The sequence below is a fragment of the Camellia sinensis genome, chromosome 3, assembly GCF_055761805.1.
Source record: "Camellia sinensis isolate YWXY chromosome 3, ASM5576180v1, whole genome shotgun sequence".
In the NCBI taxonomy this organism is placed as follows: Eukaryota; Viridiplantae; Streptophyta; class Magnoliopsida; order Ericales; family Theaceae; genus Camellia; species Camellia sinensis.
In genome coordinates this window covers 2,334,986-2,407,074 of record NC_138963.1, presented here as the reverse complement: position 1 = coordinate 2,407,074, position 72,089 = coordinate 2,334,986, and the positions used below count along the sequence as shown (strand labels likewise).

General features: G+C 42.8%; 1 protein-coding gene and 2 long non-coding RNA genes across 3 annotated transcripts; 1 reads left to right on the top strand and 2 right to left on the bottom strand.

The window, feature by feature from the left end:
- Positions 1-28,074: 28,074 nt before the first annotated feature.
- Positions 28,075-36,387, bottom strand: LOC145820893 (uncharacterized). The gene is made up of 4 exons (XR_014362938.1): positions 36,342-36,387; positions 36,153-36,242; positions 35,960-36,061; positions 28,075-28,490 (listed from the first exon to the last, which is right to left on the bottom strand). It is a non-coding gene; the product is annotated as an uncharacterized LOC145820893 (long non-coding RNA).
- A 308-nt stretch (positions 36,388-36,695) lies between these two features.
- LOC145820892 (uncharacterized) lies at positions 36,696-37,581 on the bottom strand. Its single transcript, XR_014362937.1, has 2 exons — positions 37,485-37,581; positions 36,696-36,931 (listed from the first exon to the last, which is right to left on the bottom strand). It is a non-coding gene; the product is annotated as an uncharacterized LOC145820892 (long non-coding RNA).
- Positions 37,582-63,479: 25,898 nt separating this feature from the next.
- LOC145820891 (uncharacterized) lies at positions 63,480-64,206 on the top strand. Its single transcript, XM_082917577.1, has 2 exons — positions 63,480-63,584; positions 63,800-64,206. The coding sequence occupies exons 1-2, from the start codon at positions 63,501-63,503 to the stop codon at positions 64,136-64,138; spliced, it is 423 nt and encodes a 140-aa protein (XP_082773703.1). The 5' UTR covers positions 63,480-63,500; the 3' UTR covers positions 64,139-64,206.
- Positions 64,207-72,089: the final 7,883 nt, after the last annotated feature.

Here is a 72,089-nt window from a genome sequence, read left to right as displayed (position 1 = left end):
AATTCTTCTTTTGGTGACGCGTGGAGGGCCAAATAGCATATATAAAAGTGGCAAAACATTAAGTTGAGTCTCACAGTCCAATTACTAAAAATGTCCTTTCTACAAATTAATATTATTGTCTACCATTGTAGTGGGCCATTTGGTATGGAAATGATGACGTATGGCTTTGCTACATATCAAGCCATATGGCCTTGGCATAGTGGTGGTCAGCTCTGTTTTTTCTACAAAATATTTCATATAACAAGGTACTTATAAACTAAGAATTTACCCATAAAAAATAAAAAAATAATTAATGGACATATTATGGGTTCATACAAGTTTGGATTTGTAGCATTTTTATTCCCATAGTATATAATAAAATTTTTAAAAATGTTAGAGATATACAATTTGGTATAATGATATAGTAAGAGTTGGACTTTTTATCATTGGATATGTGTAGACATCCCCGAACGCCCCGGAAGGAACGAGTCCCGTTCTGTTCGTATTCGGGTCACTACAGCTCAGGACTCTCAAATTGTCACGGTTCTTAATCTAAACCAAAGAGTCCAAATCCGGCAAATCGTTTTGAGAAAACAGATTTTTAGAAAAGAAGTGCCAAACATGGACTGCTTTTCCAGATATAGAGTCGCCACCTAAATATTTTATTTTGGGGAAATTTAGGAAACCCTGACTCGTTGCCTAAGGCCACGTGTCCGTCATCACCAAAGTTGCCTCGGCTCGGGAACTTGGGTACGATTGGGGAAGGTCACTTCGTGAGCACCCCCGCTCACCCGATCAAAGATCGGCCTCTACTAACCATGATATCTATTTTTGAAAACATTATGTGTTCTTATTTCGGTTATTAGCCTAGATTACTATGTGATGCGCACAGCATACAAATATAGACTGGATCGCCTGAATTGGAACAAAACATTTCATGTTTGTTTGTTTTGAAAATGGTTTGATGGTGCTACCCGCAAGTAGGCTAAGATGTAGATTTGCCACCCTCGGGTGGGCTTAGAAAACATGATTTTGCCACTATCTAGTGGGCTTAAAACACACATTTGATGAATTGTTCCAATCCAAATAACCCAACCTTCACCCACAGGCATTCAGGCAGTTATATCACATAAGCAATTATCCTCATAGTAAGCATGCTATCATGGCAGTCACTCACACGCATGCAAAGATGCTAAAGCATAAAACTTACCGAGTACTCCAAGCCAAAACAGAAGCTAATTAGAAACCAATGCATGATCCTAATTATACAGAAATGCCTAATGCAACATGTAGACACCCCATTTTTGACCGACCTTAAGACTCAGACATCACCGATTGAGCGCTCGGTGACGTTGCATATTGTGCTTGTTCAGAAGTTTCAGAGTCGCGGCCGTGAGCCCCGCCTCCGGACTTCCGAACCCTCTTCTGTGCCTTGCCTCGGTTTGCGAACCAGACTCGGTTTTCTCTGTTTATTTTCTTGAGGGGAGGGAGAGGTCCCGTAGACCATCTCTCAGTGGCCGTGGGCTACATTTTGTGGCTGTAGGCCATTTTGTCCATTTCGGAGCCCGGTTTCCGATTTTTTGGGACCGTTGGCCGTGTGCCTCGGTTCGGGACCGCCTAACCATCTCCGTTTGCTCTGGTTTTTGGCATGTGTCTTATTTTCTCCCTTTTGAGGGACATTGAGGTCTGAGAGACCCACTTCGTGGTCGAACACCACTCCCGGTGCCTAACAGCCAGTTTTCGGGGCCTCGGGCTGCGCGTTTCGGCCCCCGAACCTTCATTTTGCATCGGTTTGGTCTCATTTTTGGTGGAGACCTTATTTTCACTGTTAGAAAGCTTGTAGGAGGGTGGGAGGCCAGCAATTTTGCTGAAAAGCCAACTTCTTTTTGGTCAAAAGTGGTTCAGCATGAATCCGGGAAGGAGAAAAATTTGCGCGGCTTCACCGAAACGGGCGTAACTCTTTGCACAAGAGGAATTAAGATATGAGGCCACCACCATTGGAAAGCTTACTTCCGGGGCTTCATTTTGCACTCAAGAATCTCCCAATTCCAAGTTCAGGGGGGGAGATGTGGTTGGTTGAAGTCTGGTTGGACCGAATCTGCGCGGCTTCACGGAAAAGGGCATAACTTTTTCTACAGGAGGAATTTTAATGCAAGGTTTGCGCCATTGGAAAGCTAACTTCTGGGGCTTCATCCTAGGGGGTGGCCGGCCATTTTTTCCCTTTGACCTTGGCCGGCCGGCTAGGGGAGGTGGCCGGCCGGCCACCTGCGGCAAAAATGTCAGGCCGGCCTGCTTCCTCACTGTGTGTGCTTTCCAGCTGTGCCTTGGTTTTCCCCCAAAAATATCTATATCCGGGGGACCCTTTTGGAGGGAAAAGAAGCCTGATTTTCCCTCCACTTTTGCCTAGAATCTTCTCTCCCTCTCTTGCCTATATTCCTGGCCTCCCAACTCAAGAGAAAGGGTTACAAGAATTGGCTTGAGGATATACATACATATCACTCCATTTCCTTCAAGTTTTGGCTCCATTTTCTTCATCTTCTCCAAGCTCTACCACCACCACTCCATTCCAGCAGCAAGGGGAGGAATTTCAGCAGCTTAGAGTCATCAAAGTTGGTCCAAGAAGCAACAAAAGCATTGGTCTTCAAGGGTAAGTCCACTTTCCCTCTTTTCTAGCTCATTTTTGCACCATTTCTTAGCCATATATGCCTACTGTTTTGATCCCCAGCCCTAACTGAAAGTGGCCTTCTTTTGAGCTCTTTTTCACTTTTTCTTAAGGGATCAACACTGTTTGAGCCCCCCATCTAGCACTTGCTTCAATATCTCCTTGTATGTCAATATTCTTGCATGCTTCACTAGCCTATCATTTTTCTATTTTTGGACCATGATCAGAACTGAAAGTGGCCTTATTTTGACCTTCTTAACATGTTTTATTAAGGGTCTTTGCTTGTTTGGTGAATTCTTTGTATACCTCATGTTATAGCCACTTTTGAGCCTCATTTTACATTGCATTTCTAGCATGTTTGTATACTGATTTTGGGGCTTCCATAAACTATAAATGTGCATATTCTTGGTCCCTCTTCAATGTTGTAGAAGGACATTTTTCAGTTTGGGCTTTGAATACACCACTTGCCTCTTTGGCCACCTTTTGGCCCAATTTCTTGCATAAGAGCTTAGCCATATCTATGTTTGTTTTTGAGGTTTTTACAGTTTTGTAAAGTCACTTATTTTTGGCCCCTCTTCAATGTTGTTGAAGAGCCCTAACCTGTTTGGAGTCAGCAGCTGTGAGTTGCTTCATAATCTCATATTTAGGGCCATTTTTGCATACTAGTTTTGCCCTATTTATGCTTGCTGTTTGGCCATGATTTGTACTGGTAAAATGCTTATTTTGGGGCTGTCTTGCTTCTGTCTTTTCATTCCATGTACCAATTATGCATGCTTTGTATAGCTGTAAGCCATTTCACGTACTTAATCTTGCATTTCGGGAGAAATTCCATGCATCGGGTGTGTTTTTGCCTCATTTCGGGGCTGTTTTCCCCACATTTCAGTGCTGAAATTCCATTAGCATGTTTGCATATCATATTTCCAGGTCATTTGCATTGCATATGCCATTGCCTCGATTTGCGTGCCCGTGTGCACGCATTTCGAGGCATTTCATTTTCATCCATCGGCCTCTTATGTGAGTGTGGCTGAGGCTCTCTCATGTTAGTATAAGTCCATGTTGCATTCTATATGCCATTTTAGCCATATTGCATTGCGTATGCCATTGCCTCGGTTTGTGTGCCCGTGTGCACGCATTTCGAGGCACTTCATTTTCATCCATCGGCCTCTTATGTGAGTGTGGCTGAGGCTCTCTCATGTTAGTGTAAGCCCATATCATATTTCCATGTCATTTGCATTGCATATGCCATTGCCTCGATTTGCGTGCCCGTGTGCACGCGTTTCGAGGCATTTCATTTTCATCCATCGGCCTCTTATGTGAGTGCGGCTGAGGCTCTCTCATGTTAATATAAGTCTATGTTGCATTCTATATGCCATTTTAGCCATATTGCATTGCGTATGCCATTGCCTCGGTTTGCGTGCCCGTGTGCACGCATTTCGAGGCACTTCATTTTCATCCATCGACCTCTTATGTGAGTGTGGCTGAGGCTCTCTCATGTTAGTATAAGTCCATGTTGCATTCTATATGCCATTTTAGCCATATTGCATTGCATATGCCATTGCCTCGGTTTGCGTGCCCATGTGCACGCATTTTGAGGCACTTCATTTTCATCCATCGGCCTCTTATGTGAGTGTGGCTGAGGCTCTCTCATGTTAGTGTAAGTCCATGTTGCATTCTATATGCCATTTTAGCCATATTGCATTGCGTATGCCATTGCCTCGATTTGCGTGCCCGTGTGCACGCATTTCGAGGCACTTCATTTTCATCCATTGGCCTCTTATGTGAGTGTGGCTGAGGCTCTCTCATGTTAGTGTAAGCCCATATCACATTTTCATGTCATTTACATTGCGTATGTCATTTTCTCAGTTTGCGTGCCCGTGTGCACGCATTTCGAGGCACTTCATTTTCATCCATCGGCCTCTTATGTGAGTGTGGCTGAGGCTCTCTCATGTTAGTATAAGTCCATGTTGCATTCCATATGCCATTTTAGCCATATTGCATTGCATATGCCATTGCCTCGGTTTGCATGCCCGTGTGCACGCATTTTGAGGCACTTCATTTTCATCCATCGGCCTCTTATGTGAGTGTGGCTGAGGCTCTCTCATGTTAGTGTAAGTCCATGTTGCATTCTATATGCCATTTTAGCCATATTGCATTGCGTATGCCATTGCCTCGATTTGCGTGCCCGTGTGCACGCATTTCGAGGCACTTCATTTTCATCCATTGGCCTCTTATGTGAGTGTGGCTGAGGCTCTCTCATGTTAGTGTAAGCCCATATCACATTTTCATGTCATTTACATTGCGTATGTCATTTTCTCGGTTTGCGTGCCCGTGTGCACGCATTTCGAGGCATCTCATTTTTTTACAGCATAGTGCATACTAGATTGTATCTTAGATCGCATTCAGTCATTTTCCTCAGTTTGCGTGCCCGTGTGCACGCATTTCGAGACATCTCATTTTCATAGCATTGTGCATGCCAGGCTGTATCATAGTTGCATTCATGCATATCATGCATATTGCATCGTGTCCGGGATAGGAGTTAGCCCGAGCACAGGAAACGAGGTGCGTTTCGTACTCCGAGTGACGAAACGTGTCTTAATTCCCTAGTCACCGACACTCCGGATCGTCCATGATGGAGTTAGGTTCTTGTTATGTTTATACGTGCATTCATTCTATATTGAGTTGCACATTTCGACTCCTCTGCCATCATGCATCGATATGCGTGATTGGTGGCACGAGGATCCAGGCATGCATATATCTGTGAAAATACATTGCTATGCCCCTTTCCTGCTCTCTGTTGCAGCAAATGAAGAATCAGCAAACTTCCGGAGTTTGGCGCGCTTTCCAAGAAAAATCACAAAATAGAGGCTAATTGGGGCATCCCAGTGGATTTCCGCGCAAGGCAGTCCAGACATGCATCATTCATCAGAAGCAAGGCAGTCCCTAGCTTGCACGCCAGTTTTACAGCTTTCTGAGTTAATTTGTAAATTAAATAGGAATTTGTACATTATTTGGACTGTAATATTTGGACTGTATTATTTATTTGGACCCTCTGTGCGAGGGCATAATTGTAATAAGTGTGGGTGAGTGTGATGTATGTCTTCCAACCCCACGTCTTTCTTCCCTTTTATTTACCTGCTTATGATGGTTAGATTAGGGCATATTTCAATTAGCATACAGTATGACAGCATGTTTGCATCATTCATCTGTTTTGCATGTACCGGGCTCGGCGCATCATACTAACTGCATTTGTATTTCAATTCTAAGTTGAATACTTGTTAGCTGTTGCATCTCATGTGCCATGTTTAGAATAGCCGAGCCTGCTATAGTTGCATTTTTGCATGTGTTACATTAGGCATTTCTGTATACTTAGGATTCATGCATGATTTCTAATGAGTTTTTGTTTTGGCTTGGAGTACCCGGTGAGCTTTATGCTTTAGCATCCTTGCATGCGTGTGAGTGAATGTCATGATAGCATGCTTACCATGAGGCGATATGCTTATGTGATATAACTGCCTGAATGCCTGTGGGTGAAGGTTGGGTTACTTAAATTGGAATAAATCATCAAATGTTTTAGGCCCACTAGATAGTGGCAAAAACATCTTTTCCTAAGCCTACCTGCGGGTGGCAAAATCTGCATTTTAAGCCTACTTGCGAGTAGCAAACCATCTTTCAAATAAACAAATATGAAATGTTTTATTCCAATTCAGGCGACCCAGTCTATACTTATATGCTGTGTGCATCACATAGTAACCTAGGCTAAATAACCGGAATAAGGATACACGAAGTTTTCAAAAATAGATATCATGGTTAGTAGAGGCCGATCTTTGATCGGGCGAGCGGGGGTGCTCACGAAGTGACCTTCCCCAATCGTACCCAAGTTCCCGAGCCGAGGCAACTTTGGTGATGACGGACACGTGGCCTTTGGCACCGAGTCAGGGTTTCCTAAATTTCCCATTAAAAAAACATTTAGGTGGCGACTCTGTATCTGGCAAAGCAGTCCATGTTTGGCACTTCTTTCAAAATCTGTTTTCTCAAAACGATTTGCCGGATTTGGACTCTTTGGTTCAGACTTAGAACCGTGACAATTTGAGAATCCTGAGCTGTAGTGACCCCAAATGAACAGAACGGGAGCTCGTTCCTCCCGGGGCGTTCGGGGACGTCTACACAACACATGCAAAAAATGTAACTATAGCAGGCTCGGCTATTCTAAACATGGCATATGAAATACTACAGCTAACATGTATTCAACTTGGAATTGAAAATACAATGCAGTTAGTATGATGCGGCGAGCCCGGTGCATGCAAAACAGATGAATGAATGCAAACATTCTATCATACTGTATGCTAATTAAAACATGCACTAATCTAACCATCATAAGCGGGTAAATAAAAGGGAGAAAGACGTGGGGTTGGAAGACATACATCACACACACGCACACTTATTACAACATTGCCCTCGCGCAGAGGGTCCGAATAAATAATATACAGTCCCAAATAATTACAGTCCAAATATATACAAAACCCTAATTAATTAACAAATTAAATTAGGAAAGCAATAAATTGGCATGCAAGCCAGGGACTGCCTCAAATCTGCTCCAGGTGATGAATGATGCATGCTCGGGTTGCCTTGTGCGGAGAATCCCTCGCGATGCCCTAGTTTGCCTCTGTTTGCAATTGTTCTTGAAATGCGTGCCAAGCTCCGGAAGGCTACCGATTTCTGATTTACTGCAACAGAGAGCAACAAAGGGACATGGCAAAGTATTTTCACATATGTATGCATGACTACTCTTCGGGGAGTGTAGTCCTCGATCCTCGTGCCACCAATCACGCATATCGATGCATGATGGCCGAGGAGTCGAATTGCACGACTCAATATGAAATGAATGCACATATAAACACAACAAGACCTAAACTCCATCATGGATAATCCAGAGTGTCGGTGACTGGGAATTGAGACACGTTCCGTCACTCGAAGTACGAAACGTCCCTCGTTTCCCGTGCTCGGGCTAACTCCTTTCTCAAACACAATGCAATATGCATGACATGCATGAATGCAACTAATATACAACCTAGCATGCACAATGCTATGAAATGGCATACACAATGCACGAGGTAACATGGCATACACAATGCTCTAACATACAACCTAGCATACACAATGCTATGAAATGAAATGGCATACACAATGCACAATGGACTTACACCAACATGAGTGGACCTCAGCCACACTCACATCAGTAGCCATAAGATGAAAAATGAGACACTCGAAATGCGTGCACACATGCACGCAAACCGAGGACCGATCCTAAGGCACAAATGCCACTCTAACAAGGCATGTCAAGGCACGAAATATGGCATACAAACATGCAAGTTTCATCACTGAAATGTGATGCAAAATGATCCCAAAACATGGAAACATGGCACCCGATGCATGGAATGGCCCTGAAACACAAAACTAGGCATACGCATTGGCCTATAGCTATACAAAACATGCATTATTTGATCGTGAAGCATGAAGACAGAGGCAATACAGTCCCAAAACATGCATATTTCCAGTTTATAACAAGTCCCAAAAATGAATGCAAATAGGGCTAGTCTATCATACAAAAATGGCCCCAAAAGAGAGATTAAACACAAAGGGACAGAAGCTGGCCCCAAATGGCAAAGATCCCTTCAAAAAAGTTGAAGAGGGGCTCAAAAAAAGGCACTTTACAGTTTACATCAAGCCACGAAAATAATCACAAATAAGGCCAAACTATCATGCAAGAAAAGGCCTAAAATAGGGATTAAACACAAATGGACAGAAGCTGGCCCGAAATGGCAAAGAGCCCTTCAAAAATGTTGAAGAGGGGCTAAAAAAAAGATATTTTACAGTTTATGGAAAGATCCAAAACAGCTCAAAAATAGGCCTAAATTACTATGCAAAAATTGGCCTAAAAGAGAGATAAAGAAGCAAGTGATAGCAGGAGGTCTCAAACAGAGGATAGCCCTTCAACAATGTTTAAGAGGGGCTCAAAAAAAGTTATTTTACAGTTTATGGAAAAGTCCAAAATAGCTCACAAATAGGTCTAAAATACTATGCAAAAATAAGGCCTAAAAGAGAGTTAAAGAGGCAAGTGATAGTTTCTGGCCTCAAACAGAGAAAGACCATTAATCAAACAGGAAAAGGGGCTCAAAATATGACTATTTACAGTTTGGGTCGGAGTCCAAAAATGCAAGCAAGTACGGCTTAGATACAAAGCAAAATAAGGCACAAAAGAGGAAAAATGGGACTCACCCTTGTAGACCAATTCTTCAACAACTTTTGGGCCAAGTTTGGGAGTTCTTCACCTCTGGAAAGCAGCCTCAAGTTGCTGGAATGGAGGATGGAGGTGTGGTGCTATGAGGTGGTGTAGAAATGGTCCAAGAACAAAGGTGTTTTGAGGCTTGGAAGAGAAGGAGAGGGAAGATGAATGCAAGAGCTCCAATGGATTTTTCTAACCCCCCTAAAATACATCTGAGGGTGCTGATTTTATAGGGAAAGGAGTGGAGGAAAGGGGGGAAAAATGGGGGGGAAAACCAATTCAAATTTCCCCCCAAAAGGAAAGACCCTCGGGTATAGGGTCTGGAGGAAAACAAATTGCACACCTGGAACACACTTGGGGAGGGGATCATGGCCAGCCAGCTCAAAAGGGCCAAAAAGGTCATCCAACCTGGTAGGTGGCCGGCTTGCCACCTTTTCTGGTCGGCCTACTACTTTTCAGGACAAAAAATGGGTCTTCCGGAAAGAAAGGTGGCCGATCAGTGATAGGGAAGTCCAATGGTGGCCGTTCAAGTCTTCAAATTGAAGCCCAAGAAGTTAGCTTTCCAATGGCGCAAACCGTGCATTAAAATTCCTCCCGTGGAAACAATTATGCCTATTTTGGTGAAGCCGCGCAGATTCGGTTCAACCAGAGTGATGCCTTACTTCAATCAACCTTATCTCCCCCGTCCAGAATTGGCTTTAGGAGATTCTTGAGTGAAAAATGAAGCCCCGGAAGTCTTATTTCCAACGGTGGTAGCCTCATAGCTTGATTCCAAGTATGCAAATGAATAGGTCCGATTCGGCGAGGACTGCTTGCCTTTAACGGTTCATGCCCATTTTCTCCCCCAACTGGATTTCTTCCCTCTTCTCCTCTTTTCTTCAACTCCAAACCCCTAAGTAAGGTGTTTTGAAAGATTTTTCAAAGATTTCATCTCTCTTTCGTTCATTTCCACTTTGTCCTTGCTCGGTTTACCGAAAAGCGCAACATTTGACAAAATGCGAGCCTCGGAACATCGTAAAAACTTTATTTCAAAAACGTTTTGAAAGAGAGGGTTTTAAGACTAAAATCTTTTGATCAAGATCGTTTTGGTCCAAAAAAAGGGTATGAAGTTGAGATTCGACTCTCTCTCCTTGCCGAAGAAATTAAACCTTTGCACTGCCCAACTTCCAAAACCATCAGTCGCGTCCAAGTCTTGAAGGTGGTCAAAAATGGGGTGTCTACGGTTGCCCCTCTTTGACAGAACTAGGAAGTCAAGAAGTGACGGGAGTGAATGTCAAAGCCCAGAGATGACCCATTTTTGACAAGGCCGAAGACTTAGACAAACAGGCAAGACAAACAGAGATGTGCCCGCAGGCATGCCCGCAGGCAGGGGCAAAATGCAACTGACAATGCAAGAAGCCGAAGGTAACTCAATGATCATGCAAATGCAGCAAGCTGTAATGAAGCACATATTCACAATAGATGCAATAGTTTTAAGCAAGAATGAAAAGCAACAACTACATTTCATGCAGTTAAGAATGCGGAGAATTATTCAATTCTCGCCACGTCTCACACGGAGAAGATACAATACCTGCGTGGTTCGTCTGGTCGCACCAGCCTCAAATGAACCGTACATACAATATCGCGCCTCATGCTGCTGGGGATCTCTCACTTCTTCTTGATTGAGCCACAGGTACTACTTTTCTCCCTGACTATGGTCGCAACTTTCCCTATTCTCTAACAGGGTGACAGACTAGGTTGATTCGGTATCCAGAATTGAGGCGCATACATATGCTATCTCAATCTATGGGGCTGCCATACAGATTTCAAGCCGAGGATGTACCCCTGGGTATTTAAACCAGACTTTAGTCTCAAAAATCCCGAACCTTTGCGTTCTAGGCAAGAGCCATTCGAACTCTAGTTTCCACCGTCTCAGTTGATCTCCTAGGAACTCACTGCTAACACAGGCAGGTGGCTATACCAAACCACTGGAAGTCGTTCGGGCATGACAAACACCAAAAGAATTGCACCTTTAGAGGATTTAAGGTCTCCTAGACCCGGGAGTGCACAAGACAGTGTGAATAAAGATGCAGGATTTAAGGTCTCCTGGACCAGATGAGTGTACAAGACAGTGCGAATAAATGCAAGTGCGATGCGCAAAACAGTGAGAGTGATGATGCAGGATTTAAGGTCTCCTTAGACCGGAGGATTTAAGGTCTCCTGGACCAGGTGAGTGCACAAGACAGTGCGAGCTAAAGGTGCACAAAACAGTGCGAGTAGAGTGAATGCACAAAACAGTGCGATGCTAAAGGTGAGGTGCGCAAGATAGCGCGATAAAATGCATGCACAATGCAAGTAATGGTCATGGCGCAAGATAGCACGATACAATACACTAACAAGTGCAGGTGAGGTGCGCAAGATAGCGCGAATGGTACAATGCACAAAATAGTGCGATACGCTAAGCAGCGCGATTGATTTGAAATGCACAAGACAGTGTGATGGAGGTGCGCAAAATAACGCGAATGATAAACTGCACAAAACAGTGCGATGGAGGTGCGGAAAATAGCGCGGATGATAAACTGCACAAAACAGTGCGATGGAGGTGCACAAAATAGCGCGAATGATAAACTGCACAAAACAGTGTGATACGCTAAACAACGCGAGTGATTAGAAATGCACAAAACAGTGCGATACGCTAAACAACGCGAGTGATTAGAAATGCACAAGACAGTGCGATACGCTAAACAATGCGAGTGATTTGAAATGCACAAGACAGTGCGATATGCTAAACAGCGCGAGTGATTTGAAATGCACAAAACAGTGCGATACGCTAAACAGCGCGAGTGATTTGAAATGCACAAAACAGTGCGATACGCTAAACAGCGCGAGTGATTTGAAATGCACAAGACAGTGCGATACGCTAAACAGCGCGAGTGATTTGAAATGCACAAAATAGTGCGATTGAGATACAACCACAAGATTCACAAGACAGTGCAAGTGAGACACAAAGTGTAAGTGCACAAGACAGTGCGAGTGAGATAAAATGCACAAGAAAGTACGATAAAATGCATCTTCTATGCAAGTATGGGGGCATTTTCCATGCAAAAGATACAGACATTTTCTATGCAAGTATGGAAGCACATTCTATGCAATATTGAAAGCAAGCATATTCTATGCATGAAACAAGCAAAGCATATTCTATGCGGAATCGAAAGCAAGCATATTCTATGCATGAATCATAACGATGCGCGGCACGCATGCAACAACAGTGTATATGAAAGTTCATATTCTATGCAGTAGAGGAGCATCAAATATGTACTCTGGTGCCTCTGATTTACCTCTTAGAGGACTTTGCAACACACTCAGCTCAAAAAGGGCACACCCTGTTCATATTGGCGAGAGATAACATCTGCTGCTGCTTTAATTGCCATTCTGACTTGAAGCATGCTTAAGCTTGGAGTAGAGGCACACTCATTCTTCGGAGCACTGACAAGGCCTGAAGAGGTACATATGGAATGCAATCTCAGAATTTTCTGAAGGTGAAACACACTCAGATGCTCAAAATTTTCCCTCTTTTCTTTTGCTTTGCAGTCCGGAACTTATATAGCTTCAGATAGGTCATTGTTTTACCGTTCACACTTATCGGGGGTGGACCCTGCAGTTTTATGAAAGAACAAATCCTGTTTTGCACAAATGTGGAGAATGGCACAGCACTCTGAGCACAAGATGATTTTTTTGAAATTGAGAATTGAGTTCTCGACCGAGTATTGAGCCTACAACTGAACACAGCGAAAAAGACTCAATAATGGAAAACAAAAGGTAAACAACCTAAACACATCGAGACACACTCGGACTGACTCAAAGCAAGAATCGAGACAAAACAAAAGACACAACACTCAGATGTGTTACAAAGATGAGAGACCTCTTGGTGCACGAGGAGCCAGTTTCTCTGGGTATTATTTCCCACCCTTTTCTTATTTGTGATTGTCACATCACTTGGCCCTCAGGCTCTGTTTTTCTGAAAAATCCCTTTCCTCACTTTTTCTCTCAGCGCACATCTCTCTATTCTTCAATCTCTCATTTTTTATCCCTCCCCTGGGTGGTTGATGGATAAACAGAAAGTTGCGGGTTCTTGCCCAACATAATCAGTTCGCGGCTATTTCCTCCGGTGACATCTGTCGATACGCTGGATGAGGGAATGGAGTATCTTGATCCGTTCCAATCTTGTGCTTCGCACTTGGCTTGATATCTCGTTGCTTGGAGGATGAGAGAGCTTTCAGCCCTTTCGCTGTCGCCTTTAGTTGTGCCTTTTCTGGCAGGTAGAGTGCCCTTCTTGGCAAGTATGGCGCCTTTTCTGGCATGTATGTTGACAATGGGGAAAAGACAGAACACCTGACTCAACTGTGCCCCTAGTTCATCATTTTGACCATTTTTTGTTTTTGGCTTTCTACTAAAACAATTTTAACCAAAATGAGAGTTAGATTAACACGCTTGTTCGATTTTCTGATTCAAAATCATGCAAGTTAGGTTATGAGCACTGAAAATTTTCCTTTTTTGGGTCCAAGAAAAAGGTCCTGTTTTGGAAAAATGGTATAGTTTTCGGGAGAAGATCAGTCAACCTTAGTAAAAATTCTCAAAAACTGTTTTTTCAAAGGACCACTGCTCAACAAGCATAGAACCCACTCTCGAGATGCACAACCTCAGATTCGAAGGAAAATTGCTCCTTGCTTGAGGGAAGCTGCATGGGAACGGACAGTCGCCCCTTGTTTGAACGGCACTACAGCGCATTGAATGGCAACGGAAAGTTGTCCCTTGTCTGAATGGCACCACAACGCATTGAATGGCAACGGAAAGTTGCCCCTTGTTTGAACGGCACCACAACGCATTGAATGGCAACGGAAAGTTTCCCCTTGTCTGAATGGCCCCGCAGCGCCTTGTAGTCAGTCCTCAGAGTGACGAACACAACCAAATTCTCGGATACAGAGAAAGCGAAGATGATCAAAACCATTACATGGGCACAGTCAATTTGAAGTGTTTTACGGCTGGACTTCAGAATGAAGTTGCCTACGTATCCCAAACATGGAAATCAAGCCTTACATAGTTCGGGGTTAAGGTACACTCAGGTATTAACCTCTCCTTTTGCGCTCTAACTTTTGCCAAGGCCGCCCTTCCGGGTTTTCAACCTTACGAGCTCTATTTTTCTTTTCTTTTTTATTTCTTTTGTATTTTCTTTTTTCTTTTTCATCTTTTCTTCATTTTTTTGTCTTCTTTTTTTGCATTCTCTTTTTTTTTTTTTTGTATTTTTCTCTTGCTCTAACTTTTGCCTGGGTCGCCCTTTCGAGCTTTCGGCGCAGCGAGCCTCTCGAAGGGTAAAAGTGTAACAAGTCTATGTCAAATGGTTTTGAGATCCTGAAGTCATCTGAGTCCAGGAAAATAGCTATTGTTCGCTGACGATGCAGGAGTCCATCCAATAGGGGGTTGAATTTGCCCTTAGTGTTGCGGATATGAACTCAGTTGTTCTTCAGCAGAAACTGTCTTCTTTGCTCCCTTCTGGGATTTGGTATTCTTGCCGACCTTCTTTGATTTGTGGAATGATCCATCTTCGGCTCCTCGAGCACATTTGAAATCCTTTGCCCCTAGTTCGAAGGGTGCTTCTGATCTAGCTTTGCAAGCTTCTTTTGATGACATCTGATCTTCTTGATCTGACTTTCTTGCCTCTTGTTCGAGGGCTGCTTTGAATCTGGCCACACAGGCCTCACGTTGTAGTTGACCATTGAAGATTTCTGAACTTAAGTCCAAGGTTTGACAATGAGGGGTCGAGTCTTGAGGCTGAGAGCGATCCTAGGCTGCACAATCTCAAGAGCGATTCAACACAGGTCTTCGCAGGATCGCGCAAAACATTTTTTTGAAATCTTTTAAGAAAACGACTAGTCGCTCGCGCTGAAGACAGTGTGGGACCAATCTGGATCAAGCCAGGATCCTTCTCAGTACTCACATTAACAAGCATGATCTCGATCATTAAAGGCTTAGCATGCCTCTCTTTCTCTCAAATGATCAAATTTTTGCAAAACCCGAGGAATTCCTTCCCTTTCGTTTTCACCACAGTGTACGAAATTTTTTTGAAAAACTTAGGTCAATGCAACAATTTCAAGGCACAGAAGAGCAGGTGAAAAGTACTACCGCTCTATTCAAACTTTCTGGCATGACTGGCGTAAGGCAGAAGCAAACACAAGAGTGTGAAAATCACTGCGGTTTCATTCAAATCTTTTTGGTGTTACTGGCTCCCCGGCAAAAACAGACTCAAAAGAAAACAAAAAGACAAACACAAAACAAGCAAGCGATGCTCGAGGTAACGCCCCCGAAATCACCCGACTCTAACAAAACAGGACTGGCTCGATACAACAAGACAGACCCAACTGACTCAGTACAAAAGACTAACTATATACAAAACAACAGACTGACCCAATACCCAAGTCAGAAAGTACAAAAACTAGCATTCACAAATGCTCAAAACAGTGCGTGCCACACGCCACATCAGGAGTAAACTAAACGCCGCCCGCAGGTGGTTCATCCCTGATCACATCACATTATTCCCCACAAGTTCACTGATCAAGTACCGATAGACTTTGCAGGACCTGGTGCGGCAATGACCCCGTTGTCAAACAGATCTTGTACATCATGGCGCAGACGAAAGCAACTGTCGGTGTCATGACCGGTTTGTTGATGGTAGGCACAGTATTTAGTCTGATCATGCTTTGCAAGGATAGGATCGGGTAAGGGCCGTTGTTCCAATGGTTTCAGATGTCCTTTCCGGATTAAGACCTCTAGAGCCTTTGACAAAGGCATATGAAGTGGGGTGAAAACCCTCTTGACTCGAGGTGGATATTTGGTTTCTTGTGAGCTACTTCTGGACGCACCGGTGAATGGGGTAGCTGTTTTTGATGCGGAGGTGGTAACCATGCCCACTTCAGAAGATCTTGCAGCTGCATCACCACTGGTGGTTGCATTTGAACTGCGGGAAAATGCCCTCCTGGGCTGCTCTTTCTCCTGGTCAAGAAGGCCCTGCTTCATAGCGTCCTCGATCTGTACTCCCATCTCATGTAAGTCTGAAAAGGTGGGGAAAGGGAGAGCGATCATTTTCTGCATAAGCTTGGGCTAGAGATTGCGCACAATCATCCGAATTTGATCTTTGTCAGTGGGCCTAAGGGTCATCATTGAGGCCTTGGCCCTCCAGCGAGCTACGAAATCAGAAAAACTCTCCTTAGGCTCTTGCCTTGTTGTCTCAAGATCACGGGTTGTGACCTCAATTTGCGTGTTATGGGAGTACTGCGCAACGAAGGCCTCGGCCATCTCATCCCAGTTTCGTTTGACATCGTCTTCTAATTTTGCATACCAGATAGCGGCCACACCTGACAGGGTTCGGCCGAATAATGAAAGTTTCTTCAGCTTGGTGAGGCCCATCGGCCTTAGTATGTCCGAAAAAAACCGGAGGTGCACTATGGGATCGCCAGATCCATCAAATCGGTCGATGTGTGGCATCTTAAATCTGTCCAGCAGCGTCACAGTTGCGTCGGTATACCCGTCCTCAATGTCCGGAATGGATTTTACTCCCTGAGATTTCTTGAACATTTTTTCTAGCTTGCTCACCTTCAGCGCTGTAGGGTCTAACTCGAACTCAAAGGGTGAATCCAGCAGGTTGATCGGTGTTTTAGACAGCTGGGGTAAGATTGGGTGCGGAGCCGGTCCTGTCGGAATGTTCGTATCTCCCTAGACATTTGGTGCCTCCTCGGGTGCTGGAACTCCTGGTGGGGGAGGGGCTTGGTGCGAAGCAGATGCTCTATTTTGCTGTTGCAGCCTGGTGATTAGCTCAGCCTGCTGGGCCATGATCGCGGCCTGCTGTTTGGCAAATTCCGTCTGCCGAGCAGTGTCTTGCTGCATGAGTTTCATACTTTCTTGGAGTTGACGCATCATTTCCTCCATCCCTGCCATGTTCTGCTGTTCCGGCTGACTGACTGGTGGGGTGACTAAAAACTGATAAAAACTGTGGCCTCAGCCTGACTATTCACTGGTGGGGTGGATAAGGGCCACCAATCTGGTAACTACTGAACCGGTGATTTGTGCCTAACTGGCCCCTTTTACCCTGCCTCTGGTGGAGGAGCACTGATTTGCCCTTGAACTGAATCTCTGACCTGACAAAGTCTATCAGCATAAGTCCGATGAACCTCGGGGGATATCGGAGCCTTCTGAAGCTATGGTTCCAAGACTACCTAGCAAAAGAGAAAACATGCAGCATCTCAGCCTGATTTCACCTGAACATATATGAGCATAGTTGAATGAGTGTGCTCTCTACTGAATTCTGTCCAAAATTCTGCCGGTGAACTGATACCCTCAGGTAAAACTGATTCCCAAATACTGATGCCCGCAGGCCTGATACCTAGACTTGCAAACTGTTACATGCATTCCTGTAGGGACACACCCTAAAAGCACATAGCAAGCAAGTGAGAGCCAAAACACCCCTATGTTGGGTTAGGGCTTCCCTGTCCTATTTTGTCAGGAGTTAGGGTTTCACTACGCACGCAGCGGTTTCAAACAACCTATATCGGGTAAGCAACCTGTCCTAGTTTGGAATGGTCACTATGGATCCGAATATGCACTAGGTCGAATGGTCAAAAAGGGTGCCCCGGTAAAATCGGGGTTTGTGTTCCCATACTAGCAGAGCCCATAACCGGTCAGCCTTATGGTCGTGCCTTGACAAGACAAGCCTCCGGCAAACCGTTCAGGAATAGCAGATGGCAAACACGGTGTCCTAGGCGCACCAATGCACATGCAATGCAAAGAAACACATAAGTGTAGTCAAAAACAGATATCATGAGTTCGAGTCAAGTTCTCTAAGTCCCCAGCGGAGTCGCCAGAAACTGTAGACATCCCCGAACGCCCCGGGAGGAACGAGTCCCGTTCTGTTCGTATTGGGGTCACTACAGCTCAGGACTCTCAAATTGTCACAGTTCTTAATCTGAACCAAAGAGTCCAAATCCGGCAAATCGTTTTGAGAAAACAGATTTTTAGAAAAGAAGTGCCAAACATGGACTGCTTTGCCAGATACAGAGTCGCCACCTAAATATTTTATTTTGGGGAAATTTAGGAAACCCTGACTCGTTGCCTAAGGCCACGTGTCTGTCATCATCAAACTTGCCTCGGCTCGGGAACTTGGGTACGATTGGGGAAGGTCACTTCGTGCGCACCCCCGCTCGCCCGATCAAAGATCGACCTCTACTAACCATGATATCTATTTTTGAAAACATTATGTGTTCTTATTCCGGTTATTAGCCTAGATTACTATGTGATGCGCACAAAATACAAGTATAGATTGGATCGCCTGAATTGGAACAAAACATTTCATGTTTGTTTGTTTTGAAAATGGTTTGATGGTGCTACCCGCAAGTAGGCTAAGACGTAGATTTGCCACCCTCGGGTGGGCTTAGAAAACATGATTTTGCCATTATCTAGTGGGCTTAAAACACACATTTGATGAATTGTTCCAATCCAAATAACCCAACCTTCACCCACAGACATTCAGGCAGTTATATCACATAAGCAATTATCCTCATGGTAAACATGCTATCATGGCAGTCACTCACACGCATGCAAGGATGCTAAAGCATAAAACTTACCGAGTACTCCAAGCCAAAACAGAAGCTAATTAGAAACCCATGCATGATCCTAATTATACAGAAATGCCTAATGCAACACATGCAAAAATGCAACTATAGCAGGCTCGGCTATTCTAAACATGGCATATGAAATGCTACAGGTAACATGTATTCAACTTGGAATTGAAAATACAATGCAGTTAGTATGATGCGCCGAGCCCGGTGCATGCAAAACAGATGAATGAATGCAAACATGCTATCATACTGTATGCTAATTAAAGCATGTCCTAATCTAACCATCATAAGCGGGTAAATAAAAGGGAGAAAGACGTGGGGTTAGAAGACATACATCACACACACGCACACTTATTACAACATTGCCCTCGCGCAGAGGGTCTGAATAAATAATATACAGTCCCAAATAATTACAGTCCAAATATACACAAAACCCTAATTAATTAACAAATTAAATTAGAAAAGCAATAAATTGGCATGCAAGCTAAGGACTGCCTCAAATCTGCTCCGGGTGATGAATGATGCATGCTCGGGTTGCCATGTGCGGAGAATCCCTCGCGATGCCCCGGTTTGCCTCTGTTTGCAATTGTTCTTGGAATGCGTGCCAAGCTCCGAAAGGCTGTCGATTTCTGATTTACTGCAACAGAGAGCAACAAAGGGGCATGGCAAAGTATTTTCACATATGTATGCATGACTACTCTTCGGGGAGTGTAGTCCTCGATCCTCGTGCCACCAATCACGCATATCGATGCATGATGGCCGAGGAGTCGAATTGCACGACTCAATATGAAATGAATGCACATATAAACACAACAAGACCTAAACCCCATCATGGATAATCCAGAGTGTCGGTGACTGGGAATTGAGACACGTTCCGTCACTCGAAGTACGAAACGTCCATCGTTTCCCGTGCTCGGGCTAACTCCTATCCCAAATACAATGCAATATGCATGACATGCATGAATGCAACTAATATACAACCTAGCATGCACAATGCTATGAAATGGCATACACAATGCACGAGGTAACATGGCATACACAATGCTCTAACATACAACCTAGCATACGCAACGCTATGAAATGAAATGGCATACACAATGCACAATGGACTTACACCAACATGAGTGGACCTCAGCCACACTCACATCAGTAGCCATAAGATGAAAAATGAGACACTCGAAATGCGTGCACACATGCACGCAAATCGAGGACCGATCCTAAGGCACAAATGCCACTCTAACAAGGCATGGCAAGGCACGAAATACGGAATACAAACATGCAAGTTTCAGCACTGAAATGTGATGCAAAATGATCCCAAAACATGGAAACATGGCACCCAATGCATGGAATGGCCCCGAAACACAAAACTAGGCATACGCATTGGCCTATAGCTATACAAAACATGCATTATTTGATCATGAAGTATGAAGAAAGATGCAAGACAGTCCCAAAACATGCATATTTCCAGTTTATAACAAGTCCCAAAAATGAATGCAAATAGGGCTAATCTATCATGCAAAAATGGCTCCAAAAGAGAGATTAAACACAAAGGGATAGCTGCTGGCCCAAAATGGCAAAGAGCCCTTCAACAAAGTTGAAGAGGGGCTCAAAATAAGGCACTTTAAAGTTTACATCAAGCCACGAAAATAATCACAAATAAGGCCAAACTATCATGCAAGAAAAGACCTAAAATAGGGATTAAACACAAAGGGACAGCATCTGGCCCCAAATGGCAAAGAGCCCTTCAACAATGTTGAAGAGGGGTTGAATAAAAGATATTTTACAGTTTATGGAAAGATCCAAAACAGCTCACAAATAGGCCTAAATTACTATGCAAAAATTGGCCTAAAAGAAGATAAAGAAGCAAGTAATAGCAGGAGGTCTCAAAAAGAGGAGAGCCCTTCAAAAATATTGAAGAGGGGCACAAAAAAAGTTATTTTACAGTTTATGGAAAAGTCCAAAACAGCTCACAAATAGGTCTAAAATACTATGCAAAAATAAGGCCTAAAAGAGAGTTAAAGAGGTAAGTGATAGCTGCTGGCTTCAAAAAGAGAAAGACCCTTAATCAAACATGAAAAGGGGCTCAAAATATGACTATTTACAGTTTGGGTCGGAGTCCAAAAATGCAATCAAGTACGGCTTAGATACAAAGCAAAATAAGGCACAAAAGAGGGAAAATGGGACTCACCCCTGTAGACCAATTCTTCAACAAAATTTGGGCCAAGTTTGGGAGTTCTTCACCTCTAGAAATCAGCCTTAAGTTACTGGAATGGAGGATGGAGGTGTGGTGCTATAAGGTGGTGTAGAAATGGTCCAAGAACAAAGGTGTTTTGAGGCTTGGAAGAGAAGAAAAGGGAGGATGAATGCAAGAGCTCCAATGGATTTTTCTAACCCCCCTAAAATACATCTAAGGGTGCTGGTTTTATAGGGAAATGAGTAGAGGGAAGGGGGCAAAAATGGGGGGGGGGGGAAAACCAATTCAAATTTCCCCCCAAAAGGAAAGACCCTCGGGTATAGGGTCTGGAGGAAAACAAATTGCACACCTGGAACACACTTGGGGAGGGGATCATGGCCGGCCAGCTCAAAAGGGCCAAAAGGGTCATCCAACTAGGTAGGTGGCCGGCCTGCCACCTTTTCTGGTCGGCCTGCTACTTTTCAGGACAAAAAATGGGTCTGCCGGAAAGAAAGGTGGCCGGTCAGTAATAGGGAAGTCCAATGGTGGCCGTTCAAGTGTCCAAATTGAAGCCCCGGACGTTAGCTTTCCAATAGCACAAACCTTGCATTACAATTCCTCCTGTGGAAAAAGTTATGCCTATTTTGGTGAAGCCACGCAGATTCGGTTCAACCAGAGTGATGCCTTACTTCAATCAACCTTATCTCCCCCGTCCGGAATTGGCTTTAGGAGATTCTTGAGTGCAAAATGAAGCCCCGGAATTCTTATTTCCAATGGTGGTGGCCTCATAGCTTGATTCCAAGTATGCAAATGAATAGGCCCGATTCGGCGAGGGCTGCTTGCCTTTAACGGTTCATGCCCATTTTCTCCCCCAACTGGATTTCTTCCCTTTTCTCCTCTTTTCTTCAACTCCAAACCCCTAAGTAAGGTGTTTTGAAAATTTTTTCAAAGATTTCATCTCTCTTTCGTTCATTTCCACTTTGTCCTTGCTCGGTTTACCGAAAAGCGTAACATTTGACAAAATGCGAGCCTCGGAACATCGTAAAAACTTTATTTCAAAAACATTTTGAAAGAGAGGGTTTTAAGACTAAAATATTTTGATCAAGATCGTTTTGGTCCAAAAAAAGGGTATGAAGTTGAGATTCGACTCTCTCTCCTTGCCGAAGAAATTAAACCTTTGCACTGCCCAACTTCCAAAACCATCAGTCACGTCCAAGTCTTAAAGGTGGTCAAAAATGGGGTGTCTACAATATGTAATAAATTAAAAATTGACACCTATTACACAACATCATTGTCGTTCAGAGTTTGGATGGCAATTTTTGTTTTCTATTTCCTCTTTCAAACAGTATACACTATCAAGATGGTTTCATTCGGGTGAGCAAAAGATTATATATTATGATTAGCTCCATTCCTAATGACCATGAAGTTGAAGTAGAGCCTTAGGTAAAGACAAGGCTAGTTAACAATTAAATAATAACTTATATGGCTACTTTGTGTCCAAGATTGCATGTTTTTTATTTGTTTGTTTTATATTGTTTTTGTTGTGATTTATATATGAGTTATAGATTTATAGCAATTGAATATGCTTGTATTTATTCATATGAGAAAGTACGACATATTTGGTTTGTCTTTCAACATATGTTTTTAGAGAAAAAAATTTCAAAAACATGTTTGGTTGAAAATTTTGGAGAAAAAAAAATTCAAAATCAGTTTTATCTGTACTACACACCAATTAATCACTTTTTCTCTCTCCTCTCTCCTCCCTTCTCTCTCATTCTCGATTACTTTTTATCTCACACTCATCTATTCAATTATAAAAAAATATCAAATCATCCCAAATTCCAAAAATATTTTCAAAATATATACAACCAAACAAATTTTCAAATTTTCTAAACTCTCGAAAAAAAAAAAGAAAAATTGAAATAATATCTTCTTTGAAATTTAGCCACATGTGTTGAGTATATATGTTGGCTCAGCCAATCAAAAGCTATCATATCTTTCTGTCAAACTTACCACTGTTCGGTGCGCATTTGTCTAGATACTTAATTTTTAATTGATATATTTTGTAAAAAATAAGGGATGGTTTGCTTGTTTTCAGAAGAAAAAAAAATTTAAAATAAAAAATTTTATTGAAAAAATTGAAACTAATTTGATAAAAATAAATATGAAAAATATTTTTAAAAAAAAATTAATTTTGACCTCCCAAAAGAAAAAATTATATAAAAGTGATAAGTATTTTTGATTTTTTTTTTAATTTTATCAAATTATTTTTTAGTTAAAAAAAAAATTGAAACAAGCTTTTAAAAATCAAATCAAACATGGGCAAGGTAAATATGTATTAGTTGGATTTATTTGGTTCTAATGTTTTTAGGTGGTTAACACACAGCAGAAATTAGCAATTGCTCTGATTATACACATTCAACCTAATCACTCAAGCAAACAACCAATGAATAACAACGCTCAAACAAAGTTACTGTAACTTGACTTTTCGTGCTCCTTTCGGATACAACTAGCTCTATAGTTCGGACTCTCGTAGTTCTAAATCTGATTCCACGAGTGCAATGTGAAATAGATAAACACAAATGAGCCCAAATCCGGCAATTCTTTTGGAAAATCGATTTTGAATCAAAATGTCAAAAATTGACTACTTTGCTAGATACAGAGTAGCCACCTAAATGTTTTTGAAAAATTTAGAAAACCTGAGACTCATGCCAAAGGTCACGTGTCCATCGTCACTAAGATTGTCTCGGCTCTGGAACTTAGGTACGAGAAGGGAAGGTCATGAATTGAGCACCCCCGCTCGCCCGATCAAAAATCGACCTCTACTAATCATGATGTGATTCTTATTTACATTATATGCTCTTGTTATGATTATTAGACTAACTTTACTATGTGTTGCACATAAGTATAGATTAATTTGCAAAAATTGAAACATTTGATTTCAAGTTTGTTTTTGAAAATTGTTTCGAATATCCACTTGAAAAAGTGATCTCATATGCACATTACCCAAATTATTCCAATTTAAGCAATTAGCTTTTTTCCACAAGCATTCAAACAGATATAGCATTTAAGCACTTAGCCTCATGGAATTCATACTTATCATGGTGACAATCACGCGCATGCAATATGCCTAAACAATAAATGCTTACCCTAATTCCTGCTTACCCTAATTCCTGAGGCAAGCCAAAAGAGAAACTAGTTAGAAAGATGCATGGTCCTAACTAATGCAAAATGTGCCTAATGCAATACATATAAGATGTAATTAATAGACTCGGCTACTAATATGACATTTGAAACAACTTGATAGCTTGCAGTTTCAACACTTTTTCAACGAAGTATGTAAACTACAATACTTAGTTAGAATGATGTGCCGAGCTTAATACATGCAAGACAATGGATGTTTTATACATGGAAAATGCTAAACAAAATATGATGTGCTACACTATCCATCATAAGCGGGTGCGGGTAAATCAAAGAGAGAAAGACGTGGGGTTAGAAGACATATACATTATTGCAAGTTTGCCCTTGCGTAGGAGGGTCCGAATGAATATCCTAGCTAATTACTACAAATTAACTAATCTATTACAACCCAAATGAAATAAATTAACTATACTAGCTAATTATTACAACACCGCAAATTAACTAACTACTTTAGTTAATTAATTAAGTACAACACAAAACTAACTAACTATTCTGACTAAACTAACTAATTAGGTACAAGTCCGCAACATACTACTATTACAACATTATTTTAACGGATCCCGAGAATCAAGGGATGTTTCATGCATGGATGTGGATTTTCACCTGAAAATACTCTCCGTTTTGCTATCGAAATGCTTATGTTGCACAATTAGTAGATTGCACTGATTTTTCACCTTAGTTTCTGCTCTGTTCTGCAGGAAACAGTACACTCCCTTGTTAGAAAAGTGGCTGGCAAGCCAGAAGTAGCGGCCAGTCGGCCACTAATAGTGACCTGCTGCCCAGTAAAGGTGGCATGCCGGCCACTAATGTTGGATTTCTCCAGTTGTAGCAGAAAATAAACAGAGAACAAACAGAGCATTCTCAGGGGATGTTTTGTCCACCTTGCCTCTTCTTATCATTAAACAGCTCAAAGGAGGGGTAGGCTTGATTCGTAAGCCATTAATCGACGCAATTTCATTGCGTGATGACTTATGAACCAAGAGATACAATTTCAATAAATGGTAAGGAAATACCAACAAAACCTCCTCCCTATCATGGATTGATTAAGGAAAGGGGTTGGCATTGACTCTTGAACCATTTTCCTCACTAATAAGTATGAAATGACTCGAGACTCAATAGGTTCAATTAACGTCCGATTGAACCCAAACCATTTTATTATCTTGTTTCATTTTAACCCCAATTTTATTACTCCATTTTAATTATATTCCATTCATTAGTCAATTAAGTCTAATAATGAGTTTTAAGTCCACTATTAGAGAGAAGTGTTAAACCAAATGTTGTTTTAGGCATGAGAGGGAGATCATACCGTTGGTAATGAACCCCCAAAGGAATTAAACCATTAAGCACAATATCATCCTTCAAGCTTAAACAACACTCCTTTGGGAGAAACTCTCAAAACAAAGAGGAGAGGCCAAGAAAGGAGGGAGATTGCAGAGATGCTTAGAGGTGAACACAAGTATGGAAAGTAAAAAATAAATGCTATCAACTCAAATAAGTTGGTGGCTAAAGCCTAAACCACCAAGTCTATGAGGACCATTGCACTACAAACATGCAATACAAAGTATAAATGAAACTAACACATAAAAAACAGATCTAAATTAGCTCAAAATAGTGCTACAATTAAAGTAAAAACAGTTAAAAGAGTAAGCTAAAAACATATAGCAATTAAGCTAATAAACAAGCACAAGGAGGGAAGGCTACCCCCTAAACTTTTAAGTATTCAAAACATGATTTTTAGCCTTAAGAAAACTCTAAAAATCAGCGGTAAAAAGTTCAAAAGAAAGTTGATAAAAAGATGGGAAACACAAGGGTAAAAGCCTATGAAACAAGGTTCAAAGAAGGGTGATTCACTCCTCTACCTTTAAAGGCTTTAAAGCACAAGTTTCAGCCTAAAAAAATAAAGGTAATAAACAACTCAAAAACAGTAAGAAAAGATGAGAAAGAGATGGTACAAAAGAATTAGAATGTATACCTCTTAAAGAGAAATGATCCCTTGAATTCCCAAACTACTAATTTCACACTCTCAAGTGCTAAAATGCAAGCTTAAGCACCTCAGCAAAGATCTCTCAAGGTTTGGTTTAAAGTGTCTAGGCAAAGGTTATGTAAGTTGCAAGGAGAGAGAGAAATGTAGAGAGAGAAATATTTTCCAAAACTTTTGCTATCCAAAATTTTCTAACCCTAAAAAAATGAGAGGGAGTCATCTATATATAGAAATATATGAAACCACCTTAAAAATATCTATACAGACACAACTGGTGCAGTGCATGCATCTGTGGAGACAACTGGCACAGCTGGCAAAAAGATCTGAAAATTTACAGAAGTGGACGGCAGGCCACACTGGTGGGTCTACAAGTCCCTAGATGCCCAGGCCTGAAAAACTACTGTTTTGGGCCAAAACAAAGCGCAAGGTTTGTAGATTCAAAACTAAGGTTTCTTGTTGAGGAAATCAAGCATTTGACTAGTGTACACATTCATCATTGAGTGATCAATCAGTAGCGCCCAAGTCTTAAGGGCCGTAAAAAATGGGGTGTCTACAGTTACATATTTTTATGGTTAAGTCATTTGTCAAATGAGACAATATAATATGTGATTTTCTGATTTGCAAATTTGTTTTACATAAAGATGATACCTAATTTGAATTTAACGCTACTAAACTTAAATTTTTGTATCTAATTTGGTCTATTTGTTGATTGATATTATGACCTTAAAACTATCTAAAGGCACCTTAATAATATTGTACATTGTGGTCTATCTTATTCTCAGCCAACAACAGTGCGACCCCCACGCACAGTATATATAAATATACTATTAATATACGAAGTCATGTATTTACAAGAGAACCAGTGGGGTGTTCACGAATGTGCAACCCACTAGCAGGGGAAACTATATGGTCATGCATGAATTGAATCTTTAATAATACACAAATCTCGTATGGGTCTCAACAAAAAGTTATGCTTGATGGCCCTTTCATTTTTGAACCACCAATCTCCCTCATCTTCACTCTTCCTCTAAAACGCTATGCTAATCTTCTTTTTCTCTCTCTAAATTTATCTATTCTCTCTCTAAAATCTGCACAAGGGTTGCAGGGGTTGGGGTGGTGAAAAGGAGGTGTGTGAAAATTATTAAGGATTGTGCTCTCATTGGTGGTTATAACAAATTTTGTTTGCAGAATTTAGAATAGAATTTGCTATATTTGGCAACTATGGAAGGAAAAAGAAAGAATATATGTATATATAGGTTTAATTCATGAGAGAGAGAGAGAGGGGGGGGGAAGAAGATGAGGGCATAAAGGTCAATTTTTATATTGTGTTAACAGAAGTTAGCGTGCAATTTAGTCCACAAATCATATAGGGGTTATGTAATCATTTCCAAATGTTAGGAAGGTAAATTGTATATGGCCCAGACCATAGGGAGGTTAAATAAAGTTTGCCCCATTTTCTACTTTAAATTTGTTTACACAATGCTACTTATAATTTAAATCTAAAATTCAAAAAATGTGGCCTATAACACAAAGGTCGCAGGTTGGAGACCTGCATGGGTCAATTTTGTGAGCAACATTTTTATCAAATTTCAAAAGTTTTTTTTTATTTTATTTTGAAAGTGTTTTTTTATATCAGATTTTGTCTATTTAAAAGAAAATAGATCGAAACATAATGGGATTTCATGACAAACCTAGCCTAACTTAAATAGATGATTGGTGCCTCTGTTGAAGAGAATTTACCACGACACACAAAAAAAAAAAAAAAAAGGGTAATCAAAGTGTAGTAATGCTCTCAAAACTCTCCACTATGAGAGAAGTTATTGGTTAGTCTTGGAGTATTACTCCACATCATTCATTGAGGGACAAGTGTCCCATTGTCTCCATAAGTTTCACTGATTCAACCAATAACAATCAAGTTGAAGCACCGCCCCAACTTGACCCTAGGAGCTAACAATAATTTTTCCAATATGATGGTCTACACCAAACCAATAAAACTCAAGACAGACAGAACCACCCTGTTTGTACACAAGGTTGGTCGGGCAAGTACAACTTAATTATGCATTCATTTTGATACTGTTAGAATAAGTCGTACTTGCTATAGATCTATGTAGCCCACTCCAAGTCATTGGAACATAGACTTGTTCAGTTGAGTTTTGTATAATGACCAAATGTTTGTATTCACATATATTGTGTCAACCAGTAGCATGTTATGAGTTGTGAAAAGCACTTCACAAAAAAACATATTTTTGTCTGTCGATCGATCAGTATCAACTTATTGCCATAAGGGGAAAACTACAACCTAAGAAGCAATAATGAATCAAGAGAGCAAGCACATCTAAATTATATACAAAGGATAAAAGAAGCACCAGACCCTAGCAGATCATAAATAATCCATGGGAAGCTCCCAGTCATCTACACACTCTTGTTTTTTGGCGGAACTTCTGACTATTAAAGCTTCTTCACTTGCTCCAACCATGATCAAATTGAACTGGTTGTCTTTTGAGATCAGAATAATCTCCAAGCTCATCAATGGACTTCCCCAACTTTTGAGAATCCCAAAAACCCTGCTACATGTATCAAGCAATGGCTAAGTTCACTAATTGCTTCTCTTTTAGGTAAAGATAATACATTATTCTCATCAATTAGTACAAATAATTCAATAGGTAATTTGAACTTCCTGAAGTATTCAAGCTTCCGTGCATGCACATATTCATTATATATATATATATATATATATATTTGTTAGTAATGGGCGCCCATGTGGCATGACCATTTGAACATAATTTGGATCTTATCCAAATAGGTTTTGAATTAAATTCAAACCTATTTAGGATAACCACTCAGGATATAGATATTATCAGTTTTAACTGATATGGATAAATAATAATAATATAATATATATCTGATATATGGTTATGGGTAACCAAGAGAGAAACAACGTAGGTTTTGTTTCTACCCATAAACTTACTCTCTCCCAAGAAACAACGATCAAGTCATTTGCACTGTGGTTTGTGTGGGTGATATTCACCATTGTAATATCACCCCACTGCTGGGATTGATTGATTAGATTCTGGAAGCACGTGATTTATCCACGAGGTTTTAGATCAAATCAGGTATGATCTAAACATTTTATTCCGCTGCATGTTTTTATACTTTGATTTACATTGGTATCAAAGCCATTGATGGATATTTTCGTGTTTCCTTTAATCATGTGTATATTTTTACATGTGTATGTTTACATTATATACATGAATGTTTGTAAAGGAGAAAAAAAATCTACTTTGATTAGATTAAGAGCATAAATATTTTTTTATGTTCATTAATGTCTTTTTTTCATACCATAAACGGTTTTATTTTGAAAAAAAGAGTCCGGAAGTACATAAATCGGACCAGAAAACACCCGGGAAGGCGGCGCGTGTGACTCACGCGCTGTATGACGCCTCCTAGCAGCGCCACGCGCCACCACGCGCAGCCACGCGCTCCCACGCGCTGCATGCCCTGCTGACGCACCTGCACGCGCCATCACGCGCGCATCGGCGGCGCTGTCCGCGCACGCGCGCCGTCCGCGCCTCGCACGCGCGCCGTGGGCTGGAGCCGAGCGCCGAGCCGCGGCTGAGCCGTGCGCCGAGCCGCTCCTTAAGCCGACTCGCGCCGAGTTGCGCTGAGCGACGCCGACCCGAGCCGGGCCGGGCCGTGCCGTTTTTCCCGCCTGGCTTGGCTCTAAGGCTCTGTTTGTTTGTTTTTAATTCTGAATTGCGTTAATTGGCCATAATTTATTCGTTATAGCTTTGTTTTAAGCATGGTTGGTACCGTTAGACTCAGAATTAATTTTTCTACATTCTGAAAAATTTTGAAAATTTTATGAAAATAAAAAATATTTTTCCTGAAATAATAATGCATTATTTTTGCTTTAAAATGCATCTGGTGTTGCATGATTAAATTTCTGTGGCTGAATTTTTTTATTGTAGACTATTGATATAGTTTACTATTTACTGGTATAGTTATAGCATTTTATCAGATTCTGGAATATTTATTTCTGATTTTATGTGTGTTTATTAGTTATTTAAAATTCCAGAAAATTCCAGAAAATACCAGAAAATTCCAAAAAATTTCAGGATGATGTACTTTCTGTTATGGCATAATTTAAATATTTAATACAGCATATTTTTTTTAGAATTTGTAATATGTTGTAATTAGAGGAGCATGATTATTTATTTATTTATTTATTAGAATTCCATTATTAAATGAATATAGCATGAGTTATTTGTAAATTTACATTAAGATGCTATTGTATGGAATTTATCATGCTTTGTATATGCCATAGTCAGTGGGAGGTTATTCGGTTGAGAGAAATCTTTGTAGATTAACTCCCGAAAACCAATATTTTGCACATAAATTAAACTAAATTTTGGATAATTGTCACTTGTGGCGCAAGAGATGATTACGAGCATAGCGGATTTTCGATCTTGCGACTTGTGTAATATTGTCACTATTTAATTTAGATTTTTGCGGCAAAATTATATTATGCTAATCAAATTAATCCCAATGCGAATTTCTCTCTAAATTGATTTAGCTTATGGAAGTTAATTTGGTTGACCTAGACTTAGTAGAGATGTTCAAATGTGAACAAACTAATCCCATTCTTTAGATGAGAAAAAGTCTTGGAGACTTTAGGTCAAACCTTAATTGAGCCAAAGTAAGGAAACATAACTCAAAGTCGCCGTGGTTTTGTTGCCTTGTTTGGCACAATAAAAACTAATGTGTGCGCTATAGTTAGCGGCACGCTACATAGTCTTGGTTGGCGAGTTTTGGAGTTATGAAATTAGTAAGCCCTCAATAGATCTGTATATGATCTTGACTAATGAGCTGCGCGGATTGACTTTGTAATTTGACTTGTAAATAATGTTACATCATTGGATGAAGTAACATTCAAGAGTCACGTCATCCAAGAAATGCGAGCTTAAATAAATTAGTCATTAAGTGTAAGACGAGTAGCCAGTACGAGCAGTGTTTTGCTCTCTACCCAATTATTGGGAGTGGATTGAGCGAAATTTCATGCACTATAATAGTGTGCGTTGAAATATCACGTGAAGTTAAAAGATCAGCGCTTAGAAGCTGCAAAATCTATTAACACTGAGTGAAAAGATTAGCGCTTAGTGGCTGCAAAATCTATTAGCATTGCCAACTTGTCGAAGTGTGGACACTTACTGTTTCCACACTTGAGTGTGAAACATGGATGAGGTGCTTCTTTGTGTGATTCCTTTACTAGGCTAACGTTTTGAATAACATTTACCACTAAGCGCAAACGTTGCAGCATAGTAATGAAAAGGTTAAGGCTGACAAGGTTGTTATGACTCTAAGAATTTAACGCATCGCTTGTAAGAGCATTGTGTTGAATTAGACTCTTTAGCCTAATTCGCGCTTAAGTTACTTCAGGAGCTGTCGTAGTTGATAGCTTATTCTCTCCTTCTTGTGGATAGTAGAATTAATTGCAAGTAACTATAAAGCGAGAAATAGAGATGGCAAGAGGAGTATCGTCATCTTTCAACTAGATGTATTAAAGTGTATGGAGAATAAAATTGACTTGAAGGTGCAGGGGTTTAGCACTTACTAGTTAAATTTGCGACTTAGGCGCAGTTGATATCTCCATGACATCCTTTTATGATCTAGTGAATTTGAATTAGTCCTGAGTCATTACCTAGTTGGGCCTAAACCTTTTAAACTTATCTTCGAGAACTCACACATTAAGATGATTGGAATTAGTTTATGACATTGGTCATGAACCAGTGGCTTATTATACTTAATCACATTAATGAGATGATGACACGATGGTTTGAGTAGGCCTTCTCGGGCCCACTCGCTTATGACATCCTGCTCTCATGTAATGTGTAACTTTGTTCGCAATGGGTGCGCACAAGTAAGTAGGAAAGCCGTAGAAGGTCATTTGTTTTTGCGCATTTAGTCCACTATGTTATTTGTGACTAGATATGTGTGAGGGTATGATAGCTAAGCCTCAATCTCGACACATTTATAGATTACGATACGCATCTGAGTCAAGACTATTTGATCTCCCATAAGTCAAAAGTTTTGAGATGATTTTTGACATTGCACATATGAGGTTGAGACCAAGGTGGCGAGTATCTATTTGAGTTATTTTTTTTAGAAAACTCTGTGAAGAGAGATGGATGCTTAGAAAATTGATTATTCCTAGTACTCAACAACACAATGGTGTAGTAGAGAATAAGGAATTAAATATTGTTAATGTTAGGTGGATAATGGCGCAAAATGTTTCCCAATTGAAAATTGCACTAGTTTGTTGCCTATATCCCTAACTAAGAGCCCTCCATATCAGATTTTACACTCCAATTTTGAGTAATAGGTTAGTGGAGAGCCATCTATGGGCGATCTATAACCGTTAAGCAGCTTATCTTTATGTTACTTCTCATAAGATTGTGAAGTTAAGACCTAGGGTTCTATAGCGCATTATTGTATGCTGTCTTGTAAACACAAAGGGTCGTGTGGCGCATTATTGTATGCGGTCATGCAAACCCTCCGGGTCATGTGCATATAGGTAAGCAGCTTTGTGGTAGTGTAACTAAGTCACATAAAGTTTTATTAGTAAATGTGACGTGAATAGAGTTTTTGGAACTCTATAAGATGGAGAATTCCAAGCATAGCGCTCTATGTAGCCTAGTTGAGAATGGAAAGAAATTTCTAATATCCTAGGGACAGTGGGAGCGATGTGCCTACTAATGGATTACTCCATTAGAACAGAATACTCTACATTCTTAGTTGTGTGGTAGCAAATGTGAAAATTTTCCACGTCATCACTGGGTGATTGAGAGGGAAACATTCATGATTGCTCCGCAAGATGATAAAGAGCCTAGGATAATGCTTAAGGCTCTAGTCCCCTATTTTTAGAAAGTGGATCCATGTTGCGCAGTTTAAGACAAAGTCTTTGAGGATTAACCATTTTTTATATAATTGGTTGACTTTCCATTATGACGCAAAACTGTTATAAAGTTATGCGTAATTTGGATAGTCATTGTTGAGGCATAAGGCTCGCTAGATACCGAAAAGTCGCACCATTGAGGAAAGTGTAGACCATGAGAAGACTTCCTCCTGGGGAGTGAGGTTATTTTGACTTAGGCTATGATTGACATAAGTTCGGAACATTGATTTGTGGACATTGTGACCCAACATTCTCGTTAGAGAATTGGATAAGTAGATCCGTAGGGATTTACCTTCTGCTTTTATGGTGAAAAGTTAGGAGCGCAAAAAGGTTGCTAGCTCTAATAAATCTTTTACAGCCTAAAACAGTTATCCAAATAGTGGTTCTTAGATTTCGTCAAGCCATGACAGGCCAACGATGATCGATGAAGACCACTGAGGCATGATCAATGGTCCAAAAAGAAGTTTTTCCTTACTTAGTCATTATGAGCCAGGAATTTATAAGGTTGTCGCCACTTAGGGTGGGCAGTCCTCTATTTTAGATATGATGGACATGGGTGATGTAATTTATATGCTCGGATGTATGATCCTTAGGGATTGTTTTAGGAAAATTCTCGGTTTGTCTTCGATGACTTACATAGAGAATATCCTAGAATGATTCTAGATGCAAAATTGCAAATCCATTGACCTACCTATCAGTAAAAGCCAGAGTCTTAGCTATTGAGTGAATCCTCGGATTGTCTTTGGGAGAAACAGATGACCTATATTCCTTGTTTTTTTCTTTGTTGTGGGAGCCTAAAGTACGCTATGTGGGCGTATTCAGCATGATAAGTGTTATCTTTGGTAAATGGTCAACTGAGTTGTTTAGACATTGACCTTGCTCATTAGACTGCGGATAAAATGCTTTATTAGAAGCATATTAATTTGCTCATTGTAAAATTCAATGCGCTAGTTGGGCGCATCTGCGCTAGTTGGGCGCATTAAGAATGAACGCAAATTGGTCACCAAAAATATCTTTAGAGAGGTTATTGCGCAAGAGGTAGTGATCTTAAATCATTTCATGTGAGGTGCACATGGTGGATTCCGTTGTATATACTTATCGCAAGAGGTGCTGATAAGGCTTATGTTTGGAATCTATAATTGCGCAAGCTGTGGTCATTTTTTTTAAATCGATCACTTATTTTGAGATGATGGGATGTTGACACTATTATGGTTTGTGTCATAATGATTAGCAAATGATGATGTCAGCAGGCAAGATTGGCTCACTCACACGAGCAATCGCCCTTGGCGCTTGGGAGCGAGCAAGGATGAGACTGGTGGTTTATTTTTATTCGGAGCCAAGAGAGGCTTAAATCATCCACTATGTATGTCGCCTTGGTTATAACCAAGATGAGGTCGTGTTAAGGACCAAACATGGATGTTAGTACCCACTTTCCATGTTGTGCCTGTTATGATTAGCCAGATTCGAGATCTCATTTGGCGCCTAGAAGGCGAGCAAATAGAGAATTCGGGTTAGGCGCTAAAAAGCGACTAGACTAATATCTGTACGGTGTATCGAGTATGACGTCACTCTTTATGGAAGAGTTACTCCACCGTAGCATGTATTCATACTATATGTGCTTGGCGACCGAGTAATGAGGTGAGAGAATGGATCCCTGCTTCCTCACCGTGTGAGTCTTACATGTCATTATTGATATGACTTTCATTTATGTACCCTTTTGTGACTTTTGACTATGTCATAAGGTAAGGGGTTGATGTTCTGCTACTTTGGTATGTTGCCTGCGGTCATGCATGATTCGGCCTTAAGGGACATCACTGGAAAAGCGGTCAATCCTAAACTAAATGGCATGAGTGCAAAGGGAAGATCATCTAGTATTACACCACTGTTGTATATTCACTGCCGGCAACTCACATCGCTCTGTATGAGAGGCGAATTGAGTGTGAATATATTGCAAGAATTGAGAGGGTCAAACATGCTCTTTTTGAGGGATTAGAGATGCTTTTTTTAGACCGGTGTAATTAGATGGGTTTGGGGTATATGAGACACTATTTCTGTTCTTTTTTGGGTTGATGTCTCTATGCTGGCTCATTTTGAGTTTCTAGTATAGAGCTCCCACATGCAGGTATTCTCAGCAGTCGCACGGTGCAGTGGCTAGTATGAGATTGTTTATTTTTGGGAGATTGAGACAGAGATGTGGCAGTGTCATGCCAACTCATGTGCAAGTGGGAGATGTTAGTAATGGGCGCCCATGTGGCATGACCATTTGAACATAATTTGGATCTTATCCAAATAGGTTTTGAATTAAATTCAAACCTATTTAGGATAACCACTCAGGATATAGATATTATCAGTTTTAACTGATATGGATAAATAATAATAATATAATATATATCTGATATATGGTTATGGGTAACCAAGAGAGAAACAACGTAGGTTTTGTTTCTACCCATAAACTTACTCTCTCCCAAGAAACAACGATCAAGTCATTTGCACTGTGGTTTGTGTGGGTGATATTCACCATTGTAATATCACCCCACTGCTGGGATTGATTGATTAGATTCTGGAAGCACGTGATTTATCCACGAGGTTTTAGATCAAATCAGGTATGATCTAAACATTTTATTCCGCTGCATGTTTTTATACTTTGATTTACAATATTATATTCATTCTATTATTATATAAAGTATACAACTCAGAACAGTCACACTTTTTCTTTGTTTATAAGAATGCCCATACAGTTAAATGTTATTAATAACTGCAAACAGATTTCAAATTCAACCCATCTTCTTCATTCATCAAATCATCAAAAAAAAAATTAGATGTATAATTACAAAAGCAATGCGTTTACACCCACTGCTAGTGTGTATATATATGTGTGCAGGTGCATTGTAAGATGTTTCGCAAGCACTATCAGTTTTTAGTGCTTTAATGCAAAATTATATTCCCATATGTTACAGATATGCTTAAGCACATAAATCATGGATATTCCCACAAGCTTTGAACCAAACAAATAGTAGTAATACATACAATACAATACAACACAACACAACTAAAAGCCATCATCAGTGGATTCATAGTAAGTACCTTAGTTAGCCTCTGTATCGATGAAGCTGCAGCTTCATGGACTACAACAGTGTCAGATACAACTTCTAGAACATCCTCAACAAGCAAAGCATAGGTGCTCACCTGGAAGTGTAACAATCAAATTGCATCAAACTTTGTTCTAGATGGAACTGGTAACCAAATGGAAGCTTAAATTAATGGCCCATCTACCTACCAAACTTGATGGGATGATAGATATTCCAAAAGAATCAAGCTCGAGCGATTCTACAGCTCCTGAGTTAATGCTGAAATTGTATCCCCGCACCTAAAAGAAATAAGATGTAGATGATAAGATGATTGTGGAAGGAAAGCACATGAACTTTCAGTGCATGTGAAGATGGTGATGCATGAAGCACAGGCATACCTTGCCAATATTCTGCCGACCCGGTGTCACCACATTGTATCCTACCTAACAAAAAATTTACTGATTAAAAACCTAAAACAAAAAATTGATATACAAGATACTGAAGACAGCAAAACGAGCCAAGGTTATTAAATTGATGAAGGGCATTCAAGCATTCCATGTTCAAGAGCGTAAATCCACATAAGGGAATAAGAGTCATAAAAAAATATAAAATTGAAAAAGTGTTACTAAAATGATGGCAATAAACAATATTTAGAAGTATATACAACCCAGTGCAATAATTTAATCCACATGGGACGTAACAAAATCTCTGAAAAGAACAGTATGCATGTTTTAACCGTGCATGCAACTATGTTTTAAAGGATAAGGTGTTAGAAATTTCAATTTGATGAGGCTATCAAAATTGAGCCAAGATTTTGTGAGTGAATGGACATAACCAAATAACCACGGTAGGAATCATGTCCTCCTATTTACATAAAACAGGAAGGAATTGAAAATAAGTGAGTACAACATACCAACGTTTCTAGTCCAACAATTTTCAACTCATTTTCCATCACACTCTCATTGGGGATTCGCACAACATCACCAACCTGGAAAAACAGTACACCTTACACTCAATTATATTGAACAATGGAATTGATGAACAACAATAACAAAGAATAATGTAACCACTTAACCATTTACATTCAATTAGATACCATTTGTTCACTTGGGTGAAGGATCCTCAGGACACAAAAAAACCATGTAACCATTACCTCTCATAACATTGTCTGAATAAAACAAGATATCTCACAACAGTAACAGGTCTCTTAAGCTCACCATCATGCCACATAGAGTAGTGTTCATTAACTCTATATGAATCTATCTAACTTAAAATATAAACAAATCACAAAAGATCAAGGATCCTTATGCCACCTTTTTTCCAAAAAATAAATAAATAAATCCAAAAACAACCAACACATCAGCCATTGTTGCTGTCAATGTATTATCTTCACCTTTCAAGTTATCACACTCATTTTATATGGAAAGAAAACAACTATGCCAGGGATATCACACATCGCTAAAACATCAAACATGTGTTCGCAGACAGGCTGACAAACACACACACGCGCACACAGCACAAGTGAAGAGGAAAATGTTTACCTGACTAATATCCTCCAGAAAAAACCTTTCTAATTCCCCAGAAAGCAAGTTTGGCCACACCTCTATGATCAATACCACCCACTATGAAGAACAAGAAAGGGAAGAAACAATAGCAGGAATAAGTGGCACCACATAATTAACAAAGTCTAACATACTAATGAAAATATGTGGAAGGGAAAAAAAGGATAGCTAAACTGCAGTTTAAATTACTGTCACGGAGTCATAAATCACATGGCAACAACAGAGTAATTACCTAACCTGCCTTCAAACCAACCAGAATCTTAATGAAGAATATATTGTGAACTTTTAACAGTATCAGCAGGGCTAGAATATAACATGAAAGATGTTTATAATTCACTTCATTGCATTGTGTAAATATGGATTGAAACCAACCAGAATCTTAATGAAGAATATATTGTGAACTTTTAACAGTATCAGCAGGGCAAGAATATAACATGAAAGATGCTTATAATTCACTTCACTGCATTGTGTAAATATGGATTGAAATATTTAGTGATCAAGTGCAACCATCAGCAAATGTGTGCTTTGCCACTTTCAGTCAATATTTGAGTTCTGTAGATTGTCTTTATAGCATGAATGGTGCATAAGTTACTAGCAAAAGCAAGTAGACTATACCAAATTAGTTTCACCCTGGTTGGTTGACAGCCACTAGACAGAATACCCACTCAAACTCAAATTTCAAGAGAACATTTGTTCACTCACACAATCCATTATCCATGGTGATATTTTATAGGAATTTAGAAACAGGGCTGCCTAGAGACAATTTGAGACCTGCAAATAAGGAATTTTACATTTTCTAATATTGTTGGGAAAAAATTTATTGAAATTTTATTTTTCTAGCTTTTTGAGATGCAAAATTACTAATTAAATCTTTATCCTCAAGTTTTGCTAACATATCCTTTTCAATTAATCATAGAGCTAATCTACTTAATCTTTCTTGTCACATAGTCGATCATTTAACATTACGGTGCATTGCTCCTAAGTTGGTTTTGGGAACTCCTAGATATCATGGTTAGTAGAGGCCGATCTTTGATCGGGCGAGCGGGGGTGCTCACGAAGTGACCTTCCCCAATCGTACCCAAGTTCCCGAGCTGAGGTAACTTTGGTGATGACGGACACGTGGCCTTAGGCAAGGAGTCAGGGTTTCCTAAATTCCCCCAAAATAAGATATTTAGGTGGCGACTCTGTATCTGGCAAAGAAGTCCATGTTTGGCACTTCTTTCAAAAAATCTGTTTTCAAAAATGATTTGCTGGATTTGGACTCTTTGACGGTTCATCGGTCTTGCATTGCACTTTGCGAGATTAGATACAGGACCGTGACACAAATCGAGTCCGAACTGTAGCGAGGGCCCGAGGGCACGTCTACAACAGGCAACAACAACTACATAAAATCCCAAATGAAAAGCAACCACCGGCCCTACGGCCAGGACTTCCCCGGCTAGGTTGCCACGGGACGATTTTCAAATGGAAAACTCGTCCCAGACTTCGTGCCCACCATGTTGGGAATCAAGGACATTGTTCCTCCATTCCTCGATCCAAACCTATCTGATGAGGAACTGAGGATAGGTGTCAACTTTGCATCGGCTGGATCGGGATACGATGATGTTACTTCGGATGTGACTCTTTCTATCCCTTGTAGACACCCCATTTTTGACCGACCTTAAGACTCAGACGTCACCATTTGAGCGCTCGGTGATATTCCATATCGCGCTCGTTCAGAAGTTTCAAAGTCTCGGCTACGAGCCTTGCCTCTGGACTTTCGGACTCTTTCGTGCCTTGCTTCGGTTTGCGAACCAGGCTCTATTTTCTCTGTTTTCTCTTCCTGAAGGGAGAGAGAGGTCTCGTAGATAATCTCTCAATGGCCGTAGGCTACGTTTCATGGTCGTAGGCCATTTTTCCCATTTTGGAGCCCAGTTTCCGATTTTTCGGAGTCGACGGCCGTGCGCCTCGGTTCGGGACCACCTAACCACCTCCGTTTGCTCTGGTTTTTGGTATAAACCTTATTTCCTCCGTTTTGAGGAACACTGTGGCCCAAGAGACCAACTTCGTGGTCGAACGCCACCTCCAGCTTTATTTCTTCATCGCTCTCTCACGCCCGTTTTTCTCACTTAAAAGCCAATGTTGACCACCCTGGGGCCACTTTCTTGAACCCTAAACCCCATATTTGTGTTGTACACACCTGGGAGGCCACCAATAGTTGGTGGCCAACCAGTAATTGTTCCTGACCCTTTTGACCCCCTCTAAAAAATGGTCTTTTCTCTCTCCTGGTTCACTTTTTCTGGGTTTCAACCACATAGTTGTATTGTGCACACATGGGAGGCCACCTGTAGACGTCCCCGAACGCCCCGGGAGGATGAGGTCCCGTTCCGTTCGTATGGGGTTCACTACAAGTTCGGACTCTCAAATTGTCACGGTTCTAAATTTGAACCAAAGAGTCCAAATCCGGCAAATCGTTTTGAGAAAACAGATTTTGAAAGAAGTGTCAAACATGGACTACTTTGCCAGATACAGAGTCGCTACCTAAATGTTTTATTTTGGGGAAATTTAGGAAACCTTGACTCGTTTGCCTAAGGCCACGTGTCCGTCATCACCAAAATTGCCTCGGCTCAGGAACTTGGGTACGATTGGGAAAGGTCACTTCGTGAGCACCCCCGCTCGCCCGATCAAAGATCGGCCTCTACTAACCATGATATCTATTTTTGACAACATTATGTGTTCTTATTCCGGTTATTACCCTAGATTTACTTTGTGATGCGCACAACATACAAGTATAGGCTGGATCGCCTGAATTGGAACAAAACACTTCATGTTTGTTTGTTTTGAAAATGGTTTGATGGTGCTACCCGCAAGTAGGCTAAGACGTGGATTTGCCACCCTCAGGTGGGCTTAGAAAACAAGATTTTGCCACTATCTAGTGGGCTTGAAACACACATTTGATGAATTGTTCCAATCCAAATAACCCAACCTTCACCCACAGGCATTCAGGCAGATATGTCACATAAGCAATTAGCCTCATGGCAAGCATGCTATCATGGCAGTCACTCACACGCATCCAAGGATGCTAAAGCATAAAACTTACTGAATACTTGTAGCACGCGCCCGCGTGGGGGCCCTCGCTACAGTTCGGACTCGATTTGTGTCACGGTCCTTAATCTGAACCAAAGAGTCCAAATCTGGCAAATCGTTTTGAGAAACAGATTTTTGAAAAGAAGTGCTAAACATGGACTACTTTGCCAGATACAGAGTCGCCACCTAAATATTTTATTTTGGGGGAATTTAGGAAACCCTGACTAGGTGCCAAAGGCCACGTGTCCGTCATCACCAAAGTTGCCTCGACTCGAGAACTTGGGTACGATTGGGGAAGGTCAGCTATGAGCACCCCCTCTCGCCCGATCCGAAGATCAGCCTCTACTAACCGTGATATCCATTTTTGAAAACGTTATGTGTTCTTATTCCAGTTATTAGCCTAGAATTACTATGTTATGCGCACAGCAAACAAGTATAGACTAGATTGCCTAATTTGAAAATAAGCATTGCATATCCGTTTGTCTTGAAAAAAAACACTTTGAAATTTGCTACTCGCAAGTAGGCTAAAATACGGATTTCAACGAGTTTTTTTTTAACTCAAACAATCCAACCTTCACCCACAGGCATTCAAACAGTTTATCACGTAAGCATCTAGCCACATGGTAAGTATGCTGTCATAATAGCATTCACACGCATGCGATATGCTAAAGCATGAAAATACTTATATCGTACTCCGTGCCAAAACAAATAAACTAGTTAGCCAACATGCATGGTCCTAGTTCATGTCAAATTGACTAATGCAACACATACAGGATGCAATTTAGAGTAGGCTCGACTAACCTAAACATGGCATGTGAAATGCAATCAATTGATGCACGTATTCAATTTGGAATTGAAGTACAAATGCAGTTAGCATGATGTACCGAGCCCGGTGCATGCAAGACAAATGTATGGATGCACGCATGCATAGCATAAGGTATGCTAATTTAAACATGCCCTAATCTACCTTCATAAGCAGGTAAATAAAAGGGAAGAAAGAAGTGGGGATTGGAAGACATGCACACACACGCACCCACACTTATTACAGATTCGCCCTCGCCCGGAGGGACCGAAAGAATAATACAGTTCGAATAATGAATTAACTATCCTAGCTAATTAATTATTACAGACCAACTAAATTAATTGAGCAAATTAATTAATCTAATTAAGCAATAAACAGTCCCGGGATGAAGGCCCAATGCAGTGCACGCTCGGTTTTGCTCGGAAATCTGCCACCATGCACAAGATGCCTCTGTTTTCCCTGCTTTACTCCTCCGATGACTGCCAAAGCCTCAGGGTTCACTCTGTGGATGCTGGGAAACACCACCGGCTGAAGGAGAACACCACCGGCCATGCAGAATGGTCACCGGCCACAACTTTGGTTAATCGGCCGACAATGGTGGCCGATCGGCACTAAATGTGGCCGGTCGAACAAAAGTTCCTGCAGAAGCTGTTTTGACAGCAGCAGAGGGCAATACTTGGCATGGCAATGCATTTCAAGCAATGTATGCACCAATCCTATCCCTTATCATGTGTATGACTCAAAGGGACATGGTCCTTGGTTCTCGGACCATCAAGCGCGCATTTCCATGCGTGATGGCCCAAGGGACCAAGTGTGCACATTTTGATATTAAATGCAATGCAAACCAACAAACCAAAGCCCAATTCCTATCACTAGATCAAGGAACAAGACATGCATGCTAGATGCAATGCAACCTAGGCATGCAAGCTAAGGATGCGACATGGGAATGCAAGATGTACATGCAAGCATGCAAACAAACATGCAAGGTAAGCATGCAAGCAAGCAAAGGATGGACTTAAGCATGATTTAGGCAGCTCTAATTAGGCCCAAAACAGTGGCCATAAGTGCTATGAAATGAGGACTAAACACACATACACACATGCACATGTTAAAGGGCAAACACTCAAGCACAAAAAGTCAACTCTCAAGCACACTTAAAAGAGGCATAACATGGACTAATGGCATGCAAGGTAAGCATTGAAAATCATGTTACAAAAGGTGCTAAGCCAATTTAAACAAGATAAACAAGGCATGCAAACAAAGCCAAAAACCCAAGACAAGCCAAGAGGCTTAAACCGAGACTAAGTCCACCGAGCCTCACAAGGCTAAGAGGACTTAAAACAAGTCTAAGGCAGGCCTAGACAACACCCAAGGGACACCTAGATGGCATCTAAGTGGCTCAAATTCAAAAGCATGCACAATGACCAAAACATAGAGCATGCAAGACGAGCTTTCAAAGCTTCAAAGAGGCATCCAAGGCAAGCATACAAGCATGTTAAATGGACTGAAATAACATGGCAAATGGTCCCAACCCACTAAATTAAGGCAAGGATGCATGCTATACATTCACACACTTAAGGCCAACACACCAAAAACGCAAAGGGGCTATACTAAGCATGCCAAAGTCGACCCAAACAACTATGGACAGACCTTAAACATGGCAAAATAAGCACAAAAGCTTCACAAAGCTAGGCCTAAAACATGCTAGAATAATGGTTTACAACCTAAGGCATGTTAAGGCAACAAAGTGGCATTACAAGGCATGTATGCTAAGCAAGCATGGTGTACCAAAACCAACTAAAAACAGAGGCATGCTATGACATAATAAGCACAAAAATTAGCTAAGGCATGGTCAACAAGAGCCTAAGCTAGGTGCTCCCTCAAGAGGCCAAAAATGGTCCTTTTCAAGGACAACAAGGAGACGAGGTGGCCCTCTCCTTCTTGGGACCTCAAGGCACCATCCTCACCTCTGAAATCCCTCAAGATTTCAGTGGTGAGGAGGCCCAAACACCAAGGTCTCGGAGCTCACACAAAATGGCACAAAATGGAACCTTACAAGACTTAAGAGGGGTCAAACAACCTCAAACCACAAAACACTCTAAACAAACTATTTAGAGGGCCTAAAAACAGAACTTTTTTATATTATACACTAAGCTCAAAAACAGTTCTAAGATAGGCAAAAATAGTATGCAAGAATGGGGTAAAAAGGGGGAAGATTGTTACCCTTGTTGACCTTCCTTGAGCTCAAAACAGCTCCAAAGCTTCAAGAATAAACCTCTGGCCCTTCAAGAATCAAGAAAAGGTGTAACACTATGTGTTTGTGTGCAATAGTAAGACACAAACACACTTATACACACACAAGAGAGAGATATAGAGATAGGATATGCATGAAACCCTAAACCTAAAACCGGAGCTCTCACACAACTTTTCTAACCCTTTTTTGTCTAACCCCAAAGCCAAGAGAGGAGGGCTCCTCTTATAGAGAAACCAATCTTGTAAAGCTTACTCAAGAAGCTAACAAGGAAGCCATCCCTCCATACACGTGTATGGAGGGGAACAAAATGCAGGCCAGCTGTATTAAAATATCTGCAAAAGCAGATGAACAGTAGTCGGCTGCTAAAAATGCAATTGACCAAAAAAAAGATAGCCGACCGGCCATCTATAGTGCCGGCCGGCCAAATATTTGGCCGGTGGCCACAAAACACAGCCGATGGCCTTAAGCAACGGTCGGTTATGGGTGGGGATGGTCTACAAGCCCTACCCTGCCTCTCAAAGGCAAAACACAAGTGTTTGGTGCAAAACCAGACACTAAATAGTCGAGTTCGGAGATCTTGAGGCAAGGCGCGTAGCCGAGACCTCCGGGAACTCCAAACGAACACAAACATGGATGATCACCGGGTGTTCAAACGGTGACGTCCAAGTCTTGAGGACGGTCAAAAATGGGGTGTCTACAGGTGCCCCTCTTTGACAGAACTCGAAAGTCATAACAATGACGGGAGTGAATGTCAAAGCCCAAAGACGACCCATTTTTGACAAGGCCGAAAACTTAGACAAACATGCAAGACAAACAAGGTATGCGCCCGAAAGTAGGGGCAAAATGCAAGACAATGCACAGAGCCAAACCTAACTTATGATCATGCAAAGAAAGCTGTAATGAAGCAAACATGCAACGATTTTAAGCTAGCATACACCAAACTACACTACAAGGCAGAAAGGATGTAAGAGAATTCTGTAATTCTCGATACGTCTCACTCGGAGGATACAATACCTGTGCGGCTCGTCTGGTTGCACCAGCCTCAAATGAACCGTACATACAATATCGTGCTTGCAAAGAAAACATCTCAACAGGTACGATGTTATTAGCAACATGTATGACAATGCGAAAATGGTTGCAAAATGATATTTAATATATACAAAGCAATGTATAAAAAAATGCAAATTAAAATGCAATGCAATTGAAACAATGCAAACTATGTGCAAAGCAATCGGATCATAATCCAATCATGAGCGGTTCAAAACCATACCAATGTCAAATAGATTGATGGAGGTAACAAGTCCGTCTACCATAGAATGGTCTACTGAACTATGAGTAATGTAGACGGACACAAGAACAAGTATTGGGGGGGGGGGGGATTGACACAAGTGAGGAAACGACCCGCTGAAGAAAGGACAATGATCCTAACACTGGATGCAAAAATTACACTACAATGTAATATATAATGAAAATGCCGGGGAAATGGCAATGGATATGGCACGCGGGCCAAACCAAATCTTGCCTAGGCAAAGCATGTACGCATATAAGCCACGTCTAACATAGAACGGTCCACTGAACTATGCTTCGACGCGAGAAGTATGGGCACATGCCAGACCAAGCTCAACATGGAAAGGCGCAAGCCATAAATGGAAGGTGATGCAATGAATGCATGCAAATTACAATGCAATATCTACAAATATGCAATGGAATGGAAATGCAATATAATGGATATGGCCTACGGGCCAAACCAAATCTTGCCTAGGAAAGGCATGTACACATACAAGCCGTGTCTAACATAGAACGGTCTACTGAACTATGTTTTGACGTGAAAAGTATGGGCACATACCAGACCAAGCTCAACATGGAAAGGCGCAAGCCATAGATAAAAGGCGATGTAGTGAATGCATGCAAGCTACAATGCAATATCTACAAATATGCAATGGAATGGAAATGCAATATAATGGATATGGCCTGCGGGCCAAACCAAATCTTGCCTAGGAAAGGCATGTACACATACAAGCCGTGTCTAACATAGAACGGTCTACTGAACTATGTTTTGACGTGAAAAGTATGGGCACATACCAGACCAAGTTCAACATGGAAAGGCGCAAGCCATAGATGAAAGGCGATGCAGTAAATGCATGCAAGCTACAATGCAATATCTACAAATCTTACAATGATGCATGACAATGCAACTATTTACGATGATGCATGACAATGCAATTATTTACGATGATGCATGACAATGCAATTATATTTTTTGTTTGTTTTTTGAGATGCAAATGATGTATGAAATGCATGTTGCATGGAATGCGCGACAACACGTGGCTTTTAAGATACATGACAATGTAAATGGACCGTGCACATTAATGCACTAAAGGTCTTGCACCTTCCGAAGATTTAAGGTCTCCTAGACCGTCAAAGGTCTTGCACCTTCCAAGGATTTAAGGTCTCCTAGACCGTGTATATTGCACAAGAAATGCATAACAATGCAAGTAAACTTGAAATGCACAACAACGTGCAGCTTAAGACATGCATGGCAATGCGAACGAACTGAGCACATCAATGCGCCAAAGGTTTTGCACCTTCCAAGGATTTAAGGTCTCCTAGACCGTGTATATACAATACCTGTGCGGCTCGTCTGGCTGCACCAGCCTTAAATGAACCGTACATACATATCGTGCCTGCAAAGAAAACAAACTTAACAGGTACAATGTGATTAACAACATGCGTATTAATGTATTTGAAAATGCGTGACAACGCAAAGCAAGTGGGAAACATAACAATGCTGTGAAGGCACAGACATGTAAGTGGAGCACGCGGTCTGCACAGGCAACGAAATTGATCATAAGCATGCGGTCTACGCAAGTAATGAAATTGGTTTCAAGCATGCAGTCTACGCAAGCAGAACATGCGGTCTACGTAAGTAATGAATTTGAACAAACATGCGGTCTACGCAAGCAAAACATGCGGTCTACACAAATAATGAATTTGAACAAACATGCGGTCTACGCAAGCAAAACATGCGGTCTACGCAAGTAATGAATTTGAACAAACATGCGGTCTACGCAAGTAATGAAATTGATTGCAAACATGTGGTCTACACAAGCAAAACATGCGGTCTACACAAGTAATGAAATTGATTGCAAACATGCGGTCTACGCAAGCAAAACATGCGGTCTACGCAAGTAATGAAATTGATTACAAACGTGCGGTCTACGCAAGTAATGAATTTGAACAAACATGCGGTCTACGCAAGTAATGAAATTGATTGCAAACATGCGGTCTACGCAAGCAAAACATGCGGTCTACGCAAGTAAAATGAATTTGAATGCAAACTTGCAATGAGATGCGCAAAATAGCGCGATGCGTTAAGACGACGCGAGTGCATAAAACAGTGCGATTGACATGTGATGCACATGGGGCAACTTTTGAGTTTCGTAAAAGCCAAAAGGATACGGAAAGGATACACCTTGCACGAATTCGATAGCCACGCACAGAAGACACGACTCGAGGTCAAAACGGAGGCCGGTTGAGCATCAAAAATGCACTGTTTTGCACTGTTTTGAGCACTAAAGGCCCTGGACCCCACACATAAATCAAACAAGGGTGTAGGAGGCTCTAAAATCACCGTAGTAGACCACCGGATGTCCACCGGCCATCAAAATGCATCACCGGCCGTCCATCAGCCATCATACAATTTCCATCGGCACAATATTTGGCCGACCGACCAACAGCAAAACAACTCAAACAAACCATTGCCCATTTTGAACACTCTGCTCGTAACACAGTGCTTGGTTTAATCTGCATACAGCCCACACAGCTCACAACTAATTCTGAACACTGCTCATTCTGAACTCTGCTCATTCTGAACTTCATAACCCATAACACAGTATTTTTAGTTCATTCTGTACACGGTGAAAACAGTTTATATCTGAAAAGATGGAATACAAAGGTGGGATCGGCTGAAGTTGGAACCCACATGTTCACTGTTTCCGAGTGACCCGGGTTGAACCCCTGCGGTTTTTACAAAAGAACCAAACCTGTTTTACAGAAATGTGGAGAATGGCACAGCACTCTGAGCACAAAACGATTTAAGAAAAAGGGTTTTCAACCAGGTATTGAGCCTACGACTGAACACAGTGAAAAAGACTCAATAATGAAAAACAAAAGGTAAACAGCCTAAACATAACGAGACACGCTCGGAACCGACTCAAAGCAAGAGTTAAGGTAAACAAAACAAAAGACACGACACAGACGCGTTATATAAACGAGAGACTTCTCAGATCACGAGGAGCCAGTTTCTCCGGGTGTTATTTCCCACCCTTTTCTCATTTGTGATTCTCACATCGCTTGGCACTCAGGCTCGGTTTTTCTCTCACAACCCTTTTGCTCACTTTTTCTCTCAACTTACACCTCTCTATTCTTTATTCTCTCATTTTTTTCATCCCCCCCCCCCCCGGGATTTTTTAATGGATGAATAGGAAGTTGTGGGTTCACGCCCGACACGGTTAGCTCACGGCTGTTTCTTCCGATGGCGCCTGGTCGATGCCCCAGGTAAGGGAACAGAGTACCTTGATCCCTTCGGATTCGTGCTTCACACTTGGTTCTATACCTCGTCGCTTGGAGGAATGTTGAGAGCTTTCAGCCTTTTAATGACAGCTTGAGTTGTGCTCTTCTTGGCAAGTATGTTGGCGATGGGGGAAAAACAGGAAGCCTGACTTAACCGTGCCCCTAGTTCATCATTATGACCATTTTTTTTGTTTTCTTCCTAAAACAGTTTTGACCAAAATGAGAGTTAGATTAACACACTTGTTCGATTTTTGATTCAAAATCATGCAAGTCAGGCTATGAGCACTGAAAATTTTCCTTTTTGGGTCCAAAATGGTCTAAGTTTTGGAAAGATGAAATAGTTTTCAAGAAAATAGTCAACCTTAGTAAAAATTTTCAAAAACTATTTTTGGCAAACGGTCGCCGCCCAATGAGCGCGGAGCTTACTTTTGAGATGCGCAACCTCGGATCGGAGGCAATGGAAAATTGCCCCTTGTTTGAAGGACGCTGCACGGCAACGGAAAGTTGCCCCTGGTTTGAATGGTGACTCATGGCAACGGAAAGTTACCCCTTGTCTGGATGATGCCGCAGCATATTGTAAACAGTCCTTACCAGTGATGATCACAACCGAACTTTATTGGATACAGAGAAGATGAAGATGGTCAAAACCAATATATGGACACAGTCACCTTGAAGGTGTTGGGGGCTGGACTTCAGGACGAAGTTGCCTAGGTATCCGGTTGTCACAAACGAACTATCGGATTCGGGGAGGGCAAGAATAATCAAAACCATTACATGGACTGAGGCGCTATGAAAGCGTTGAGGGCTGGACTTCAGGATGAAGTTGCCTACGTATCCCAAACATGGGAATCAAGCCTTACGTAGTTCCGGTTAAGGTACACTCGGGTATTTTAACCTTCACTTTTCAGGCTCTAACTTTTGCCAAGGTGCCCAATGCGGGTTTTCGACATTGCGAGCTTCTTTTCATTTTTTTCTTTTTCTTTTTTTTTCTTTTTTTCTTGTTTTTTTGATTTTATTTCTTCTCTTTTTTTCTTTCTTTTGCATTTTTTGCTTTTTGCTTTTTTTCTTGCGTTTTTCTCTTGCTCTAACTTTTGCTTGGGTCGCCCTTTCGAGTTTTCGGCCCAGCGAGCCTCTCAAAAGGTAAAAGTACAACAAGTCCATGCCATATGATTTTCGGAGTTGAAGCCTCTCTTTATCTAGGAGAACGGCCGTTGCAATGATTTGCAGAAGAATCCATCATGGTTGCTCCGCGAGCTTCTTCTGGTGAGACCTAATCTTTTTTATTCGGCTTTGGTGCCTCTTGTTCGAGGGCTGCTTCAAAACTGGCCACACGGGCCTCCTCCGACAGTTGACCGTTGAATGTTCCGAATGAGTTCGAGGTTCAAAACAAACAGGTCGAATCTTGAGGCTGAGAGCGATCCTAGGCTGCACAATCTCAAGAGCGATCCCACACAGGTCTTCACAGGGCCGCGTAAAACATTTGTTTTTGAAAGTTTTTAAGAAAGCGACAAATTGTTCGCGCCAAAGATAGTGTGGAACCAATCTGGATCAAGCCAGGGTCCTTCTCAGTACTCACGCTAACAAGCATGGTTTCATTCATTAAAAGACTTAGCATGCCTCTCCTTCTCTCAATTGATCAAATTTTTGCAAAACCGGAGGAATTCCTTCCCCTTCATTTTCACCGCAATGTTAAAGAGGTTTTGAAAAACATAGGTCAATGCAATGAGTTTGGCGCGCAGGAGAGCAGGCGAAATGTACTGTCAGCCCATTCAAATCCTCTAGCACAACTAACTCACACTGAAAGTAAGCATGAAAGTGAGATAGCCACAGCTATTTCATTCAGATTTGTTGGCATAACTGGCCCCTCGGCAGAAACAGACTCAAAAAGAAAGCAAAAAAGTTAAATACAAAAAACGGTGTTCGAGGCAACAACCCCGGAATCACTCGACATCCTATACAACGGGACTGACTCGGTACCACAAGACAGACCCAAAAACAAAAAGACTGGCTCAAAGCAAAGAGGCAGACTCAAAAGCAAAACAGAGAACTGACTCGGAACCCAGGCCAGAAGCTACACAACTGCATTTACAAATGCTCAAAAAAGTGCGTGCCAGACGCCACATCTGAAATACACGGAGCGCCGCCCGCAGGTGGTCTAACCCCTGATCACATAGTCACAGTGTCCTCAAAGTCCAATAGCTCGGTGGTAACAGACTTCGCCGAGGTAAGTGGAAGAATGACCTCGTTATCAATCAGATCCTGCACTTCATGGCGAAGGCGGAAACAGTTATCGGTGGCGTGACCGGTCTGTTGGTGATATGCGCAGTACAAAGCAACATCATGTGTGAGAGGGAGATTCTTTGGGAGAGGCCGAGGTTCAAGGGGTTTGAGGTGCCCCCTTTCGGCAAGGATCTGAAGTGCCTTAGACAGAGGCATGTAGAGAGCATGAAAGGTCCTGCGCCCTCGGGGCAGGTATTTTGAAGTCTGAGCATTCTTACTAGATGCACTAGCAAAAGGGTCGGCAGACACTGCCTTAGCTTTCTGATCTTTCCCATGTGCAGGGTTGGGAATAAGAGGAACTGTTCTGGCATGACGGGGCCTATCCCGATTTTCTGACTGACTTGAACTACCCTCAAGTGGAGTAGGGAAAGCATCCTCCACAGTTTTTGCCACAACTGCGGATATCTGTTACTTGTTCATCCCTCTGACTTTCAAAGCCTCGACTGCCCGCAGCAGTTGTTCAATAGGATCGGCATCTGCCTTCATTTTGTTCTTGCCTCTGGCCTCAGCCTGGTCAAGGGTTTGGGTTGCTACGTCAGAGCGAACCCCGGTTGTTGCTGACACGTCGTAGCTGTAGCTGGAAGCCATCTCTGGCTGGCTGAGCTCTATCATAATCCGCCCCAGTAGCGAGGGCTCCTGTGGTATGAAATTCCCGGCATACGGTGCCACTGGCGGTGAAGCCGACATTCCATAGGCCAGATCTGCCACGGATCTCTGGAGGTCACCAATCATTCCCATCAGCTCGAATGTAGTGGGCTCGTGAGCCTGATACAACTGGGGAGTCCAGATCGGGTGCGCGACAGGCGACCTGGGCGGATGCGATACATCAACATTGGTTTCATCCTGCAGGGTGATCCCTTGATCTAGCGTAGCTGTCATAACCACAATCTCTTCTGAATTCTGCGTCATCATAAGTCCTGCCTCAGCAAGGGGGAACACTAGCTATTCTGTATCAATTCTCTGGACACTCTGAACTGAAAGGAAAAACAAACAGCATTTCAACCCAAACAGATCAATCACAGGTGTAGCCGAACAACTGCAATCTACTACTGATCACTGTTCCCCAGAATCACTGTCCCCAAAACTGAACTTGATACCCGCGGGTAACTGATTTCTCAGCAACACTGATACTGGTGCCCTCGGGCCTGATACTCAATCTTGCAAACTGATATGTACATTCCTGTAGAGATACACTCTAAAGCACATAGCAGATAAGTGAGAGCCAAAACACCCCTATAGAGGGGTAGGGTTTCCCTGTCCTATTTTGTCAGGAGCTAGGGTTTCACTATGCACGCAGCAGTTTTCAAACAACCTAACATCGGGTAAGCAACCTGTCCTAGCTTGGAATGGTCACTATGGATCCGAATATGCACTAGGTCGAATGGTCGAAAAGGGTGCCCCGGTAAAACCGGGGTTTGTGTTACCATACTGTCAGAGCCCACAACCGGTCAGCCTTATGATCATGCCTTGACAAGACAAGCCTCCAGCAAACCGTTCAGGAATGGCAGATGGCAAACACTGTGTTCCTAGGCGCACCAATGCACATGCAATGCAAAGAAACACATAAATGAAATCAAAACAGGATATCATGAGTTTGAGTCAAGCTCTCTAAACTCCCCAGCAGAGTTGCCAGAAACTGTAGACGTCCCCGCGTGGGGGCCCTCGCTACAGTTCGGACTCGATTTGTGTCACGGTCCTTAATCTGAACCAAAGAGTCCAAATCCGGCAAATCGTTTTGAGAAACAGATTTTTGAAAAGAAGTGTTAAACATAGATTGCTTTTCCAGATACAGAGTCGCCACCTAAATATTTTATTTTGGGGGAATTTAGGAAACCCTGACTCGGTGCCAAAGGCCACATGTCCGTCATCACCAAAGTTGCCTCGGCTCGGGAACTTGGGTACGATTGGGGAAGGTCAGCTATGAGCACCCCCTCTCGCCCGATCCAAAGATCGGCCTCTACTAACCGTGATATCTGTTTTTGAAAACGTTATGTGTTCTTATTCCAGTTATTAGCCTAGAACTACTATGTTATGTGCACAGCAAACAAGTATAGACTAGATTGCCTAATTTGGAAATAAGCATTGCATATCCGTTTGTCTTGAAAAAAAACACTTTGAAATTTGCTACTCGCAAGTAAGCTAAAATACGAATTTCAACGAGTTTTTTCCAACTCAGACAATCCAACCTTCACCCACAGGCATTCAAACAGTTTATCACGTAAGCATCTAGCCACATGGTAAGCATGCTGTCATGATAGCATTCACACGCGTGCGATATGCTAAAGCATGAAAATACTTACATCGTACTCCGTGCCAAAACAAATAAACTAGTTAGCCAACATGCATGGTCCTAGTTCATGTCAAATTGACTAATGCAACCCATACAGGATGCAATTTAGAGTAGGCTCGACGAACCTAAACATGGCATGTGAAATGCAATCAATTGATGCACGTATTCAATTTGGAATTGAAGTACAAATGCAGTTAGCATGATGTACCAAGCCCGGTGCATAGAAGACAAATGTATGGATGCACGCATGCATAGCATAAGGTATGCTAATTTAAACATGCCCTAATCTACCTTCATAAGCAGGTAAATAAAAGGGAAGAAAGAAGTGGGGATTGGAAGACATGCGCACACACGCACCCACACTTATTACAAATTCGCCCTCGCCCGGAGGGACCGAAAGAATAATACAGTTCGAATAATGAATTAACTATCCTAGCTAATTAATTATTACAGACCAACTAAATTAATTGAGCAAATTAATTAATCTAATTAAGCAATAAACAGTCTCGGGATGAAGGCCCAATACAGTGCGCGCTCGGTTTTGCTCGGAAATCCGCCACCATGCACAAGATGCCTCTGTTTTCCCTGCTTTAATCCTCCGATGACTGCCAAAGCCTCAGGGTTCACTCTGTGGATGCTGGGAAACACCACCGGCTGAAGGAGAACACCACCGGCCATGCAGAATGGTCACCGGCCACAACTTTGGTTAATCGGCCGACATTGGTGGCCGATCGGACAAAAGTTCCTGCAGAAGCTGTTTTGACAGCAGCAGAGGGCAATACTTGGCATGGCAATGCATTTCAAGCAATGTATGCACCAATCCTATCCCTTATCATGTGTATGACTCAAAGGGACATGGTCCTTGGTTCTCTTACCATCAAGCGCGCATTTCCATGCGTGATGGCCCAAGGGACCAAGTGTGCACATTTTGATGTTAAATGCAATGCAAACCAACAAACCAAAGCCCAATTCCTATCACTAGATCAAGGAACAAGACATGCATGCTAGATGCAATGCAACCTAGGCATACAAGCTAAGGATGCGACATGGGAATGCAAGATGTACATGCAAGCATGCAAACAAACATGGAAGGTAAGCATGCAAGCAAGCAAAGGATGGACTTAAGCATGATTTAGGCAGCTCTAATTAGGGCCAAAACAGTGGCCACAAGTGCTATGAAATGAGGACTAAACACACATACACACATGCACATGTTAAAGGGCTAACACTCAAGCACAAAAAGTCAACTCTCAAGCACACTTAAAAGAGGCATAACATGGACTAATGGCATGCAAGGTAAGCATTGAAAATCATGTTACAAAAGGAGCTAAGCCAATTTAAACAAGATAAACAAGGCATGCAAACAAAGCCAAAAACCCAAGACAAGCCAAGAGGCTTAAACCGAGACTAAGTCCACCGAGCCTCACAAGGCTAAGAGGACTTAAAACAAGTCTAAGACAGGCCTAGACAACACCCAAGGGACACCTAGATGGCATCTAAGTGGCTCAAATTCAAAAGCATGCACAATGACCAAAACATGGAGCATGCAAGAGGGGCTTTCAAAGCTTCAAAGAGGCATCCAAGACAAGCATACAAGCATGTTAAAGGGACTGAAATAACATGGCAAATGGTCCCAACCCACTAAATTAAGGCAATGATGCATGCTATACATTCACACACTTAAGGCCAACACACCAAAAACGCAAAGGGCCTATACTAAGCATGCCAAAGTCGACCCAAACAACTATGGACAGACCTTAAACATGGCGAAATAAGCACAAAAGCTTCACAAAGCTAGGCGTAAAACATGCTAGAATAATGGTTTACAACCTAAGGCATGTTAAGGCAACAAAGTGGCATTACAAGGCATGTATGCTAAGCAAGCATGGTGTACCAAAACCAACTAAAAAAAGAGGCATGCTATGACATAATAAGCACAAAAATTAGCTAAGGCATGGTCAACAAGAGCCTAAGCTAGGTGCTCCCTCAAGAGGCCAAAAATGGTCCTTTTGAAGGACAACAAGGAGACGGGGTGGCCCTCTCCTTCTTGGGACCTCAAGGCACCATCCGCACCTCTGAAATCCCTCAAGATTTCAGTGGTGAGGAGGCCCAAACACCACGGTCTCAGAGCTCACACAAAATGGCACAAAATGGAGCCTTACAAGGCTTAAGAGGGGTCAAACAACCTCAAACCACAAAACACTCTAAACAAACTATTTAGAGGGCCAAAAAATAGAAATTTTTTATATTATACACTAAGCTCAAAAATAGTTCTAAGATAGGCAAAAATAGTATGCAAGAATGGTGTAAAAAGGGGGAAGATTGTTACCCTTGTTGACCTTCTTCACAAATGGTGGACCAGCCCCTTCCTTGAGCTCAAAACAGCTCCAAAGCTTCAAGAACAAACCTCTGGCCCTTCAAGAACCAAGAAACGGTGTAACACTATGTGTTTGTGTGCAATAGTAAGACACAAACACACTTATACACACACAAGAGAGAGATATAGAGATAGGATATGTATGAAACCCTAAACCTAAAACCAGAGCTCCCACACAACTTTTTTAACCCTTTTTTGTCTAACCCCAAAGCCAAGAGAGGAGGGCTCCTCTTATAGAAGCCAATCTTGTAAAGCTTACTCAAGAAGCTAACAAGGAAGCCATCCCTCCATACACGTGTATGGAGGGGAACAAAATGCAAGCCAGCTGTATTAAAATATCTGCAAAAGCAGATGAACAGTAGTCGACTGCTCAAAATGCAATTGACCAAAAAAAAGATAGCCGACCTGCCATCTATAGTGCCGGTCGGCCAAATATTTGGCCGGTGGCCACAAAACACAGCCGATGGCCTCAAGCCACGGCCGGTGATGGGTGGGGATGGTCTACAAGCCCTACCCTGCCTCTCAAAGGCAAAACACAAGTGTTTAGTGTAAAACCAGACACTAAACAGTCGAGTTTGGAGATCCTGAGGCAAGGCGCGTAGCCGAGACCTCCGGGAACTCCAAACGAACACAAACATGGATGATCACCAGGTGTTCAAACGGTGACGTCCAAGTCTTGAGGACGGTCAAAAATGGGGTGTCTACAGTACTCCAAGCCAAAACAGAAGCTAATTAGAAATCCATGCATGATCCTAATTATACAGAAATGCCTAATGCAACACATGCAAAACTGCAACTATAGCAGGCTCGGCTATTCTAGACATGGCATATGAAATGCTACAGCTAACATGTATTTAGCTTGAAATTGAAAATACAATGCAGTTAGTATGATGTGCCGAGCCCAGTGCATGCAAAACAGATGAATGAATGCAAACATTCTATCATACTGTATGCTAATTGAAACATGCCCTAATCTAACCATCATAAGCGGGTAAATAAAAGGGAGAAAGACGTAGGGTTGGAAGACATACATCGCACACACGCACACTTCTTACAGTTGTGCCCTCGCGCAGACGGTCCGAATAAATAATATACAGTCCCAAATGAATAATTACAGTCCAAATATGTACAAAAACCCTAATTAATTAACAAATTAAAATAGGAAAGCAATAAATTGGCATGCAAGCCAGGGACTGCCTCAAATCTGCTCCGGATGATGAATGATTCATGCTCGGATTGCCTTGTGCGGAGAATCCCTCGCGATGCCCCGGTTTGCCTCTGTTTGCAATTGTTCTTGGAATGCGTGTCAAGCTCCGGAAGGCTACCGATTTCTGATTTACTACAACATAGAGCAACAAAGGGGCATAGCAAAGTATTTTCACATATGTATGCATGACTACTCTTCAAGGAGTGTAGTCCTCAATCCTCGTGCCACCAATCACGTATATCGATGCATGATGGCCGAGGAGTCGAATTGCACGACTCAATATGAAATGAATGCACATATAAACACAACAAGACCTAAACTCCATCATGGATAATCTGGAGTGTCGGTGACCGGGAATTGAGACACGTTCCGTCACTCGAAGTACGAAACGTCCCTCGTTTCCCATGCTCGGGCTAACTCCTATCCCAAACACAGTGCAATATGCATGACATACATGAATGGAACTAATATACAACCTAGCATGCACAATGCTATGAAATGGCATACACGATGCATGAGGTAACACGGTATACACGATGCTCTAACATACAACCTAGCATACGCAATGCTATGAATCGAAATGTCATACACAATGCATAATGGACTTACACCAACATGAGTGGACCTCAGCCACACTCACATCAGTAGCCATGAGATAAAAATGAGACTCTCAAAATACGTGCACGCATGCACGCAAATCGAGGACCGAGCTTAAGGCAACAATTGCCACTCTAACAAGGCATGGCAAGGCACGAAATATGGCATACAAACATGCAAGTTTCAGCACTGAAATGTGATGCAAAATGATCCCGAAACATGGAAACATGGCACCCGATGCATGGAATGGCCCCGAAACGCAAAACTAGGCATACGCATTGGCCTATAGCTATATAAAACATGCATTATTTTATCATGAAGAATGAAGACAGATGCAAGACAGTCCCAAAACATGCATATTTCCAGTTTATAACAAGCCTCAAAAATGAACACAAATAAGGCTAACCTATCATGCAAAAGAGGCCCTAAAAGAGAGGTTAAACATAAAGGGACAGCAGCTGGCCCCAAATGGAAAAGAGCCCTTCAAAAAAGTTTAAGAGGGGCTCAAAACAAGGCACTTTACAGTTTACATCAAGCCACGAAAATAATCACAAATAAGGCCAAACTATCATGCAAGAAAAGGCCTAAAAGAGAGATAAAAGAGCAAGTGATAGCAGGAGGCCTCAAACAGAGGAGAGCCCTTCAACAATATTGAAGAGGGGCTCAAAAAAAGCTATTTTACAGTTTATGGAAAAGTCCAAAACAACTCAAAAATAGGCCTAAAATACTATGCAAAAATAAGGCCTAAAAGAGAGTTAAAGAAGCAAGTGATAGCTTCTGGCCTCGAACAGTGAGAAGCCCTTCTACAAAGTTGAAGAGGGGCTCAAAATAAGGCATTTTCCAGTTTGGCTTGGAGCCCAGAAATGCTTACAAACAGGGCTAACATATTATGCAAGAAAAGGGCCAAAAGAGAGATAAAAGGGAAAGGGATAGCAGATGGCCTCAATCTTAGAAGAACCCTTAATCAAACATGAATATTAGCTCAAAATAAGACTATTTCTAGTTTAGGCTGAAGCCCAAAAATGCTTACAAGTAAGGCTTACAAGTGAAGCAAGAAGAGACTAGTTTAGGGGAAAAGTTTGTTTACCCTTGAAGAACCAAACTTCAGCAGCCTTTGGACCAGGTTTGTGAGCTCTCAACCTCTGGAAATCATCTTCAAAAGGTTGGAATGGAGGATGGTGGTGTTATGCTATGGGTTGGTGTAGAAATGGTGTAGGAGCAAGGTGGTTTTGAGGCTTGGAGTAGAGAGAGAGGGAGATTTGATGCAAAGTTCTTAAGCAAAGATTTGTAACCCCTCAAAATGTAGCTGAGGGGCTGGTTATATAGACCAAAGAATGGAGGAAAATGGGGGGAAAATGAATTCAAATTTCCCCCCCCCAAAAGGGTCCCCCTCGGATACAGGATCTAGGGGAAAAAAGAGGTCACAGCTGGAAGGAACAAGGTGTGGGGTTCATGGCCGGCCAGGTTTTGGGGGTTTAGGTGGTCGGCCGACCACCTCCCATGGCCGGCTGACCAAGGGTCAAAGGGGTCAAGCAAAATTACTGGTTGGCCACCTCAAAAAGGTGGCCTTCCATGTGTGGACAGCACAACTAAGTGGTTGAAACTCAGTAAAAGTGAACCAAGAGAGAGAAAAGACCATTTTTTAGAGGGGGTCAAAAGGGTCAGGAACAATTACTGGTCGGCCACCAAGTATTGGTGGCCTCCCAGGTGTGTACAACCCAAATATGGGGTTTAGCGTTCAAGAAAGTGGTCCCGAGGTGGTCAACATTGGCTTTTAAGTGAGGAAAACGGGCGTCGGAGAGCGATGAACAAGTAAAGCTGGCTTTTCAGAACAATGGCTGGCCTCCCACCCTCCTACAAGCTTCCTAACTATGAAAAAAAGGTCTCCACCAAAAATGAACCAAAATGGATGCAAAACGGAGATTCGGGGACCGAAACGCGCGGCCTGGGGCCCCGAAAATGGGCTGTTAAGCACCAGAGGTGGCGTTCGACCACGAAGTTAATCTCTCGGACCCCAGTGTTCCTCAAAAGGGAGGAAATAAGGTGTATACCAAAAACCGGAGCAAACGGAGATGGTTAGGCGGTCCCGAACCGAGGAACACGGCCGTCGGCTCCGAAAAACTAGAAACCGGGCTCCAAACGGGAAAAATGGCCTACGACCACGAAACGTAGCCTACGGCCACTGAGAGATGATCTACGAGACCTCTCCCTCCCTTCGGGAAGAGAAAACAGAGAAAACAGAGCCTGGTTCGCAAACTGAGGCAAGGCACGAAATAGTCCGGAAGTCCGGAGGCAAGGCTCGCAGCCGAGACTCTGAAACTTCTAAATGAGCACAATATGCAATATCACCGAGCGCTCAACTGGTGACATCTGAGTCTTAAGGTCGGTCAAAATAGGGTGTCTACAGTTGCCCCTCTTTGACAGAACTCGAATGTCATGAGTGACGGGAGTGAATGTCAAAGCCCAGAGACGACCCATTTTTGACAAGGCCGAAGACTTAGACAAACAGGCGTGATAAACAGAGATGTGCCCGCAGGCAGGGGCAAAATGCAACCGACAATGCAAGAAGCCGAAGGTATCTCAATAATCATGCAAATGCAGCAAGCTGTAATGAAGCACGTATTCACAATAGATGCAACAGTTTTAAGCAAGAATGCAAAGCGACAATTACATTTTATGCAGTTAAGAATGCGGAGAATTATTCAATTCTTGCCATGTCTCACACGGAGAAGATACAATACCCGCGCGGTTCATCTGGTCGCACCAAACTCAAATGAACCGTACATACAATATCGTGTCTACAAAAGAAAGAAACTCGACAAGCACAACATAATTAGCAACACATGTTCAAAGCGATATTGAATGCAGACAATCGCGGCGTCAATGGAAAAATGCATCGCAATGCGAGGAGTAACGCGCGTGACAATGCGGGTTAAGCACGAGGATTTGACAATACCTGTGAAATGTGCACAATAGTATGAGTGGTGTGTATGAGAGTGCAAGTGACGTGCATAACAACGCAGAATGAATGTGAACTCGAATGCGAATTTGTCGTAAAACGACGATCAAAGAAATGTGGGTTTTCGATGAGGGTGACTCAATTGCGACCTCCGGTTTACCTCCCGGAGGGGTCGCAATATGTTCAAAAAGGATACATCTCACTTTTGACGAGCAATGATGACAGACGCACTGAAAGTTGGAGTTGGCGTTCTGGCGGCGCGATTTTGCGACGGAAGGTGCACTTTTCTTGTACTTTTTCAGGTCCCGGGGACTCCAATCCTTCCCAAAATTTGCAGAGAGCTTGGTGGGCACTTGGGGAACACCACCGACCAGGTCTTGTCCCAGGGAGAGGCCACCGACCAGCTTTTTGCAAAGGGGGTGGTCGGCCTGCCACAAAAGGTGGTCGACTGACCACTTAGCCCAAATCCGGGACAGTTTAGTCTTTTTGCTCCCATTTCTTTAAATACACTCGGCCAAACACTTTTTTTCTCACAACTCCAAGTCCGAAATCAGTCCCTCTCCCTTCCTAGAGCATTCTCCCTCTCAGATCTACGCTCTATACGCGTTTTCCAACGCTCCAAGCAAGTTGTTTTCGCGAAATCTTTCAGTTTTCATCACTTTGGACCGATTAAATTTTGATTTCGGTCCTTCTTTTCTCATTTTCACCACTTGAGGTAAGTTTGTCTCAACATTTGGAAGATTTTCTCGGGGGTTGACTTTTGTTGACTTTTTCCTTTCCCGAGAGTTGACTTTTGTTGACTTTTTCCAATTTTGGTTCATTTTGCTCATTTTTGCTCCTTTTCGCAGATTCTCTGAAATGGCTAGTCATTTCCCTCACGGTAGAGGTCCTCCGGGCGCTGGGGGTGATCCCAATATTATGGCTCTGCCTCTGAGGGTTCGACCCTTCATACCTGAGAGGTACGACCCTCCGACACATGTGCTCCCGCGGGCTATTTTTTATCACTTCACTGATTTCGATGATCAAGCGCCTGGGGATCTGCTTCTGCGAGAGCCAGAGTCTCACCTCTCTCACGAGGCACGAGAGGTATTTATTTCGCCTTCTTTTACATTTCTGCAACGTATTCCGCATTTTTGTATGTTTCATGCCTCTTGCTATGCATATCTGCTCCTTTTAGCACGTAGCTTGTTCTGACGCTTAGCCCATGATAGAGTATTCTGTTTGCGTTTTGCACGCTTGAATTTCTGATCACGTAGCCTATGACCTGATGGTGAACACACAGCACACATATATGTTGATAGTTGAACACACAGCCCAAACTCTGAATTTCTGAACACGCAGCCCATTGTTGATGTGAACACACAGCCCACTGATTTGTTGAGAGTAGAACACACAGCCCCAACTCTGAATTTCTGAACACGCAGCCCATTATTGAGGTGAACACACAGCACACACTTGTTGAGAGTAGAACACACAGCCCAAACTCTAAATTTCTGAACACGCAGCCCATTGTTGAGGTGAACACACAGCCCAAACTCTGAATTTCTGAACACGCAGCCTAAACTCTGAATTTCTGAACACGCAGCCCATTGTTGAGGTGAACACACAGCCCAAACTCTGAATTTCTGAACACGCCGCCCATTGTTGAGGTGAACACACAGCCCAAACTCTGAATTTCTGAACACTCGGCTCGAACTTTGAGGTGAACACACAGCCCACTGGTTGACAGTCGAGCACGCAGTCTGAACACTTGAATTTTTGATTTTGCATATAGCTTATACATTTCATTTGCACGCAGCTTGTATATCTCATTTGCACGCAGCTTGTTTATTTCATTCTGAAACTAAATATATGTATTCCCTGTGAATGCAGGTGTCCTCCCGTGTCACACGGGGATACGGCTCCATTGTTGCAAGAGAGTGGTACGCGGAGCTCCCAGAGGTCGTCCGCGATTGGGTTGATCTAGCAGGATTCGGGTCCTTTTGTGCCGGGATATCTCGTCATCCAGCTAGTAGGACGTTGATGGGCGCCCTGGTGGAGAGGTGGTGAGACATAACCAACTCCTTTCATTTCTCATCCGCGGGGGATATGACCATGACCCCGTTCGACTTTGCCGTATTGACCGGCCTTGACGTGGGAGGCTGGGCGATCCCATATGACGAGGACATGGGCCAGTGGGAGGCTACTTGGATCTTCTTACTGGAGCTCATCCACCGGTCGATCGATCCTTGGGCCGAGTCCGGTACACTTGGTTTTCTTCCCATTTTAGGCATACTGAGCCCGAGACTCTGGAGGAGATTACACAGTACGCCCGCGGGTTTCTGATGTTCCTCTTCGGGACCACTCTATTCTCCGACAGGGGGAACACCAATGGGCTATATCTGCTGGGTGCCCTGGCGGACCTCACACAGGTTAGTCGGTATGATTGGGGTGGCGCCAGCTTGGCTACCCTTTATTGCTATATGAGCGCGACCTCCCGCGGACGGGGGAACACAGTCGGCGGCTACTGGAGAGCCTGGGAGGTACCTTCTGCCCTCTTGATTTACATTTCTGCTTTTCAATGTATGTATATTGTACACACGACACACTTTATACTCTGTCCTGACATCCTGCACTCAGCATTCTGTATTCTGATGGCTTCTGCCCCGTTTTCGGCAGTTATGGGTTTTCACATATTTTCCCATACTAGCGCCAGAGCTGGAGGTGGAGGCGCCCCTTGTGACCCCTTACTCACTTGTTTTCGAGGGCCAGTACCGGCCGCAGCCTCGGGAGACCCTTCTCTACCTACGACAGTACTTAGACACGGTGCGGCCGTCAGAGGTAATCCAAAACTCCCAATTCCCAATGTTTTCATCTTTGGTTTATTCCGTGCATCTGTGATTTCTAATCAGCCTATGCATTGGTTACCCGCAGATTACTTGGCAGCCCTGGTTGCCTTTGGGTGGGGACCTTCGATTTCAGTTTGCCGGAGGGTGGGGCTCTTCCCGGTATAGGATCTTATTCGAGGGGCCAGTGGGTAGGGCCTGGTTCCTGGGGGAACGCTTCCTTCGTCAGTCTATGGGCTTTCCTGAGCCGAGTGTTCCCTCAGCACCTCCAGACGGTATGCGGCTTGCTGATAGGTTACTCCCCAGGGTGTCATTGACGCTAGGCTGGGCACTGATGCACTGCTATATATAGAGGACGAGGAGTACGCGACCAACCATCACACCTATTTGATGCCTCCGTTGACAGGTGTCCCTACTCCCTCGAGGAGGTCCACCGATACGCCGTCTTTGAGTCGAGCCCGGGCTGCAGGTGCCCCTTCTACTAGCAGGGCCGGTACATCGAGAGGTGGGGCTGGACTGGTCCCCCCCATTCCTCCGACTTATCATCATGCCGGATGGCCAGACATGGCGACCGAGTTGACAGGATGGCGATACGGGACCTCCTACACGATTCCGATAGAGCCTCCCATGCCTGATCATCGATATGTCATTGATCCTGACTCACCGCCGGTATGCCCCACTGTTTTTCATCTATCATTCAAACACTTAGACATTTCTTTATTCACTGATGATTATGAGCTTGTATCTGCAGCCACCCAGAGAGTACATGGAGGGGGTGATCGGATTGGTGGCCTCACTTGAGGGCATGGTCTTGCGGAGAGAGGCGCAGCTGTCCGTCATGGGTTTCCAGGTACTCTTTAGTTTTCCCACATTTATCGTACTTCTGACGACATGTTGACCTTGAACATTTTACTGCTTTGATTGATTGTATGTGTAGAGCACATCAGACACATCACATTCATATATTGTATCTGCATGCACCCTCACTTCATGTAGTTTGCTTGTATCTGTATCTGATACACACATTTTGAGCTGATGTATTCAAATTGCACTTTTTATTTTCAGATGCCTCCAGTATATCCGCCACAGACCGGGCCATCTCGACCTTCTCGGGGAGCCGGGCCATCTCGGCCTTCTCGCGGGGCTGGGAGAGGGGAGTCGTCCCGCAGACGCAGGGCACACATCGTAGAGGAGGAGCCTGATGAGGACGAGGATGAGGAGGAGGCTACAGATCGCCAGTCAGAGACCTCTACTGACAGAGAGGAGGGCTCCGACCCTGGTTCCAGCAGTGGAGAGGAGGCTGAGGAGGATCCTGAGGATGACAGCTCCGACTCAGATGGTGCTGGTGGTGCAGAGCCTGTTCCGCAGAAGAGGACGAAGAGGGCCTCTTATTCTTGCTCTTGAGAGCATTAGTGCAGCTGTTTCCTGCTTTATTTATCTTTTTTACTAGTAGTTGTAGCACATTGTACATTATTAGGTAGTTTTATTTTGTGTAAAACTTGTACCTTTGCTATAAAATGTTGTAACAAAAGAAACATGATGGAATGAAACAGCTTTTTTTAAAAGGTGTTGTATTTTATGTTCTCAGCATCGCATCGCATCGCATCATTTTGTAAGTAAAGAGATTGAACGGTAAATGTGCATTGTGTATGTGCCAAGTCAGGTAGCGAACCGACATGACAAACTAAACAACCTAATCTTACTGAGGAACAACAACAAAAACCTCAGCAAGTTTACAACTCGATAAGCAAAACACAACAAAATTGATAAACAAAGAGTAATAACTCAAATGCACAAGACTCGGCGACTCGATTAAACAAGACTCGGTAAACAAAACAGCTCGACCAACAAAACAACAACTTGATAAGCAAAACAACAACTCGATAAGCAAAACAACAACTCTATAAACAAAGTGTATTTCGGACGATCTGGGCGACAGGATGCATCCAAAACTGAGGAAAACTCGCGCTTTCAATACTCCCGGTACATGGAAACACTAGAGACTTTCTTTCAAAAGGGTAGAACAGGACCAAATACACAAATTGTAGCATGGCCGGCCACTTTTGGGAGCTGGCTGTCCAGCTTTTGCATTTGAGAGGGGGAGAGGTGGCCGGCCTACCAGAAAAGGTGGCCGGCCGGCCATTTTGCTCAGGCACCACCAGTTTTTCGACACGTGTCCCTCCGAACAGTGCTTTATCCCCTTTAAAAGCCCCAGCTCCGTGGCTCATTCATTTCATCTCAATTTTGCACCAAAATGGAAGTGTTTCTCGTCGAAAGTCTCACAGCTTGGATTGCTTCTCTAGACGGTTCAGAAAAGTTGAACTTCCGGGGTTTTGGCTTGAATGCACTATTCATGCTGAGCCGTACTCCGCTACAGCTTCCCTTTCTTCATGCCGCGGCAAGGTTTTGGAACCCGGTAACTCATGTCTTTAGCTTCGGCGAGCAAGAGGTATGTCCGACTTTCGAAGATTTTCAAGCTTTGATGGAATCCGAAAGTTGCGAAGAGATCTTGCCTCAGTTTCGCTTTGGTCACGCCCAAGCTTTGGCACGGATGTGTGGACTCACCACGCATGACGCTTGGTCTCTGACCTGTAATGGGGAACTGGACATCCTCGGATTGATTTATCGCTTTTCTGACGCCGGTGACCGTGGCGACCATCATTGGCAAGGTTTCCGACAACATGCCCATTGCTTGTGTATGCTATCTCACTTTCTGCTTGTGTCGGGCTTTGGTGGGTCTAGCATTCGCCTGATTGAAGTTGCTCAAGGCTTGAAGGATGGAAAGAGTTGTATTGCGATGACACTGGCTGAGACGCTGATGGGTTTGGATGCTTTCCATCGCCGAGACACGATCAGATTTGCGAGGAGTCCACTACTACTGCAGGTAATGTTTCCCACCCAATCTCACATATGTAATGCTCACATCACTCGGCCCTCAGGCTCGGTTTTTCTCATAGAACCCTTGTCTTACTTTTCTCTCATCGTACATCTCTCTATTCTTTATTCTCTCATTTTTCATCTCTCCCCAGGTATGGTTGATGGATAAATTGCAGGTTGTGGACTCTTGCCCAGCCTACTCAGCTCGCGGCTACTTCTTTCGACAATCCCTAGTTGATGCCCTTGATGAAGGATGGTGGTTCAACTGGATGTGCAATTTGTCTGCAGATCGCATCGCCTGGCGCTGCCCTTGGCTCAATCTCCCGGCAATGAGCTATAGTATGTTCCGGCAGACTGGGATCCAGTTGGTTGGTCTGACTCACTGTGTATTCTACTTTCCGTTCCGGTTCCAATGCCAATTTGGTCATGATCAGACTTGCCCGCCAGAGGAGATAGAGTATCCGGCTGCCTTCCCAGTTCGAGATGCACAGCTTGCCCGATATGCCACAGCATGGAGGGCAAGAGAACTCCTGGCCCCCGCTCCCACTTTCAGTTATACTTTGTCTCACGAGTGCTTGGACTGGCTCAATGAAGAGGCACAAATTGGGCCCAGCTCAGTATCAGAAGCTCCGACCAGCTATGGGAGGGGGCCCAGGGACACATGACTTGATTATGCCCCGAATTTATTGCTTTATTAGTACTTTCAAGTTTTCTTTATGAATGTAATAAAAAGCAACTTCGATTGTATGTAAGAGCAGGAGAACTCTGTTTTGAAAATCAATGAAATTAAAGGTTGTGGTACTAAAAATTTTCCGCTTTGGCCCAAAAATGGTCTTAGTTGTAGAAAGATTAATTTGAACAAAGTCAACTTTTATTAAAACTTTTCAAAGCCGTTTTTGATATGGATCAGAACTGGACACGCCTGAGATCTGTCACTGAGATGCACAACCCCGGATCCCTGCAACTGGAAAGTTGCCCCTAGTCTGAAGAGTACTGCGACATTGCATGGCAACGGAAAGTTGCCCCTAGTCTGAATAGCACTGCACTGGAGATTCAAACGGAAGCTGATAGACAAAGATGACTGAGATGATCAAATGGACAAAGTTGATCGGAAAAAAGTTTATGGCTGAACTTCAGGGTGAAGTTGCCTACGTATCCCGAAGATGGAAATCAAGCCTTACGTAGTTCAGGCTTAGGTTCACTCGAGTATTTTAACTCTCCTTTTACGCTCTAACTTTTACCAAGGCCGCCCTTTGCGAGTTTTCAACCTTACGAGCTCAGTTTTTATGTTTTCCAATTTTTCAATGCTCTAACTTTTGCCTAGGTCGCCCTTTCGGGTTTTCGGCCTAGCGAGCCTCTCAGGGGTAATATTTCTTTAACTTGTCTATGTTGATCGGTTGGGAGAACTCTAGGCCATCTAGATCCATCAGAACCACAACTCCACCTGACCAGATAGCTTTAATGATGTAGAGACCAGTCCAATTGGGTCTGAACTTGCCCCTTGGGTCGTGGATGGGTGCTCGGTTATCCTTGAGCACTGTAGACACCCCATTTTTGACCGTCCTCAAGACTTGGACGTCACCGTTTGAACACTCGGTGATCATCCATGTTTGTGTTCGTTTGGAGTTCCCGGAGGTCTCGGCTACGCGCCTTGCCTCAGGATCTCCGAACTCGACTGTTTAGTGTCTGGTTTTGCACCAAACACTTGTGTTTTGCCTTGGAGGGGCAGGGAGTGCCTTGTGAGGCATCCCCACACACCACCAGCCATGGCCAGAGGCCACCAGCTGGTGTTTTGCTGCCATCGGCATTCTTTGTTGCCGGCCGGCACTCACTTTTGCCAAAATGGTATCTTTGGCCGGCCGACTACTGTGCATCTGCTTTTGTAGATATTTTATCACAGCTGTCTTGCATTTGGCTCCCCTCCATACACGTGTATGGAGGGATCTCCCTCTTTAGAAGCTCGTCTTGTAAGCTTTACAAGACAAGAAGCTCTATAAGAGGAGCCCTTCTCTCCCTTGCTTAGGGTTAGACATTTTAGAGAGTTTAGACAGCCATATTAGGGTTTTGAGTTCTAGGGTTAGGATCTATACACATTCTATCTCTATACCTCTCTCTTTTTACCATTGTGTGTGTTTAATTGTGTTTTAGTCCATACTATTGCACACAAACACCTAGTGTTTCACCTTCCTTTGGCTACTGAGGTTCTAAGGGGCTGGTTTTGGTATTTTGGAGCTGGATTCAAGCCAAGGAGGGCTGTTGGAGCATCATTTGTGAAGGTGATCTACAAGGGTGAGAAACTTCCCTTTTATTCCCCATTTTTGCACCGCTTTTCTACCTATCTTAGAGCTGTTTTCGTGCTTATTGTATAAGACAAAAAAGTTCTATTTTTTAGCCCTCTTGATTGTTTATTAAGAGTGTTTTGTGGTTTGGGTTTGTTTGACCCCTCCTAAGCCTTGTAAGGCTCCTTTTTGTGCTATTTTTGTGCAAGTTTCGAGACTTTGGTGTTTGGGCCTCTTCACCACTGAAATCTTGAGGGATTTCAGTGGCGAAGATGGTGCCTTGAAGTCTCTAAAAGGGGAGGGCCACCCCCTCTCCTTGTTGTCCTTGAAAGGGACCCTTTTTGGCCTCTTGAGGGAGCATCATGTTAAAGTGTGTATTGATCATATCTTGGCTGTTTTCCATGCTTATTATGCCATGATATAACCTTGTTGTGTGTTGGTTTTGGTACACCATGCATGCTTAGCATACCTACCTTGTAATGCCATGTTTAGGCCCTAACATGCCTTATGTTGTAAACCCTTATTCTAGCATGTTTTAGGCTTGGTCTTGTGAAGCTTTTGTGCATATTTTGCCATGTTTAAGGTCAGTCCTAGGTTGTTTGGGCCGGATTTGGCATGCTTAGTATAGCCCCTTTGCATTCCGGCTTGTTGGCCTTTAGTGTGTGAATGTATAGCATGACATTTTTGCATTGCTTTAGTGATTTGGAACTATCCACCATGTCATTTCAGTCCCCTTTGCATGCCTATATGCTTACCTTGGATGTCTCTTTAATGCTTTGAAAGCTTGTGTAGCATGCTCCATGTTTTGGCGTTTGTGCATGCCTTTGAATTTGAGCCACTTAGATGCCATCTAAGAGTCCCCTTTGCATGGTCTAGGTTTGCCTTGAATCTATTTTAAGTCCTCTTAGCCTCGTGAGGCTTGGTTGGCTTAGCCATGGTTCAAGTCCCTTTGACTTGCTTCAAGTACTTGCGCCATTCATTGCATGCCTGGTCTATTTTGTTTGCTTGGTTTGGCACCATCTTAACATGAGTTCCAATGCTTACCTTGCATGCCATATGTCCATGATTGCCTCATTCAAATGTGCTTGAGAGTTGCCTCATTTGTGCCTAAGTGTGGGCCCTTTAACATGTGCATGTGTGTATGTGTATTTAGTCCTTTATTTTGGTCACTTTGACCACTGTTTTGGGCCTTATTAGGGCTTCCCAAATCATGTTTAAGTCCATTATTTGTTTGCTTGCGTGCTTACCTTGTATGTTTGTTTGCATGCTTGCATGTGCACCTCGCATTCCCATGTTGCATCCTTAGCTTGCATGCCTAGGTTGCATTGCATCTAGCATGCATGTCTTGTTCCTTGATCTAGTGATAGGAATTGGGCTTTGGTTTGTTGCATTGCATTGCATTTGACATCAAATGTGCACACTTGGTCCCTTGAGCCATCACGCATGGAAATGCGCGATTGATGGTCCGAGAACCGAGGAGCATGTTCCTTTGAGTCATTACCATGATAAGGGACATGATTGGTGCATACATTGCTTGAATTGTATTGCCAAGCTCTGCCTTGCCCTCTGTTGCTGTCAATTGCAGATTCTGTAGAAACTTTCTGCCGACCGGCAGTGCCAAGTGCCGACCGGCAATCCTCCCTCGGCCGATGGCTTCACCAATGGCTGGTGATCACATGCCACTGCCGGTGGGCATTCTACTCAGCCGATGGCATTCCCCAGCATCCAGAAAAGCAATCCAGAAGTTTTGGCAGCCTCCAGAGAAGTAAAGAAAGGAAAACAGAGGCAGCCTATGCATGGTAGTACACTTCCGAGTAGGACCGAGCATGCATTGCATCGAGCTCTCCTCCCGAGGCGATTTATCTGTTTTCCCTAGATTAGTTAATTTGCTTAGCTAATTAGATGGTCTGTAATATTTAATTAGCTTGTAGGTTAATTATTTGTAATATTTATTCAGTCCCTCCGAGTGAGGGCAAATCTGTAATAAGTGTGGGTGCGTGTGCGTGCATGTCTTCCAATCCCCACTTCTTTCTTCCCTTTTACTTACCTGCTTTGATGGTTAGTAATAGGTCATGTTTAAAATTAGCATACCTTATGCTATGCATGCATGCATCCATACATTTGTCTTGCATGCACCGGGCTCGGTACATCATTCTAACTGCATTTGTACTCCAATTCCAAATTGAATACGTGCATCAATTGATTGCATTTCACATGCCATGTTTAGGTTAGTCGAGCCCATTCTAAGTACATCTTGTATGTGTTGCATTAGTCAATTTAACATAAACTAGGACCATGCATGTTTGCTAACTAGTTTATTGTTTTGGCACGAAGTACTATGTAAGTATTTTCCTGCTTTAGCATCTCGCATAAGTGTGAATGCTATCATGACAGCATGCTTACCATGTGGCTAGATGCTTATGTGATAAACTGCTTAGATGCCTGTGGGTGAAGGTTGGGTTGTTGAGTTGGAAAAATTCGTTGAGATCCGTGTTTTAGCCTACTCGTGAGTAGCAAATTCCAAAATGCTTTTTAAAACAAACGGATATGCAATGTTTATTTCTGAATTAGGCAATCTAGTCTATAATTGTTTGCTGTGCGCATAACATAGTAATTCTAGGCTAATAACCGGAATAAGAACACATAACATTTTCAAAAACGGATATCACGGTTAGTAGAGGCCGATCTTCGGATCGGGCGAGAGGGGGTGCTCATAGCTGACCTTCCCCAATCGTACCCAAGCTCCCGAGCCGAGGCAACTTTGGCAATGACGGACACGTGGCCTTTGGCACCGAGTCAGGGTTTCCTAAATTTCCCTATTAAAAAATATTTAGGTGACGACTCTGTATCTGGCAAAGCAGTCCATGTTTGGCACTCCTTTCAAAAATCTGTTTTTCTCAAAACGATTTGCCAGATTTGGACTCTTTGGTTCAGATTAGGAACCGTGACAATTCGAGAGTCCGAACTGCAGTAAGCCCAAATGAACAGAACGGGACTCATCCTCCCGGGGCGTTCGGGGACGTCTACAGTTTCTGGCGACTCTGCTGGGGATTAGAGAGCTTGACTCGAACTCGTGATATCCTGTTTTGATCTCATTTGTGTGTCTCTTTGCATTGCATGTGCATTGGTGCGCCTAGGAACACAGTGTTTGCCATCTGCCATTCCTGAACGGTTTGCCGGAGGCTTGTCTTGTCAAGGCATGACCATAAGGCTGACCGGTTATGGGCTCTGACAGTATGGGAACACAAACCTCGGTTTTTTCGAGGCACCCTTTTTGACCATTCGACCTAGTGCATATTCGGATCCGTAGTGACCATTCCAAGTTAGGACAGGTTGCTTACCCGATTATAGGTTGTTTGAAAACTACTGCGTGCATAGTGGAACCCCAGCTCCTGACAAAATAGGACAGGGAAACCCTACCCCAACATAGGGGTGTTTTGGCTCTCTTTACTTGCTATGTGCTTTTAGAGTGTATCTCTACAGGGAAAGTACATATCAGTTTGCAAGTTTGAGTATCGGGCCCGAGGGCACCAGTATCAGTGTTGTTGAGAATCAGTCATCTGTGGGTATCAGGTTCAGTTTTTTGGGGACAGTGATTTCTGGGGAACAGTGATCAGCAGTAGAGTACAGTTGTTCAGCTACACCCGTGTTTGATCTGTTTGGGCTGAAATGCTGTTTGTTGTCTCTTTCAGTTCGGACAGCTGGTACAGAATAGCTAGTGCTCCCTCTTGTTGAGGCAGGACTTACGATGACGCAGAATTCGGAACAGATCGTGATTATGACGGCTGCATTGGAGCAGGGGATCACTCTGCAAGGTGAGACCAATACTGATATGCCACATCCACCCAGGCCGCCCGTTGCGCACCCGGTTTGGGCCCCCCAACTATACCAGGCTCGCGAGCCTACTACATTCGAACTAATGGGGATGATAGGTGATCTCCAGAGGTCTGTGGCGGATCTCGCCTACGGAATGTCAGCTTCACCTCAAGCCGCACCGTATGCCGGGAGTTTTGTACCCCAGGAACCCCCGTTGTTGGGGCGAATTATGATCGAACTTAGCCAACCAGAGATGGCCTCCAGCTATGGTAATGACATATCAACATCAACCCAGACCCTCGATCAGGTTGAGGCCAGAGGAAAAGACAAAATGAAGGCAGATGCCGATTCCATTGAACAACTGCTGTGGGCAGTCGAGGCTT

What these genes read in the sequence shown, in the direction of transcription:
- LOC145820891 (XM_082917577.1), top strand. Translation starts at nt 63,501, where the DNA reads ATGGAGGGGGTGATCGGATTGGTGGCCTCACTTGAGGGCATGGTCTTG. An exon ending in TGTCCGTCATGGGTTTCCAG is followed by an intron (nt 63,585 to 63,799) that starts GTACTCTTTAGT and finishes TTTTATTTTCAG; the next exon opens with ATGCCTCCAGTATATCCGCC.